Raw genomic sequence first — 72089 nt, 5'->3', positions numbered from 1 at the left:
AAAATAAAAAAAAGTGAAATACCTTATTTACATAAGTATTCAGACCCTTTGAATTGTGCTTCAACAAAGTACTAAGGAAATGGTTTGAATACTTATGTAAACGTGATATCAGTTTTGTTTATACATTTGCACACATTTCTAAAAACCTGTTTTTGCTTTGTCATTATGGGTTATTGTGTGTAGACCGATGAGGGGGGAAAAAAACTATTTAATCCATTTTAGAATAAGGTTGCAACGTAACAAAATGTGAAAAAAAGTCAAGGGGCCTTTAATTGACAAATTTATAGGCATGCCTAATTTAGGCATCTTTCTTTTAACAACGAGATGTTGTGCTCCAAAATGATAACATGAAATAACATGATGTAGGTCATTAAATATTTGAAAAAATGTTTATTTATTAGCCTGGTGGCAAAAAGTATTTAAACATATCATGTGAAATAGGCCTCGTATGAAAAAATTGTCAAAAGCTCAAGAGATTATGTTACATGTAACCCTAGATTATTAATGGATTGATCATATAGAAATATCAACATATTATTTGAACAACTCCAAAGCAATTGCATCCACTGACTTCCTGACTGATTTTTTCTATTATCAAGACACATGCTGTTTACTCTTAACCTCATGAGGTCTCCTAAATATCAGCCAACTAGGTTGGACTTATGACTAAAAAGGCTTCATGCATAGCTTTTATTTTTACTCATAAGAGTAGGAGTAAAATAGCTATTCTGAGCACTTATGACCAATGTTCTACTCTGAGATGCTTAGATACGGACCCTGGACCCATGTCCATGCAATCGTATTTATTGTGATCACAGTGCTATCAGAGTGCTATAGTCTGTTCTCTGGTTCAGAAGGGAACATGTTCTGGAAATGGCAGACAGTGCCACTGTTGTAGTCACACTTTGGCAGCAGTAGCTGCCTGCTGCCTCATATCCTGCAAGCTGTGAGTCTAGAAGGAAGTGAGGAAGGAAGGAACGAAGGAAGGAAGGAAGGAAGGAAGGGCAAACTTGCTTTAGTTGAAGAGCTCAGTGAGGATTTAACACATAATGAATACATGTTTAGGCCTTGATCGCACACATAGTTGACAGCCTAGATCCCCCCGGGCCACCCCCAGGTGGTGAGGGTAGGTAACAACATCTCCACCCCGCTGATCCTCAACACTGGGACCCCACAAGGGTGCGTTCTGAGCCATCTCCTGTACTCCCTGTTCACCCACGACTGTGTGGCCATGCACGCCTCCAACTCAATCATCAAGTTTGCGGATGACAGTACAGTGGTAGGCTTGATTACCAACAACAATGAGACGGCCTACAGGGAGGAGGTGAGGGCCCTCGGAGTGTGGTGTCAGGAAAATAACCTCACACTCAACGTCAACAAAATAAAGGAGATGATTGTGGACTTCAGGAAACAGGAGAGGGAGCACCCCCCTATCCACATCGATGGGACAGTAGTGGAGAGGGTAGTAAGTTTTAAGTTCCTCGGCGTACACATCACAGACAAAATGAATTGGTCCACCTACACAGACAGCATCGTGAAGAAGGCGCAGCAGCGCATCTTCAACCTCAGGAGGCTGAAGAAATTCCGCTTGTCACCAAAAGCACTCACAAACTTCTACAGATGCACAATCGAGAGCATCCTGGCGGGCTGTATCACCGCCTGGTACGGCAACTGTTCACCCCGCTATCATCCAGAAGGCGAGGTCAGTACAGGTGCATCAAAGCTTGGACCGAGAGACTGAAAAACAGCTTCTATCTCAAGGCCATCAGACTGTTAAACAGCCACCACTAACATTGAGTGACTGCTGCCAACACACTGACTCAACTCCAGCCACTTTAATAATGGGAATTGATGGGAATTGATATAAAATATATCACTAGCCACTTTAAACAATGCTACTTAATATAATGTTTACATACCCTACATTATTCATCTCCAGAGGGCAGTGAGGTCTGCACAACACATCACCGGGGGCAAACTACCTGCCCTCCAGGACACCTACACCACCCGATGTCACAGGAAGGCCATAAAGATCATCAAGGACAAGAACCACCCGAGCCACTGCTCGTTCACCCCGCTATCATCCAGAAGGCGAGGTCAGTACAGATGCATCAAAGCAGGGACCGAGAGACTGAAAAACAGCTTCTATCTCAGACTGTTAAACAGCCACCACTAACATTGAGTGGCAGCTGCCAACACACTGACTCAACTCCAACCACTTTAATAATGGGAATTTATGGATATTGATGTAAAATATATCACTAGCCACTTTAAACAATGCTACTTAATATAATGTTTATATACCCTACATTACTCAACTCATATGTATATGTATATACTGTACTCTATATCATCTAATGCACCTTTATGTAATACATGTATCACTAGCCACTTTAAACAATGCCACTTTGTTTACATACCCTACATTACTCATCTCATATGTATATACTGTACTCGATACCATCTACTGCATCTTGCCTATGCCGTTCTGTACCATCACTCATTCATATATCTTTATGTACATATTCTTTATCCCTTTACACTTGTGTGTATAAGGTAGTAGTTTTTGAATTGTTAGGTTAGATAACTCGTTGGTTATTACTGCATTGTCGGAACTAGAAGCACAAGCATTTCGCTACACTCGCATTAACATCTGCTAACCATGTGTATGTGACAAATAACTTTGATTTGATTTGATTTGAGATGTACACACCAGGCAATTTGGATTTCTACCACAAACAAATTATTTAGGACTAATAGTCTAATTATTTAACATCTATTGCATGACGTAGCAGGAACAACAACCATATCAATAAGCCTAATTGATTTGATTAACTGATTAACCAATTCTGTTTACAAAATAACATGGCTTCCATTTAATAACATAGCTGCCATTTTTGGCAGAATGAAAAACAGATTGCAGTTTACTGTTGCAAAGATTACAATACAGTGTGGACTCGGTCTGCTATGAAGCTTGTTTTATCTTGCACAGGAACACTGATAAATAATGAATGTTAACAAATTGAAAGTTAAAAACAAAATATGTAGCCTATGCATCATGAATAAGACGAGGCTATGCTTAAACAATAGTATGAACAAGGAAACATGTGACATGAAACACTGATCTATGAAGTGAAGACAATGAATTAGGACGGCTAACGTTAATCATTCATAATCCTATCCTGTTTTATAATGGAAACCAATACCAGACTGGGAGACCATCTACCACCGTGGAGTAGGAGGGATGGCTTGCTTTTTGTTAACATTCCAGATGGCACCCTATTCCCTTTATAGTGCCCTATTTGGGCCCTGGTAAAACTTGTGCACTACATAGGGAATGGGGTGCCGTTTGGGACAGAGCCTCTGATTCATGATTAACCTACAGTGTGCTGTGCTAACAGGATATAATTTGTGATCCTTCATAAACCGCACAGTAAGTCAGTTTCTTCGACTACTGAAGCATATGTATTAGGAACAGGATACAGCCTATATGATCTATTATGCTCATCACAACTTTGTTTGGTTACGGATAAAATGTCCTCAAAATACATAAACTAACTTTGTCTGTCTTCCATTTAAGATTTAGGCCCTACAGCTATTATGTGATAATCCATCACTCTGACAAGCTGTTTTAACACAGGTCTCTGGCTATTCCTCAGACAGCAGATAACATCAACTCTAATCTGACATGTTTATCTAGCTAGGTTATCATGATTTATCCAAGCAATTATGTTTTAATTGCTGGGAGAGTAGGAGTAGCTAGCTATAGCCATTTCAGTGTTATTTTTTTCTGAAGGAAAAATCAATTTGCTTTAACATGCCTGAGAAGAGGAATAGGCTAATATAGTTTATGAAGTGCTTCCGTGTGTGTGTGTGTGTGTGTGTGTGTTTGTGTGTGTGTGTAAAAGTTTGACACACAAAGGTTGGTTAAAACTACAACTTTAAATCAAGCACCAACAGCTTATATGTTTTGTTCTCAACATAGCATTCAGAAAATAGGAATGAGGACCAGTAAATGCTAAACAAGAGCTACCGCTATACTTAATTTTATATAAGCCTCCTTACCCTCATGAAATCATGATTAATGATCATGATTAAAACTAACTTGCTAACGTTATCTAGCTAACTATAGTGTTATTGTAAAGTATGCATATACAGGCTTAGATAAGGAGCATTTAACTCTGTCCTAAGAGTTTTGGTAAGCTAAAGTATGCAAACACAATCAAACCCACAATTAAATATCTACTCTCATATGCTGACTTGTCTAAGTTCTCTACCCTACAATTATCTACAAGGTGGGCCAATGAATCACTGACATTGCATTGTAGCTAATGCGTGAATAGTTATTAGGGTGAAACATTTTCAACTTCAAACTCAAAAGAAGACAGAGGAATGAGGGAATGTATTATTGTTTCATCAGATTTAGTGGTACTCACAAATTTAATTTGTTAACTCAACTTCAAGAACAACAGAAGCATAATTAAGTTATCAATGTGTTGATTAATTAGCTGACTATCTAGCTAGCTAGTTAAAATTTGCATTTGTCAAAATGGTTAGCCAGCTAGCTAGCAGCTCATCTTGCAATCTGCCTCACACATTCATTAAGAAAAATAACACCAAGAACAAGTTAGATAATACAATTTAATGCAAAACAATTTAAAATTCAATAATGCTCCATCTTTAGTGATTAGTAGCTGAGTACTGCTACTAATGTGTCCATATACAAGTTGTCCAATTCACAAGGTTCCTGGCCAGCAAATTGATTTAAAAAAAATTGTGGGAATAATAAACCCAAAATATCTAATTTGCTGTCAAATGTATAGATAGAATTTATTAATCATATATTCACAATAAGCATGATAGGAAAAAATGAATCAGAGTTTGGGTGAATTTTCGACATTTTCCAACTAGCTCTGATCCTGGGCATCACGGCCCTGCACTCGAGCCCCTCTCAGATACTCGCCAACCAGTCCGTGCTATCCGGTTTCCTTGGGACGTCTTACTCCTACCCTTACCCTTACCTTCATTTTAGTCTTTACCAAACCCTAACTTTAACACTTACCTTAACCTTTTTAAATTTCAGCTTCCTGTGGTAGGGCCTAGTGATGCACAGATTGACTCTTAACCCGCAGTCCCCACGGTTAACTCCACGGGGCACACGGGTTTAAGGTCATTCATTATTGTGTGGCTAAAGGGCGGGTGGCTGAAAGGCGGGTTGAATAAAGAGAAACAATACCTTCAAAAATCCGCAAAGGTATAATTATTGTACAGAAAATAAGACAGAAAATAAGCTGCGAAAGGAGAGTTGAAAATAAAGAGAAGACAGGGCCAGAAACGTAATGTTTGGAAAACATTTGGTGAAGTGGTAAAAGAGAATTATAGTAGTGCCGGTGTATGTGTGATGATTATACAAATTCGCAATCACAAGACGGGACTTCAAATGGGCCAATGGCATGTCAAGGGAACTGTAGCCTACTGTTTAGATGGGTTAAATGGAAACTGAAATCTGGACATTGACTAACCAGAATAAACTACTGTCTTTTGGCAAATTCCAAAGTCCTCTGATAACACTAGTCCTGTGCGAAACGACATCCCTGTGTATCGAGAGAAATGTCTGTGTTTGACAGGTGTTGCTTGCGGTTTGAGCAAGGAAACAAAAACTGATTCGATAAATCGAATGAAGTGCTGCACATAGCCTATAGATGAAGGGCCTACATGTATCGACTTTCACAGTGAACGCCATTGTTTATACATTTTGTGCGAATGAATTGAATATTGCCAAATGCATCATAAAAAAAGTAATACAGTTGAAGTCAGAAGTTTACATACAACTTAGACAAATACATTTAAAACTCAGCTTTTCACAATTCCTGACAATCCTAGTAAAAAGTCCCTGTCTTAGGTCAGTTAGTATCACCACTTTAATTTAAGAATGTGAAATGTCAGAATAATAGTAGAGAGAATTATTTATCTCAACTTTTGTTTATTTCATCACATTCCCAGTGGGTCAAACATTTACATACACTCAATTATTATTTGGTAGCATTGCCTTTAAAATTGATAAACTGGGCAAACGTTTCATGTAGACTTCCACAAGCTTCCCTCAAAAAATTGGGGGAATTTTGGCCCATTCCTCCTGACAGAGCTGGTGTATCTGAGTCAGATTTGTAGGCCTCCTTGCTCGCACACGCTTTTTCAGTTCTGCCCACAAATTTTCTATGAGATTGAGGTCATGGCTTTGTGATGGCCACTCCAATACCTTGACTTTGTTGTCCTTAAGCCATTTTGCCACAACTTTGGAAGTATGCTTGGGGTCATTGTCCATTTGGAAGACCCATTTGCGACCAAGCTTTAACTTCCTGACTGATGTCTTCAGATGTTGCTTCAATATATCCACATAATTTTCCTACCTCATGGTGCCGTCAATTTTGTGAAGTGCAGCAGTCCCTCCTGCAGCAAAGCACCCCCACAGCATTATGCTGCCATCCCCGTGCTTCACGGTTGGGATGGTGTACTTCGACTTGTCCTTTTTCCTCCAAACATAACAATGGTCATTATGGCCAAACAGTTCTATTTTTGTTTAATCAGACCAGAGGACGTTTCTCCAAAAAGTATGATCTTTCTCCACATGTGCAGTTGCAAACCTTAGTCTGGCTTTTTTATGGTGGTTTTGGAGCAGTGGCTTCTTCCTTCCTGAGTGACCTTTCAGGTTATGTCGATATAGGACTCGTTTTACTGTGGATATAGATACTTTTGTACCTGTTTCCTCCAGCATCTTCACAAGGTCCTTTGCTGTTGTTCTGGGATTGATTTGCACTTTTTGCACCAAAGTACGTTCACCTCTAGGAGACAGAACACGTCTCCTTCCTGAGTGGTATGACGGCTGCGTGGTCCCATGATGTTTATACTTGCGTACTATTGTTTGTACAGATGAACATGGTACCTTCAGGCATTTGGAAATTGCCCCCAAGGATGAACCAGACTTGTGGAGGTCTACAATTTTCTTCTGAGGTCTTGGCTGATTTCTTTTGATTTTCCCATGATGTCAAGCAGAGGCACTGAGTTTGAAGGTAGGCCTTGAAATACATCCACAGGCACACCTCCAATTGACTCAAATTATGTCAATTAGGCTATCAGAAGCTTCTAAAGCCTTGACATCTTTTTCTGGAATTTTCCAAGCTTTTTAAAAGCACAGTAAATTTAGTGTATGTAAACTTCTGACCCACTGGAACTGTGATACAGTGAATTATAAGTGAAATCATCTGTCTGTATACAATTGTTGGATTAATTACTTGTGTCATGCACAAAGTAGATGTCCTAACTGACTTGCCAAAACTATAGTTTGTTAACAAGAATTTGTGGAGTGGTTGAAAAAACGAGTTAATCACTCCAACCTAAGTGTATGTAAACTTCCGACTTCAACTGTAAATACATAACCAATGTTCTCTATTTATACTAATCTTGTGCAAATAGGGCTATAGCCTCAATAATAACTCCTACCGAATTAAACATGTATTGCAGTAAAATTAAGAGTGGAGAATACGATTCATTTATTTATGCACCTTGAGAGAATGCAATGCTCAGTTAGATGACATATGTAGAGGTGCTGTCTTCATCATGAAAGCATAAAACAATCTGATAGTATTTCAACCACATATAATATGCATCGGAGCCGAACTGTAATCTCATCAGAAACACGTTGGGTCACAGCTTTCTTTATCCTTCCAATCGGTCAAACTGATGTAATTTGGAAATATTGCACAGAAAATCTTTTTGTGTTTTGTGTTTTATTGTATTTTCTCTCCAGTCCCAAAGAAAACTTCACCATGTCAACTCGATATATGACATTAATGTGTGGAGCAAGTGTTTATTTTGTCTTCTAGGGCAACATATATAAACAAAAGAGAAGCTACATGTATCTAATTATAGACAAGTTGACTTACAAATAGTTGACCAAAAAGTCAGAAATGATTAGCATAAACATATCAAATTCAGGCAACAACAAAAAAATCCTGCACATCCTGTCAAAAATGCGTTCTGCAGTCTTTGACTATGGCCGATAGCGCATTTTCTATATTTGAGGGTTAGGGTTGGGTGCAGGCCTCTGATTTTCATTTCATCACATATAGTCGGGCGATTGCGGATGGGGTATTAGCAATTGCGGGTGGGTGCAAGTGAACAAACAGCTGACCCGCGCACCACTAGTAGGGACATCCCAATGATCAAATCAAATAAAAAAAAATGTCACATGCGCCAAAAACAACACAGAAATGCTTACTTACAAGTGAACATTCTTACTTACGAGCCCTTAACCAACTTTGCAGTTTTAAGAAAAAACTTACTTACAAAAAGTAAGAGATAAGAATAACAAATAATTAAAGAGCAGCAGTAAATAACTATAGCGGGGCTATATACAGGGGGTACTGGTACAGAGTCAATCTCAATGTGCTGGGGGCACCAGTGTCGAGGTAATTGAGGTAATATGTACATGTAATTAGAGGTATTAAAGTGACTATGCATAGATAGCATAGTAGGAGTAGCCATTTGATAAGCTATTCAGGAGTCTTATGGCTTGGGGGTAGAAGCTATTTAGGAGCCTCTTGGACCTAGACTTGGCGTTCTGGTACCGCTTGCCGTGCGGTAGCAGAGAGAACAGTATATGACTAGGGGGGCTGGAGTCTTTGAAAATACCACCTGGTATACAGGTCCTGGATGGTAGGAAGCTTGGTCCAAGTGATGTACTGGGCCGTACGAACTACCCTCTGTAGTCCCTTCCGGTCAGAGGCAGAGCAGTTGCCATACCAGGTAGTGATGCAACCCGTCAGGATGCTCTCGATGTTGCAGCTGTAGAACCATTTGAGGATCTGAGGACCCATGCCAAATCTTTTCAGTCTCCTGAGGGGGAATAGGTTTTGTTGTGCCCTCTTCACGACTGTCTTGGTGTTTTTGGAGCATGTTAGTTTGTTGGTGATGTGAACGCCAAGGAACTTCAAGCTCTCAACCTGCTCCACAACAGCCCTGTCGATGAGAATGGGGGCATGCTCGGTCCTCCTTTTCCTTTGTCTTGATCACGTTGAGGGAGAAGTTGTTGTCCTTGCACCACCGGGTCAGGTCTCTAACCTCCTCCCTATAGGCTGTCTCGTCGTTGTCGGTGATCAGGCCTACCACTGTTGTGCCATCAGCAAACTTAATGATGGTTTTGGAGTCGTGCCTGGCCGTGCAGTAATGAGTGAACAGGGAGTACAGTAGGGGACTGAGCACGCACCCCTGAGGGGCCCCCGTGTTGAGGATCAGCGTGGCGGATGTGTTGTTGCCTTCCCTTACCAGTGGGGGCGGCCTATCAAGAAGTCCTGGATCCAATTGCAGAGGGAGGCGTTTAGTTCCAGGGTCCTTAGCTTCGTGAAGAGCTTTGAGGACACTATACTGTTGAACACTGAGCTGTAGTCAATGAATAACGTTCACAAATAGGTGTTCATTTTATACAAGTGTGAAAGGGCAGTGTGGAGTGCAATCGAGATTGCATCATCTGTGGATCTGTTGGTGTGGTATGCACATTGGAGTGGGTCTGGAGTTTCTTGGATAATGGTGTTGATCTGCGCTGTGACCAGCCTTTCAAAGCATTTCATGGCTACAGACGCGTGTGCTATGGGTCGGTAGTCATTTAGGCAGGTTACCTTAGTGTTCTTGGGTACAGTGACTATGGTGGTCTGCTTGAAACATGTTGGTATTAGACAATCAGACAGCGAGAGGTTGAAAATGTCAGAGAAGACACTTGCCAGTTGGTCAGCGCATGCTTGGAGTAAATGTCCTGGTAATCCAATTGGCCCTGCGGCCTTGTGAATGTTGACCTGTTTGAAAGTCTTACAGAGGCTGCTGTTCTGTCCTGCCGATGGAGTGTTTTACCAGCCAGCTGAATGTTCTTCACTTTGTCTTCAGCCACAACTCTGTGAAACATAAGATGTCATTATTGTCCCGTTGGTAGTATATACGTGCTTTCAGCTCGTCCCATTTATTTTCCAAAGATTGAACAATAGTTAACAGGATGGAAGGCAAGGGCAGATTAGCCACTCGTCGCCTGATCCTCACAAAGCACCCGGATCTTTTTCCACTAAATCTCAGTTTCCTTCTCCAGTGAATCATGGGGATCTGGGCCTAGATGGGTGTCTGTAGTAGTACAGTGCCTTGCAAATGTATTCATCCCCCTTGGCATTTTTCCTATTTTGTTGCATCACAACCTGTAATTTAATTGGATTTTTATTTTTATTTCATGTAACAGACATACACGAAATAGTCCAAATTGGTGAAGTGAAATGAAAAAAATAACTTCTTTCAAAAAATTCTAAAAAATGTAAAATGGAAAAGTGGTGCGTATGTATTCACCCTCTTTGCTATAAAGCCCCTAAATAAGATCTGGTGCAACCAATTAACTTCAGAAGTCACATAATTAGTTAAATAAAGTCCACCTGTGTGCAATCTAAGTGTCACATGATCTGTCACATGATCTCACCTGTTCTGAAAGGCCCCAGAGTCTGCAACACCAGTAAGCAAGAGGCACCACCAAGCAAGCGCCAAGAAGACTGAGGAGCTCTCCAAACAGGTCAGGGACAAAGTTGTGGAGAAGTACAGATCAGGGTTGGGTTGTAAAAAAATATAAAAATCTTTGAACATCCCACAGAGCATCATTAAATCCATTCTAAAAAATTGAAAGAATATGGAACCACAACAAACCTGCCATGAGGGGGCCGCCCACCAAAAACTCACGGACCAGGCAAGGAGGGCATTAATCAGAGAGGCAACAAAGAGACCAAAGATAACCCTGAAGGAGTTGCAAAGCTCCACAGCAGAGAATGGAATATCTGTCCATTGGATCACTTTAAGCAGTACACTCCATAGAGTTGGGCTTTACGGAAGAGTGGTCAGAAAAAAGCCATTGATTAAAGAAAAAAAATAAGCAAACACGTTTGGTGTTCGCCAAAAGGCAAATGGGAGACTCCCCAAACATATGGAAGAAGGTACTCTTGTCAGATGATACAAAAATTGAGCTTTTTGGCCATCAAGCAAAATGCTATGTCTGGTGCAAACCCAACACCTCTCATCAACCTGAGAACACCATGCCCACAGTGAAGCATGTTGGTTGCAGCATCATGCTGTGGGGATGTTTTTCATCGCCAGAGACTGGGAAACTGGTCAGAATTGAAGGAATGATGGATGGCGCTAAATACGGGGAAATACTTGAGGGAAACCTGTTTCAGTCTTACAGAGATTTGAGACTGGGACTGAGGTTCACCTTCCAGCAGGACAATGACCCTAAACATACTGCTAAAGCAACATGCAAGTGGTTTAAGGGGTATAAATCAAATGATACAAACCCCCCTCCAAAAATGTTATTTTAATTTGAATTCTAGGTTTTAAGGCAACACAATAGGAAAAATGCCAAGGGGGTGAATACTTTCGCAAGCCACTGTATATCCCTCCCGTCTGGTAATAAGAGATGGTAGCAGAAACATTATGTACAAAACAAGTTACAAACAACCCGAAAAAACAAACAATAGCATGGTTGGTTGAGAGCCAATAAGACGGCACCCTCCCCTCCGGGGACAATCTTGTTTACAGTCCTCAAACTAGGGGTACGTTCAGTTCGACAGAACGGTGAAAAAGTTTCATTTTAAGGAAAGAGTACTGTACTGTAGTATCAGTATGTTAAGCTACAATTTCGCTCAATGTACTCCATTTAATTTCTATACATGACAGTTCCTTAAAAGGTGTTGGCAAAAGAGCAGAAACAGACTGGCACCCAGGCTGCTGAACGACCAGTTGAAGAACAGCATGATTATGGCGACCCAGAGAGCAATTAGAGGCCTATGGTGTGTGTGTAGCAGACATGAGTCGGTCATGGTATCTCATTGTCATGTGATGAGCTAGTGGAGCCTACAAAATAAGTGATGCCCTTCTGCCGTTCCTTTTGGTAAAATGGTCAAGATGTTGGTTTCTCCCATGGAAGACCTGGGTTCAGATGACCTGGAGTCCCGTAGGGTGGTGCACAATTGGTCCAGCGTCATCCAGGATTGGCTGGTGTAGGCCATCATTGTAAATAAGAACCTGTTTTTAACTGACTCGCCTAGTTAAACAAAGGTTCAATTTTAAAAAATGTACAGTATAAATAAATGTAACCCATAGGAAGCCATTTGGAAATATGTAATCTGTAAGCATTGGTTTTAGGGTTAGCAAAAAATAAGCAGTTTTTTCAACTTCCAATGTCCTCCAATAGTTGCTGAATTTCATTCTCACATCAGTTTTCTCCTCAATTTATGCACCTTGGTTGGAGAGATATCCCCACTACTCCAATAGTTGGACTTAATACAGAGATTTCTCAGCTAAAATAGACCAGCAGCAGTCAAACCAATCGATTTGGATAAACCTGTTTAAAAGTGAAATCGCTGGGCTATTTGTTTGTGTAACCAAATAGGGATGTCACACAACACTAATCTTCTAGACACAATCGAATTTGAGAGATTAGGGGCATGGTATTTTTAGCCTTTGGTGACAAAATAAAGGCCTCATTCTAGTCATTAGTTAGCATGAGTTTCATGTTGGATTATGGAACTGCAGACCAAAACAGCTGTTTTTTGCAAATACGACCATGAATGTGTGAAAAAGACCACCTTAACATTATCTACCTACCACCACCATTACAATGCACATTTACTGTACCCTTTAACAGGCTGTGAGCCCTCTGTCTAGGCCTAACACAAGGCCATGTCCAGGTAAATAGTAATTCTAGAAGTAACTTTTACTGAGCAATTCAGCTGCAGCTGACCCATATAATTCCCCAATCCCAGCCCTGCAATGGTCAGCCTGTGTGTGAGAAGGAAGTATAGTCTTTCCATTAGAGCCCCACTTCAGCATGAGTGGACTGAGCTGCAGTAAAACCCTCATCGTGGGCTATTAACCAGCATGTGTTGTAAATGATGGGCCCAAATGGTGCTCATTAGTGGGCTCTCCTCCTCTCCCAGACTCCGGCCATCACAGAGGGGAGAGAGCTGGGGCTTTAAAGGCCTGCTGCCTGCCCCATTGCCAGGAGAAAAACAAACCCTATAGAGGAGCAATATAGGGATTTTTACATTTATGCAGATTCACTCTAATTACCCTTTCCCTGAAAGCCAATCTAGGCAGCATCCCAAATGACACCACATTCCCTTTATAGTGCATTGCTTTTAACCATAACCCTAAAGGCTAAATAGGAAATATTGCGCCATTTGGGACGTAAACCTAGTCTCCAGCCCTCGTGATGCATGGGAGGGATGGCTGTGAAAACGCATTCCTCCCTGGCGAGTCACACAGATCCACCAAGTAAACACCCTTTTATCCTGGGCTGTGAAAAGCTCTGAACCTGGCAAAACCTGTTACTTACTGTAGCCTAGCGCTAATACCCTGTTAAATGTCATTGGTAATGTTTACCACTATGTATCATCCATATAAAGGGATATGATTCAGTCAGCCATACTCTGAGGTTCTGGAGTATTCTTGACTAAACAAAAGATACTAGTGATCCCAAGTGATACTTGTGATGTTATATTAATTTCTAATACATATAGCCACTTGTTTTGCAATAATTAAGAAAGTAATGTGCTATATAGATGTTTGAAGCTGATAATGCCCTTTGGGTGGTGGACCATTGTTGATCTACATGGGAAACTGTTGAGCGTGAAAAAGCCAGCAGAATTGCAGTTCTTGACACAAACCGGTGCACCTGGCACCTACTATGAAACCCTGTTAAAAGGCACTTAAATCTTTTGTCTAGCCCATTCACCCTCTGAATGGCACACATACACAACACATGTCTCGATTGTCTCAAGGCTTGCCTGTCTCCTCCCATTCATCTACACTGATTGAAGTGGGTTTAACAAGTGACATCAATAAGGGATCATAGCTTCACCTGTTCAGTCTATGTCATGGATGTTTTGTACACTCAGTGTACTTTACCCACAATATACTTCATAGCATCTCAACTGTCTTTGAGCCTATTCTGCAGTTTCTATAAATCTAGTTGTGTAGAAAATGAATGAATTACATTAATTTAGAACTGAAGGGGCCTGGTAGCATTAGGCTACCAGCATTATACATGGTAGCATTAGGCTAGAAAAAAGGTTTGTTTGTATGACACATTTTGGAGTAGATCTACACGTCAGATATTACAAATACATACTAGATGACATCAGATGACATCCCTCAAGAATGTTAACATTTATTTGAAAATGCCTGTTGACACTTTTGATGAATTTACTAGATTTTTCTTTACTACAGAGGCATATACAAGCAAAACAGGCATGGAGTGAAAAAAGCTGGGACAAAGGAGTCATCAATGGCCCAAACTCCCAAAAGAGGGACGGGCCTACGTAAGTAATGTCAGGGAAACACAGGGGAATGGGGGGAAATGGGGGCCAACAGATATCATCAGTTTAGCATGCAGTAGAATAAACCGTAGATCCTGTTGAAAGCCTGCACAACCCACCCACAAACCTATTCCATCATTACATGCTCAATTAACAAAAAACTCAGAAACATTAGTGTTGGTTGATGTGATGCATGAAGAAACAAGTCTGATGCTGAATGGGATGTAAATGGAGGTTGTCTTGAGGGCTCCAGTGATCCATCTCACATGGCACCCTATTCCATATGCTCTGGTCAAAAGCAGTGCACTACAGTATATAGGGAATAGGGTACCATTTGGGGTGCATATTCAGTCGATGCATACTGTGTATGTCATCTTGTGAGCCAGAGAGTCTCAGTGCTGTCTGCAGCACTCCATACCAGCATGATTCTCCAGGAGACAAGCGTGAAATGGGCCCCCACGCCCACTTGGACTGCTTGGGGTTATTATCATTTTAAAGGCATGCAGATCTTTTCGTGAGGCAGAGGCCGGCCTTTTGCTTTGGCTTGAGATCCTGAAGCCCAGGAGGGGTGATGCAAGCTGGTTCCTTTTAAAACAGATTTACAGCCATGAGACTAATAAGTGAAGACACACAACTGGAAGAGATTTCAATTTCTTTCCTAGAGTAAATATAAAACCTGCTACGTGTGCTGCTAAGCTGAGATCCTTGTGTTTAATATCCCTTAATGTCCACTCTGCCCCAACAGCCTCCTTGTGGACTTGCTGTGGAAGCCAAGATGGAATAGCATAGTGTGCTTTGTGCCAATCTGGAGCAAGTGGAAATAGTGTTTCTTTGCTTGCTAAACAACATGCTAGGGGCGGCAGGTTAGAGCGTAGTGGTTAGAGCGTTGGGCCAGCAACCGAAAGGTTTCTGAATCGAATCCCCGAGCTGACAAGGTAAACATCTGTCATTCTGCCCCTGAACAAAGCAGTTGACCCACTGTTCCCCAGTGGGCCATCATGGTAAGTCAGAATTTGTTCTTATCTGACCTGCCGGTTGAGGCAAAATTTCAAATCTTTCATAAAGCAAAGGACTTTTATACTGAAAAGAGTTCTGCATTTTGTTCCTGCCCGTATTTGTGTTTGAAAACTCAACAGCCTTGTGGAATTTATGAATGATTTCTCTGAACTTCAATCATTCCTACTCACGTAATCACAGATGCAGGAGGTTAATGGAAAGTGAAGCGTACCACCCCAGGAATCCCATGGTCTACCCCAAATTCCAGACATAATGACGTGATTTCATTATCATCTCACATCCTTGTGATTTACTGCATCAAATCTGGTCTTCAGTTTGAAAATGTAAACAATCACTCTCTTCAAGCTACCAAGTAGGCATTTAAGGATAAATTATATTATATGGCTTTAAATGTTTATTAGCTGTTTAATATCCTGTTTAAAGTGTCTTTTATCAGTTTGCTGCATTTTAGTCTCTTGTTTGAGTCACTTCTTCCCGTAATTACCAAAGCCTCCCCTTCCCTCTCTCTCCCCTCCTATTTGGACCTACTCAGATATCGCTGTGTTTAAACTGTGCCTCTTACTACAGACATTTTCAAAGATATGCATAATACGTATCTCAACCGTAGTTTTGGTATAGCGTAATTCATTTATTTACTTAGAATACTTATTCATTAACAGTCAGACAATCTACTGTTTTATTGAGGACATAGTTTTAGGGTTCAAAAGATAAAATAATGACTAAAAATGAATGTGTCCCCCCAAAAAATTAAATCAATACCCTGACACCAATAGTGATTATGGTAGTATTTGTGATCCAAATATTAAAATGGAGGTATAACCCTAGCCTACATAATCACAAATGTTTATCATTCATTCTTGGAGCCAGGATGTGGGTTACCCTCATAGTAGGCATGTTTTGACTGGGATTGGGGAATCAGATTACCTCATATTTTGCTCAGCAGTCTGAGAGGCGTTAATCATCCTGTTAAATCGAGACAGTTTCATAGCTCTACTGCTCCCTAAAATGTCTAATTTAACAAGCAGCAATCTCTGTGGCACATTCCTAAACAGTATCACTGACCAAAACACTTGGACCACCAATACCACTTAAATCCTGTTTCTCCTTTTGTCTAGTAGTGGGTATTGTACAATACAACTGGCATCCAAATATGTTAAAAGGCATCAATATCCGTCACAGTATGTTCCTGGTTTATGTAATCCTATATGATTTAACCTACACCATTTTATTTGCTTTGCATGAGATTAAGGACATTTCTTTAGGTTCAATCTTCCTAATACTTAGATATTGCACAAGTTTTGCAGTAGTCAAATTGCTTTGTTTTTTAACTTAGCTCTTACCTGGTCTTCAATTAAACTATCAAATTACTTTTTCTCAGTGCAAATTAGACTGATCAAAGCAAAACCACAGTATTCACTCGATTTTGTCTCTTAAAAATGTTCATACATTTGTGGTTCATGAAGGGCTTGCTCATACCAAATGGGTTGGGGAAAGGATTGTGTTTATCCCTCCAAAACCACTTGAGATTTGTATTTATTTATTTAACCTTTATTTAACTAGGCAAGTCAGTTAAAAACAAATTCTTATTTACAGTGACAGCCTAGGAACAGTGGGTTAACTGCCTTGTTCAGGGGCAGAACAACAGATTTTTACCTTGTCATCTCAGGGATTTTATCTAGTGACCTTTCTCTTACTGGCTCAACACTCTAACCACTAGGCTACCTGCCATCCCATTACATGGTCCTAAATTGAAATCTCTCCTTTCCTCTGGCTACCTTATCACATAGCGCTGTTGGAACCATTGGAATGTTGTGCTTTCTGTGCTTAGAAGTATGCCATTCCATCTGATTTCACGAAATGATTACCAAACAATAAGAGGCCCAAGGAGCCAATGGTCAGACTAGTCCTGGGGCAGGGTCTTCATCCGTGGCCTCAGCGGCAGTGCACTGAGAAATTTACAGCAGTTACAGTATGTTCGCTTTACATGTCAACATTTCCTATGCTTTGTTTAACCTCCCTGAGGTTTTCTATTGTACTTTAAGCTTTCCAAAAGGTGACGGACCACCACTTTGAGACAATCATGAGACAATCAAGTCCAAAGGAACATGCTGACTGCAGTTCATGGTTGCTTAAATGGTACCCAATTCTCTATGTAGTGCATTACTTTTGACCATGGAACATTTTGGCTCTAGGAAATAAGGAATAGGGAATATGGTGCCTTTTGGGACACATACCATATCATGCAGTAGTTCGTTGCAACATGAAGAGCAATTTCCCACTCAGGAATGTCATCACAAGCATGATTCCAGATTAGATTACATTTTGTTTAATTGATACTGGCATTCCTCTAGTTCAGTGGTTCCCAAACTTTTTATAGTCCCGTACCCCTTCAAACATTCAACCTCCAGCTGCATACCCCCTCTAGCACCAGGGTCAGCGCACTCTCAAATGTTGTTTTTTGCCATCGTTGTAAGCCTGCCACAAACACACTATACGATACATTTATTAAACATAAGAATGAGGTTGTATTGGAGAGTCTCAGTCTTAAATCATTTTCCACACACAGTCTGTACCTGATTTTAGTTTTCATGCTAGTGAGGGCCGAGAATCCACTCTCACATAGGTACGTGGTTGCAAAGGGAATCAGTGTCTTAACAGCACAATTTGCCATGTCAGGATACGCTGAGTGCTGCCCAATCCGGAAATCTGGCAGTGGCTTCTGATAAAATTCAATTTTCACAGGACCGCTTGTTGCAATTTCGATGAGGCTCTCTTGTTCAGCTATCGGTAAGTGGACTGGAGGCAGGGCATGAAAGGGATAACGAATCCAGTTGTTTGTGTCATCCATTTAGGGAAAGTACCTGCGTAATTGTGCATCCAACTCACTCAGGTTCTTCGCTGTATCACATTTGACATTGTCCTTAAGCTTGACTTAATTTGCACACAAAAAAATCATACAATGATGGAAAGACCTGTTTGTTGTCCTTGTTAATGCAGATAGAGAAGAGCTCCATCTTCTTAATCATAGCCTCAATATTGTCCCGTACATTGAATATAGTTGTGGAGAGTCCCAGTAATCCTAGATTCAGATCATTCAGGCAAGGAAAAACATCACCCAGATGTGTGTGAGAAACTCATCATCATGCATGCGGTCAGACAAGTGAAAATTATGGTCAGTAAAGAAAACTTTAAGCTCGTCTTTCAATTCAAAAAAACGTGTCAATACTTTGCCCCTTGATGACAGAGCACTTCTGTATGCTGTAAAAGGGTTACATGGTCGCTTCCCATATCATTGCATAATACAGAAAATACACGAGAGTTCATTGCTTGAACAAAGATAACCATTTTCACTGTAGTCTCCAAAACGTCTTTCAAGCTGGCAGGCATTCCCTTAGCAGCTAGAGCCTCTCGGGGGATGCTGCAGTGTACCCAAGTGGTATTGGGAGAAACTGCTTGCACGCGCGTTACCACTCCACTATGTCTCCCTGTCATGGCTTTTGTTCCATCAGTACAGATACCAACATGTCTTGACCACCAAAGTCCATTTCATGTCACAAAGCTGTCCAGTACTTTTAACATCTTCTGTTGTCTTGGTTTCCAGTGGTTTGCAGAAGAGGATGTCTTCCTTAATTGACTCCCCATAAACGTAATGGACATATACCTGGAGCTGGGCCCGCCAAGTCTGTTGACTCATCCAGCTGTAACGCATAGAATTTATTGGCTTGTATGCGAAGCAGCAATTGTTTCAAAACATCTCCTGCCATGTCACTGATGCGTCGTGAAACAGTGTTGTTTGATGAAGACATTGTCTGTATATTGTTTTGGGCCTTTTCCCCCCAGCATTGTCCCTGCCGTATACGCGGCAGCAGGAAGAATTAAGTCCTCCACAATAGCATGGGGCTTGCCTGTACTAGCCACTCAGTAGCTCACCATATAAGATGCTTCAAGCCCCTTCTTATTAATCGTACCTGTTGCTTTTATACATGACTTACTACTCGAAAGTTGTCTTAATTCTCGCTCAAAAAACTATTGTGGCTTATTTTTCAAATTGGCATGTTTGTTTCTAGATGTCTGTGCAAGAGTGAAAGTTTCATTGAGTTGTGAGATAGTAATTTTGCACACACTGGCTGAGGAAAGGCAATATAAATTGATTAATGTAGTTCTCATCATATTTGTGCCTATTCGATGGTCTCGGGTAAGGGGGCTCTTCGGCTGAATCAGATTCACAACTGTCAGGGTCCATTCTAGCTGGGCTAACAACAAATGTGGAATATCCGATGTGCATTTGATGTGCTTGTGGAAGCAGAACAACTTGTCTACCAGTCGAGCTGGTATATGTCCCTATGGACTCGGGCCTTACTTTCTTTAACCATTTATCAATTTTCAGCAGCAGCTATTTTATTGTACCTTTATTTAACCAGGCAAGTCAGTTAAGAACAAATTCTTATTTTCAATGACAGCCAGTGGGTTAACTGCCTGTTCAGGGGCAGAATGACAGATTTGAACCTTGTCAGCTCGGGGATTTGAACTTGCAACCTTCCGGTTACTAGTCCAACGCTCTAACCATTTCCTGCGAGAGGGTAACGGTTAATGTGATTGGATGTTAATTATTTGACTAGTCTACCTGTATTTGACATTGTGTTGTTATTTCGCTGAACACTAGATGGTTTAATTTTGTTTTTGGCAGTGAAATGGGGCTACTCAGGTGATACAAAAACTCACCCAAATGTATGGATGTTTTTTTTTATATAAAAAAAAAATTTGAATCACATTTTTATTTGGCGAACCCACGACAGCATTGCTCGTACCCCTGGGGGTTTGGGAATATCTGCTCTAGCTGATTGAGATACTGTTACTGAGAATGAGTGTCCATTAAATAATTTATGTGAGTCTGATATTCGCTGGTCGCTGTTTCAGGCATTCTGAGCTGGCTGCCAGCAATCTAGAGACTCATACTGTGGGTACCCTCTCATGGCCAAAAACCTCCTGGAAGACCACATGAAACATACATGGACAACATCTGCCGAGACCCTCGTCTCAGAACAGAGTACCTACCAGCTATCATGAACAACAGAGAGCTATGGCATGCCAAATCATAGTTTTTAACTTTAGTGCCTGATAGGTAGCCCGTGTTGATACCCACAATTCTCAATTCGAAAATTCACAACTCACATATCTTTAGCTATACTTGTCGGTGTGGGACCTTGGCTGTCAGAGGTTGAGGCTACATTATATATTACAGTATATTGGCTTATCTATACCAGAGTACAGTAAATAGTATGTCAAATAGTGAACCTGAGTGGAGGCCCATCCACCATGAGACATTTGTTGGAAAATGGAGACCAAAATGAATCAGCATGTGTGTCGTGTGTTCTGTCTATTGTACTGTATTGGATAGAGGAACTGCCAAATGGCTCTGTCTGTAAGGATTGTTTGCAGGGCTTAGATCTGTAAGAAGCCAGAGAACTTACCATGAATTCTGCATCAAAGACTTGGCCTTGGATGGAGCCTGTCCATAAGCCGTATTATAGATGAACAGTACGAAGCCTACGAAGCCTGTGATCAAGCATTTGGAGATAGAAAGGCTTGGCATACTAAAACCGACTGTCATTTTTGTGTTCCTTGTTCAACTCTAAAAAAAAGTCTGGGAGCAAAGGAGGAGGGAGTGTTTAACCTCAGTTTGTTATTATGTTAGCTACAGTTTTTAAGGTCAAACTTTTAGGTGTATATTTTTTAATAGGCCTTCTATGCATGCTACCTATAGAACCTCTATGCTGACTCATAATTTGAAAGTGAGTTGGAAAGGAGAAGGACATCCTTGTTCACACAGCTTACAATTGCATGCCACCCCATGAGTTACAGGCAAATCAAGAGAAAAGCCTAATTCATTTGTGTATGGTCATGGAAATCCCATGTACAATGACCCTGAGATTAGACTGTTTTAGGCTGTCTCCTAAACAAACCGAGGGAAAAGCCTGAATGTCTAGAGCTAGAGTGAAGGCATGGGTAGAAGAAGAGGGGGCGTATATTCAAGTGAAACCTGCCCAAACAAAGACTCCCTGTTTCTGGGACCAGATATCCCCCACTTCTCCAAGCAAGATAAATAAATAAATACAAATGTAAAAAGAAACCACATACGCCCACTGAAAAGGTTCGTAAGAGAGAGAGTGACAGACAATTGAAAAGACAAATTGTTGCATTGTCTTTCATTGGGGGTTGCAGGAGAGTTGATGCGCAAAGGTAATTAAGAGGAGATGAGAACCAGGGGGCTAAAGGTCAGACAATGTGTCTGACCCCAAGTTTTAGGCCATCCAGAGGAAAGACAGAGAGGGGCTGAATTGGACCAATGTCTGTCTTACCCCTTCACTATAGCTTAGCCTATACTGGTCGCCTGGTGACACAAAATGTCTTAGTCTTTTTTTCCCTGAGGGCTCTCTTTCTCACTTTCAATACTCCTTTTTCTTTCAACACCCCTCCTTCAAAAACCCCACAGGCTTTTCTCTGACCGAGCTGAAAAACGCTGACGAGGTATTTGTCCTGCAGCCACTCACCCATGTTTGATTTAATTGCTTTTCCAGCCCTCGGTGCCATAGCACTCAGCAGCTGTGTCTTAAGGGACCGTGCTGCCTGCCTGAGGGAGAAGTACTGTTATTTTGACAGTCAGGCGAGGAGACAAGGTTGACCTGACCCATACTCAACTGGCTGGCTTTCCCATGGTGCTCAAAGGCTGGGAATGACTACCCTGGTCCTGTTGTCCCCATAGCTCAACCAGTCAGTCAATGCTGCTTGCACGGTGGAAGCTTCTTGTGTTTGAGAAACACTGCAGAGTGAAATGGAACCAATGCTGTTCTTTAGTCATCTCGCTATAGCGCCCATGTTGAGCATTTTGACTGTGTGTGATATTTTATGCGAGACATTACACAGATGCACACAAATAACTTGTTGATAAAATACAGTAGTTACAGGTACAATACGTATCAATGGATTCATCTTTGATCTAAGCAATTGTCACAAAAACTTTAACTGTGAAGTTACAGCATATGAAAAGTGATGGTTGCAATGAGCTGCAGTGGAATTTGCATGTCAAAGAAAATGTTGAAGTGTTTCACACTTTCAACACTGTAACATGATTTCTATCAAGTATAGGGTGGGGAGTGGGGTAGGTAGAAACATCCAGTGGAGGGGATGACTAAACTCAAGGCAACATGCTTTCCTTGTTAACTGCAATGGGTTCCTAATGAAACCACATTGGGGTTGCTATGTAAGGGATTTTTTTTTTTTTTTTAAGTTGGAAGGATGAGACGTTCTCAATTTCCTTTGGTGTTACTTACCAGCGTGTGACAAAATGTCCAGTAAAAATCTGCTCTTGATTACTGTCTTAACTCTGCTCATATGTGATGTTGCTGTAGGACGATGAGGGGAATGATGCTGTTACCAAACTGGCCTATGACATCATTATTTGCTTCATGTCACCAATTACTGATCACAGTCTGCAGTCCTGATAGAGACACTCATTTTGAGAGGAGCCAATGTGCTATGTAGGGAATAGGGTGCCATTTGGGACGTACTCTTGAAGACATTGCTTTTTATAGCACTGGAAATCGAATGTTTTCTAGAAAAAGCTACAGTACTATATATCACATATACTGTGTACAGTTTGGAGCGAATAGTACAACAATACTAACTCTACCCCCTACCAACAATGCAATCAGTACAGCCATTAATTAAAAGTCAGAAATCATTTGTAGTTTTCCATCAGTGAGAAAACATGATGAAACTCTCTCTCTCTTTGTGTGTGTGTGTGATTGTGCATGTGTGCATGTTTGTGAATTAGCATATGCCCCAGCTGAACTTAAACAAACAGTATAATCGGGGAAGATTAGCCAGATCGTGTTAGTAGGGTGCAGATGGCCTGGTCGACCGACCTGCAGGATTTAACTGCTGTTTTACTTTTCTCAAGTTGGCAGGGCAATTCACTGTGGCCAGTTTCCTCATCCTATGTGTAGGAAAACAAGTAAAGACACCATACAATCACTTAGTGGGGGGGCACATAGCCTGGGGCTGGGGGTGAGGGTTGGGGGTGGGCTGGGTTTGCTTATAATTTACAGGGCTGTAGTAGCATTAGCCTCATGGTGAAGAATGGGGTATAATCGATTGCATGAAAAATGACACTACATTTGTTTTAGGGGGAGAGTTGTGTTAGCCTTACGCTGTCACAAAAGACCCATTCATGTGAATGTTTATGCATGTTAATGTTAACCAGAGTGCCCTGCAAGCACTGCTTTGTGTCAAACAGACAGCGTGCATGTGACAGAGAGGGGAGCCTAGAGACCAGAACTGTGGTCTAATGTCTTTGCAGAATGCACTGGGCCAAGGAGCCATGGCTCATATCTCTCTGGCTCTGTCCACACTCACTCACATCATGATCATGCTCTGTGCATTTTACAAGTGTTCAGCTGCTTTCTACTCTTACATGGGCCTTAACAGTCTTTGACAGTGAGTGAGCATTCCCTGAATTCTGATAAAACTACCTCAAACTCAAAACCTGTATATTTTTTATACTGAAGAAAATGTTGTAATCTGTATCATGATAATAGTGAACTGATCCTGAATGCAACAAATGATTTACACTGAAATCAGTAGGTACAGGAGCTAGGCAGTCACCCTCTAGTAAAAATGTCTCTCTTTTATTTATTGGCTGATTTCAACTTAAAGGAATGTAGCAAGATTCATATTACTAAAAAGGAAATAAATGACACAAAGATAAATATCAGATGAAAATAAATACATCCAAATGTGGCCATGAAGAGCAAAAGTAATTACACATAGATGGATGTCAAAAGCTACAGTCACCCCCCAAACGACTACAACCACCACACTGTTCTCTGAGGCAGTTAATACATCTGTAGCTCATCACAACTAGCTGTCAGCCTGTAGAGAACTTGTAAAGAGACATTTCCCTGTCAGGAAATGTTAGTTGCTGTGTGTGAAAGATAATATCCAGAACAGCATAATGTAGCCAGAGAAACAATCTAATATTTTATGTCCGTGCTTTCTAAGTCAAGTCATTCATCATGCGATTTTGTGTCATCGTTAATAGTATATTGATATTCAGCAGTTTGGTAGTCACCACATTTTGAGTCTGCTTACTGTTCGACAACAAACTTCATTTGTAATAAACACCCCACTGTTTAATATTATGTCTAACAAGAGAGCCATTTATTTCAAAAGTTTCAAGAAGGTACCTAAAACATCCACTGAAAAAGGTAGAAGAAGAATCCACTAATTGTTTGCCCAGCTAGCACATTTGGCTCTTTGGAAGTTGTGGGAAAGTACGTTTTTGTTTTCACATTGGTTGTGGGAACGAAGCCATGCATTTCCTGACCGGTAAAAACCATTTTTTTAACATTCTGAGAACAGAAGTGAACGTTTCGCCTGTTGGTTAAAATTGAATTTTTAGGTTGCAGGGAGGTTAAATGTTAAACGCTTAAATGTTTTCCTGGGAGGTTTTATTAACGCTCTGAGAACAGAAATTATAGGTTATGTGGAGGTTTTGAATAACTTCCTTTTCTTTAGCCGGAAGTTTCAGTAAGAGTTTTAATAACACTGCTAGCTTATTCTGCAAGCACAGATAAGACACATGCATTTTCTTAGGTATTAATGATGCAAACACATCATTGGCATGGTCAAGACACCTGAACACACTTAACAAGATAGAGGATAGAGAGAGTTTTGTTATTGCTGAGAACATAATGCATATGTTTTTAAATAACATTCTTATAATGTTTTATGAACATTACTAAAGTTTTCTTGTGGTTTTGAATGGAATGTTTTCTTCATGTTCTGAGAACAGAATTTAGAGCTTATTGATCTTAATGTGTACAATTCATTTTTTTTTACATTCCCAGAATATTGCCAAGAACTGACATAAAAGAGAACCTTACATTCTCTGGACATTCTGAGAACATTGCTTCAGTCACTGTTCCCAGAATGTAGTAAACATATGACATTAAATAGAACCATATCTTGTGTGGAATGTTCTGTGAAAGTACTGAAATTCCCACAAACAAGTTGTTTCTTAACCTTCTCGGAACAATTTGAGATCATGACTTTACATAGAACTATAAAGAAACCTGCAAGAAACATTATGCTGAAGTACTGAAATTCTCACAATACAATGTTGTTTCTTAACGTTCTTGGGAGAATTTGAAAACATTCCCAATGTCAAACCAGTTGGAAATTGTTCCTAGAAAATTACCAAAATGTTTATGAAATATAACCATGTTTGAACTTTTAGGAAACATTCTGTTAAAGTAATGAAATACCAAGAAAATCTAAATGTTTTTTCAATTTCTTTAAATGGGTGAGAGTTTTACAAAGCCAAGCAACTATCCTGCACCATTTCTAGAAAGTTGTGGGAGGCTGTATGCAGTGGTGTAAAAACACTTTAAAGTACTACTGTCACGACTTCCGTCGAAGTTGGTGCCTCTCCTTGTTGGGGCGGCATTCGGCGGTCGATGTCACCGGCTTTCTAGTCTCCACCGATCTACATTTCTTTTCCCTTTTGTTTGGTCTTGATTGGACACACCTGGTTTCCATTACGTTATCATTTATTCCCTATTTAACCCTCTGGTTCCATCATGGTTTTGTGCGTGTTTATTGTTGTCAAGTTGTCTCGTTTATGTGCTCTGGAATTTTGTTCTCCTTGATGGAAGATTGCTTATTGAGTAAAGTTTCGATTATTACTCATCTCTGTGTCCTGCGCCTGACTCCACCTTACCAACATCACCTAGACTATTGACAGAAACACGCACCTCTAATGGAGTCAGCAGGTGCACACAGCCCTCCTCTACCTGTGGAGGAGCGCGTCCTGCAAACCATGGAACAATGGGAGTGAGGGGGTTTTACAGCAACCCCATCATCATCACCCCAGCTCCCACAACAACCCACACCACTGTCCACCCCTCTTTCACCTGGATCCAGTGGGATTCGGCTCGCGCTCCCAAGGGTATATGATGGAACGGCTGCCTGGTGCCGGGGGTTCCTACCCCGGCTGGAGCTCTACCTGGCAACCGTTCACCCAACTCCTTCGGGACGCGATAGTGTGAACACCCTCATCTCCTGTATGACTGGTAAAGCACTTGAATAGGCCAATGCCATCTGGGGAAGGGAAGGACCGACGTTGGACAACTATGAGGATTTCACCCGCCGCTTCCGGGCGGTTTTCGATCATCCACCTGAAGGGAGAGTGGCGGGGGAACGCTTGTATCATCTCAGACAGGGGACGAGGAGCGCACAAGAATTCACTCTGGACTTTCGAACTCTGGCCGCCGGTGTGGGATGGAATGAGCGGGCCCTGATTGACCACTACAGGTGTACCTCCATTGATAGTCCAGGCTTGGGCAGTGACCCAGAGACCTGCTCAGGGCCCTTCCACCTTGAGCGGCTAGCTGGGTGAAAGATTATGTTTTCTCACTTGAGTGGTATCTCAGGACAACCAATGCTAACAGATTATACCAGTGTATAAGAAATAAAAGCAAAGACTTGTTTTTTTTTTTCCTCTACACAAATCAATCTGTCATTTCTGTCTGAGGGATAATTAAAAAATGTGCTGTGTTAAGATACTTTACGTGGAGAGGGTTAGATAAGCAGTGTCTGGTATTGGCAACCCCTGATAGCATGCCGTGCATTGTGCTCAACTTAAATATATATCATATAAAATGCATGGTCTCAGTGATTTCACCATAAATCAGGATATTGTCACAAATAGCTCACATTTTCCATGCCTAATTAGGCCTAAATGTGGCTACTTGAAATATTTATGTGTGCAGATCAATAGTACATCCCAAATTAATTATAAGAGCAGTTCACTTCAGAAGATGTCATTCAAGCTGACTTTGCAGTGAGGTCAAGGTCATTTTTTATGTAAAGTAAAAGAGAATATGTTTGAGAGGATTGTCTTACTCAATAGGCCTACAGTACATCCACTTTATGGTTTCTGTTTCAGAGTGTGATTAGATTTGTTCCAATTAATTCTGTCAATTCGAGTTGTTTCTTTCACATTTATGACTTTAACATGCAAACTAACTTGACCCATCATTTCCACAGAAATTGGGAATTGATATCATAGAGCACCACAGTACGAAAGGTGGAAAAAACATTTCCCTGTTTGACCGCTAGGTTTTATGGGTATTATGACACCTCCACTGTGGTGCTCCATTGGTGAGTCAATCTACACAACAGGCAGTAAATCCAGCTAGCACATAACGTTCTGAAAACCATATGTTTCTTCTAGTTTGGTGAGAAAGGTATTTTTCTTCCTTCTTCTTCTCTTTTGGGGTCAAGTTGATTCAAATCCAAGAACAGAGAATGATGCTTGTTGGCTTCGTCTACATGCTCTTTTTGTATCTCGTGGCTGTAACGTTAGGGTGTAATTGACTTTCACTTCCTCTCCAGCTCCAGGGCAGCAGGGTCATTCGAGTAGGCTTGATTAGCGCAAAGACACACCTTGCCCAGCAGGCCAGCGCAAAGCGGCTCAGGCCTCAACCCAGTTAATTTGGTTCAAAATAAAAACACTACACAAGAAGTGGGGTGGCATAGGGTCACCCGTGACCAGCGGATTTCTGCTTTACGGAACTTTTTGCAGATTTCCTCATGGTTCGATTTAATGTCAGGATCTCAGAACATGAACATGAATTTAAGCTTTCTGCCAATATCAGATATGTCTATGTCCTGGGAAATTTCTCGTGCTAACTGCATTAGCCTATGTTAGCTCAGCAGTCTCGTGGAAGGGACACCGATCCCGAAGAAGTTAAAAGGTTTTGTCTAGATTGTCTTTGTCTTATTATTGATACGTTTGTTTATTTGTAATTTGGCTTATTTGATTATTGTTTTGTAGTTAACTTGGGTTAGTTAGTTCAGATTTCCAATTTTTTTGTTTGAGGGGATGTTTTGTTTGGGCCAATATTGTTGAAGAGAGCTTTGAGAGCCATGTGTTATTTTGGTTTAGTTAGCTTGGTAGCTAAATTTGGTTAGCAATTCACTCTGGGTTTTTCTGGGTTTTGTTCAGGTGGGAGTCCTCTCCTGTTCAGGCTTATCAGCGACTGTCAATAGGAGGCTCGTGGTGTTTTTGTTTTAGGTGGCAGTGAACGTGGTTAGAACATCCCTTTCCCTTTTCCCTTACATCGGCTCGGGAGCACCTCCGTGGTTATGGGGGGGGGGGGGGGGGGGGGGGGAATGAGGAAAATGAGGAAAATGTATTCCATTCTGAGCAGTTTTGTTCAAGCTCCTTCAGAGGTAGCCTTAGAGTTGTGTATTAAGGAGCAGTTAATTTAAATTGCTGAACATTATCAGATTGAGATTGTTGATAAAAAAATTAAAGACTGTTAACTAGATTAAAGCAGGGTCTTAGAGAAATTTGTGTTTTTTGGGGACAGTCTGCTAGTAGTGAGGGTGCAAGTTTTCTGTCTAGCCCTTCATTAACTTTTGAGCAGCAGAGGGAGCTGTTGCAAATGCAGTTGGAGATGTGTGATGAGATGAGTGCGATTGCGAAATGCTAATAGACCAGAAGGACTACTACAGTTTGATGTTTCACAGAATCTTAGTTTGTTGCCTAAATTTGATGAGTCAGATCCAGACACATACTTTGCTTTATTTGAGCGTATTGCGGAAGCTAGAGCTTGGTCAGATTTGGACATGACTATGTTGTTGCAATGTGTACTTACAGGTAAAGCACGTGAGGCTTTTGGAGCACTGAGTGTAGCTGACAGTAATGTTTTTGTTAAAGTTAAATCAGCAGTTCTGAAGGTACGAGCTTGTGCATATCCTCAACGTTTTTGTTACAGGAAACAGATTCACAAACCTATTCTGAGTTTGTTCGTGATTTGACAACTGCATTTAATCGTTGGTGTACAGCTTCTGAAGTTAGTACTTTTGAGGGTCTGTCTAATTTGATTGTGTTAGAACAGTTCAAAAATTCTGTCTGACCAGGCTGCTACATACATGAATGAACGTAAAGTTAAGTCTCCAAGTGATGCAGGCCGGCTCATAGCCTGTGGCAAAAATGAGGGGACGCGAACAACAGGTATAGGCCAATCAAAAAGGTTCTTTATTATAAACCAAAACAATTAACTTTAAACAAAGAAAAATGAATGAGGTGTGAAAGTATCATAATGTAAGGTGTATGTAAAGTGCAGGGATGAAAACTATGCAAAACTACAAAGGAACAAACAAAACAGGATCATACCTGGACGAGCAGAGAGAGAGAGAGAGAGAGCAGCGTGATTAGTGAAGCCGTTTAAATACCCTGAGCCCAGGTGACTCCAATCACTAACGACCCTCCTCTGCCTGCAGGAGGAACCGCCCCTGCACTGCAGAGGAGGGGCCATGATGATACAGTATATATACACCTGTTCTGAAAGGCCCCAGAGTCTGCAACACCACTAAGCAAGGGGCACCACCAAGCAAGTGGCACCATGAAGACCAAGGAACTCTCCAAACAGGTCAGGGACAAAGCTGTGGAGAAGTACAGATCAGGGTTGGGTTATAAAAAAATCAGAAACTTTGAACATCCCATGGAGCACCATTAAATCCATTCTAAAAAGACTGAACGAATATGTAACCACAACAAACCTGGCAAGAGAGGGCCGCCCACCAAAACTCACAGACCAGGCAAGGAGGGCATTAATCTGAGTTGGAACAAAGAGACCAAAGATAACCCCGAAGGAGCTGCAAAGCTCCACAGCAGAGTATCTGTCCATAGGACCACTTTAAGCCGCACACTCCCCAGAGCTGGACTTTACGGAAGAGTGGCAAGAAAAAAGCCATTGCTTAAATAAAAAAATAAGCAACACATTTGGTGTTCACCAAAGGCATGTGGGAGACTCCCCATAAATATGGAAGAAGGTATTCTGGTCAGATGAGACTAAAATTGAGCTTTTTGGCCATCTAGGAAAATGCTATGTCTGGCGCAAACCCAACACCTCTCATCACCCCGAGAACACCAAGCCCACAGTGAAGCATGGTGGTGGCAGCATCATGCTGTGGGGATGTTTTTCATCGGCAGGGACTGGGAAACGGGTCAGAATTGAAGGAATGATGGATGGCACTAAATACAGTGGAATTCTTGAGGGAAACCTGTTTCAGTCTTCCAGAGATTTGAGACTGTATACATGAAGGTATACATGAAAATTATCAGCTTGAAAAACTCTGGAATGTCCGAGGGGGAGAGGAAAAGGAAAATGTTTTGAAACAGCAACCACAAGTGCTTTTTGTCAGGTAGCACCTAAAGGAAAACTCCACCCAAAACCAAATGCTAAAATGTGTCATAGAAAATGTATTATACCGGCTGTATTTTGAAAGATCTAGATTTTGAAAACTTGATTGCTGACATGCAAAATATTATAGGACTGTATCAACAATGGACTAATAAAACAAATACCAAAACCTAGTTTTGGGGTGGAATTTTCCCTTAACGCTGGGAGAGTGTAGCCCTCGCTCATGTCTTACTTTAGAGAGCCAAGTGTTGTCTCTGTCACAGTTGACAACCTTTGTGGGTTGTGCTCATGGGCATTGAGTAGAGTCTGAGATAGTTAAGCTAACGTTACTGCATAATACCTGCATTGTGGGTATTTGACTTATCATAAGATGGAGAACAACCTCTTGATAAGACTCTTTGCATGACATTAGAGTAAACAAAGCTTAACAGCTGGAGGTCCATGCTGATCGTCCATTAATGTTAAAGTAAGGCTATTGTAGGAGTAATGATGAAGATCCTTATCAAATTATGCATATCTTCTCGCTAAGAAATAAAAACAATTCATTCTTACCGCAAACAGGATTGACACATAGGAAGCTGGCCCATTGTGAAAGGTCAATTAGGGGGTAAAATGCAGATTGGATCCCTATCTTTACAATGATAAGCTGTAAAGATAAATAGAACCTTTACCTTGGTAGAAGTGAATGGAACTGAAACAGATCACAATCCTATCAAAATATGCATTTACATTTTTTTTTAAATGTCTGTTTGTGCAGAAGTAGAGGAATACTGAACATGTTGCCATTGTACTTCCATTCTGCTGCTACTTAAAGGGTTGTGATCGCCAAATCAAAGCACATGTTTCTGTTATAGCTTGAGGGAATTTCATAAGACAGTAAGGTAGCATGGCAGCGTGGCCTGTGATGGCTTGTCTGGATGCACTGCCCTGTCCATGACTAATGCAGGTGATTTGAGATTTTTGATTGGATACAAAAAAAGGCTGCTCCGGTTACTCAAGGTTACAGAAGCTTCTGTTCTCCTGAAGATTGGGGCCAAAATACCTCTCACATAACTCCAGGATTACTGCTCAGCAGGGGAGAGCACACTGCTTATCTGGCCCACATTGTGTAGAGAGTGCCTGGCCACAACATACAGTATCAGGGCTATCCCAGCTAGCACATTTGGTTCCTTGGAAGTTGTGGGAATGTACATATTTGGTTTCCCATTGGTTCTGGGAACGAAGCCATAAGTTTCCTGACCGCAAAAACGTTTCTTTACATTCTGAGAACATTTTGCGTGCTCAGGGAACTTAATTTTTTGGGGTTCTGAGAACATTTTACTATGGTTCCCTGAAAGTTTACCTGGGAGGTTTTGATTATGTTCTCAGAACATTTTTTAAAATCTAGACAAGTCAGTTAAGAACAAACTCTTGTTTACAATGACAGTGGGTTAACTGCCTTGTTCAGGGGCAGAACAACAGACTTTTACCTTGTCATTTCAGGGATTCAATCTAGCAACCTTTCAGTTACTGGCCCAACACTCTAACCACTAGGCTACCTGCCACCCATGAAATGCAATGGTAAAATAAATGTAAAGGTAATTGGTTGCACCAGATCTTATTTAGGGGCTTCATAGCAAAGGGGGTAAATACATATGCACACACCACTTTTCTGTTTTTTTATTTAAGAATTTTTTTAAACAAGTTGTTTTTTTCACTTCACCAATTTGGACTATTTTGTGTGTGTCCATTACATGATATCCAAATAAAAATCCATTTAAATTGCAGGTTGTGATGCCACAAAATAGGAAAATCGCCAAGGAGGATGAATACTTTTGCATGGCACTGTACAGATTTCACATGTCTGGGAATGCAGATATGCATCTGTTGGTCATAGATACCTTTAAAAAATGGTAGGGGTGTGGATCAGAAACCCAGTCAGTATCTGAAGTGACCACCATTTGCCTCATGCAGCGCAACTCATGATCAGGCTGTTGATTGTGGACTGTGGAATGCTGTCCCACTCTTTTTCGATAGCTGTGTGAAGTTGCTTGGCATTGGCGGGAACTGGAAATCGCTGTTGTACACGTTGATGGGTGACATGTCTGGTGAGTATGCAGGCCATGGAAGAAATGTGACATTTTCAGCTTTAAAGAATTGTGTACAGATCTTTGCGACATGGGTGTGTGCATTATAATGCTGAAACATAAGGTGATGAAGGCAGATGAATGGCAAGACAATGGGCCTCGGGATCTCGTCACGTTATCTCTGTGCATTCAAATTGCCATCGATGAAATGTAATTGTGTTCATTGTCCATAGCTTATACCATAACACCACCACCAAGGGGCACTCTGTTCACAACGTTGACATCAGCAAACCGCTCGGCCCCCACAATAACATACACGTGGTCTGCGCTTGTGAGGGTGGTTGGATGTACTGCCAAATTCTCTAAAACAATGTTGGAAGTGGCTTATCGTAGAAAGTTAGCATTACATTTTTTCTCCACAGATATTGTGGACATTCCTGCAGTCAGCATGCCAATTGCAAGCTCCCTCAAACTTGAGACATCTGTGGCATTGTGTTGTGTAATGAAACTGCACATTTAGATTGCCCTTTTATTGTCCACAACACAAGGTGCACCTATGTAACGATCCTGCTGTTTAATCAGCTTCTTGATATGCACACCTGTCAGGTAGATGGATTATCTTGGCAAAGGAGAAATGATCCCTAACAGGGATGTAAACAAATTTGTGCTCAATATTTTAGAGAAATAATATTTTTGTGCGTATTAAACATTTCTGGTATCTTTTATTTCAGCTCAATAAACATATATTTTTGTTCAGTGTACATACAACTTGTCACACTTACTAAGACGTTATGGCCTAGAGGAGATCTGGTGTTTAGCTAACACTAATGACTGATGTTTAGCAACATATATGTTAGCTCTGCTCTACCAAAATGGGGATACTATACATGAACATGTACTGTATGTGAGATTATGTAGTTAAACACTGTTGAATTGAGATGGATGATTGTTAAAGATCTAATCGCAAACAAGTTTTTCTTGGGCCCTGAAAGTTCAAATATTTAGTCTCTCTATTGTTAAAACATATGCAACCCCAATCTAAGTGCTCCTTTTGAAGTTCATACAACATGAATATGAATCAGTCTAGCTTTCTAGCTTAACAATGTGTTGTTAACAATGACTTCCACTGGAAAACTAGGACTATAGTATGTTGAATATCCTTTTCTTCTCTGCAAATGACTGTTGTGGTGTGTCGTAAGATTTTTTTTCTCACAAACCTTGCAAGCCACTTCACAGATGTAATGTCTATTTCTATAATAAAAAAATATACATACAGTACCAGTCAAAAGTTTGCACACACCTCCTCATTCTTTATTTGTACTAATTTCTAAAATGTAGAATAATAGGGATGATAGTTAAACTATGAAATAACACATATGGAATCATGCAGTAACCAAAAACAAATTAAAATATATTTTATATTTGGCACGCTTTGCCTTGATGACAGCTTTGCACACTCTTGGCATTGTCTCAACCAGCTTCATGAGGTAGGAATGCATTTCACCTGGAATGCATTTCAATTAACAGGTGTGCCTTGTTAAAAGTGAATTTGTGGGATTTCTTAACTTCTTAATGCATTTGAGCCAATCAGTTGTGTTGTGACAAAGTATTCAGAAGATAGCCCTATTTGGTAAAAGACCAAGTCCACATTATGGAAATAATAGCTCAAATAAGCAAATAGAAACAACAGTCCATCATTACTTTCAGACATGAAGGTCAGTCAATGTGAAAAATTTCATGAAGTTTCTTCAAGTGCAGTCACAAAAACCATCAAGCGCTATGATGAAACTGGCTCACATGAGGACCGCCTCAGGAAAGGAAGACCCAGAATTACCTCTGCTGCAGAGGATAAGTTGATTAGAGTTACCAGCCTCAGAAATTGCAGCCAAAATAAATGCTTCACAGATTTCAAGTAACAGACACATCTTAACATCAACTGTTTAGAGGAAACTGCGTGAATCAGGCCTTCATGGAGGCATTGCAGCAAAGAAATACCCCATCCCATCTGGTTTGCGCTTAGTGGGAATTTAATTTGTTTTTCAAGAGGACAATGACCCAACACACCTCCAGGCTGTGTAAGGGCTATTTGACCAAGAAGGAGAGTGATGGAGCACTGCATCAGATGTCCACAACCCAATTGAGATGGTTTGGGATGAGTTGGACCGCAGAGTGAAGGAAAAGCAGCCAACAAGTGCTCAGCATATGTGGGAACTCCTTCAAGACTGTTGGAAAAGCATTTCAGGTGAAGCTAGTTGAGAGAATGTCAAGAGTGTGCAAAGTTGTCATCAAGGCAAAGGGTGGCTACGGTTACTACATGATTCTATATCTGTATTTCACAGTTTTGATGTCTTCCACAATGTAGAAAATAGTAAAAATAAAGAAAAACCCTTGCATGAGAAGGTGTGCCCAAACATTTGACTGGTACTGTATGTTTAGACTCAACATGGTATCATTAGAAATTGTCCAGACTCTGACATCCAATGTCACACAAGCTGATATATTGGTCTATAGTCATTTTTGCGTGTTTATTCTTGGCTGTACTCTGAAATGGTTTTAGGTTGCTGCTACCTAGCTCCATGTATGTGGAACATCCCAGTCACAGACTGTTTTCAGCTGCTGGCTTCACAGTTAGTCACATTATTCCTGACAGACATGGTAGGAATCCCAAATGGCACCCTATTCCCTACATATTGCACTTCCTTAAACCAGAGATTTACAGGCCCTGGTTGAAAGTAGTATACTATTTATAGGGAATAGGGTGCCATTTGCGATTGCAGCCAAGGAATTCAGTTTTCTCATTCATCTGAGTGAAGCCAGGTCTGGAGAGGAGAGAAGAAAATAAATTTAAAAGACTCCCCTCACCTCCACCCCCGTCTTAAATACTTGGAGTTTGCTTTAGCAATCCCTACTGTGTGCAAACTGTAGTTGGGTGCCTAAACCTCATTAAGCTGTCTATGTAGCAGCACTGCTAAACAGACATAATATCAGCATAACCCTTATCCCAGTTTATTGGCAGTTCTATGATGATCCTGTAGATTGGAATTGCATTATAAATGAAAAAGTATGTGTCACCTAAACTAACCACATGTGGCTATAGTGGAAGACCATGGCTTCTGTGATGTCAAATCTAGATGCATTTTTATTTTATTTTAAAGCTCACAGTATTTCTGTTAAATGGAAAGACCAATGCGATTTAATGTTTAGGCTATAGGGACCACCTTTGTCTGCTTTGTTTTCTAATGTGGAGTGTTTCATTGGGTTTCGTTATTAACAAGACAATGGCATGGAAATTAATGCACATTTAAATTGGTAGATTCCCCATCTTTTGTCTTAGTCCTGTCTAATCTGGGAAAGCTATTAATAATACTTGGAGTGACATGCAGATGGACACTTTTACTTGAACAAAATCGAATTACATCTAAGTAGCCTAGACTGAAATAAAAATGTATATTTAATTTAACAGTATTATCTGTTCTTCACGTCAGGACAATATGACTGTTATTTACATTTAGAATGTGTGACGTTAAGTATCTTTAAACACTATTGGTCTGAACTCATTTTGTTTTCAGATATATTTAACATAATTTACTTTGACTTAAAACTTTTGAAAGTTTTTCGCCTAGTTCCTTATATTTGTTGAGCATACTGTATTTCTGCATATTGACGTTGGAAGTAAATACTGTTTCTTGTCAAATATAATTCTCCAAATAACTGTCCAAAATCGTTAAAAAAAATGTAGGCTACTGTGCGTAATGGCTGTCAATTGATTGCGCGCGTCCGTTTGACCCACTATTAAATCTTTTTTTGGTTTGGTGTCAAGAAAAGGTCTTTGTTTTGACAAAGGAAGAGAAAGGCTAATGAAGGGGGTAGGGAAAGTTGAGCCGTGTTCTACGCAGTGGGTAATTGAGCACTTTGATTGACATGTGAGTGCCAAAAGGCGCAGACGCTTTCGGATTGGCCGAAGCACACTTCACAATTTCCTCTTGTTTCCCAGCTGCCATACTCCAGGCAGTTATCTTTACAGGCGGTTGTGTGAGTCAGTCCCTGCAGAAGGGAACAGAACAGCGGGGGTGCAACAAGAGGAGGCAGGAGTGGAGTTATACTGAAACCTGAAACTTTCTATTCAGAGAACATTTATCCACTGGACTCTTGGAGCGTTTCTACATTTATTTTTTCTCTTGAAGCAGGTCTGTTCTATTCTATACTGAAAGCTCCAGTGAGTTGCATTTTACTTTTATCCTGTAGACTCTCCTCTGTTGTGAACAATGAGGTCCATTGAACCTTTGTGCCGTTGGAGAATCATCCCCCTGGCTTTGACCATGGCAGTGGTGTCTACGAGCAGAGCCTCTGAGTATGAATACCTGAGCTGGAAATCGGACTTGTACAATGGTGGTCGCAGCTATGGCAAGCCTCCTCAATGTGTGGATATCCCAGAGGACCTGAGGCTGTGCCACAATGTGGGCTACAACCAGATGCTGCTGCCTAACCTACTGGAGCATGAGACTATGGCTGAGGTGAAGCAGCAGGCGGGCAGCTGGGTGCCCCTGGTGCATAAGAGCTGCCACCCGGGTACCCAGGTGTTCCTCTGCTCCCTGTTTGCCCCAGTGTGCCTGGAGCGTCCCATATACCCCTGCCGCTGGCTGTGTGAGGCTGTACGAGATGGCTGCACCCCTATCATGGAGTCCTTCGGCTTCCCCTGGCCTGAGATGCTCACCTGTGACAAGTTTCCCCAGGATGACGTGTGCATTGCCATGACTGCACCCAACGCCACTGAAGCTACCAAGCCCACAGGTAAGGCTATACCTACTTACCTACCTACCTACCTACCAGCAGGCATCATGCCTGTCATCATGTCTATATATATATAATTACATATAAAATCCCTATGTGATTTATAAGATCTCTCAGCCTGGTACCAGATCTGAAACTGTGCCATTGCTTGGCATAATGCTTAAATAACTGAGGAGTTGGCTAGGAGTTTGTAAGCTGTATTGTTCAACTGACATTACATTCTTCACTTGGAAGCAGTTTTTATTATGATTTATTTTCAATTGTATAAACATTTTTGAATCAATTTTGTGAATAAACCATGATAATCTGTGATACTCATTATCAAATATCTGGATTGGGGAACACAAACTAATGTGAACACCATATAGCTGCAGTACTTGACTGAGAACACTCAGTCACTGCTTTGAAAAAGTGTGAGAATCAACACCCATGCAGTAGGCAGCAGATTGTTGTTTCAGGGGTTAAAATATGTTTGTTGATCTCAAACCTCATGCAAACGACCATTCACAACCTTTTGGGATCATTTTTCCCATGACTGCTTAGATTATTTCTCGATTCGATTAAATTCCTGAATTTTCCTGAATATAAGAGTGAGATAGTAAAGCATTTACTTCGTTAGTTCAGAGCAATATACGCTTCTGTCTTTACCAAGAGATAACCTCTCTTTCGAGCAAATGTTAAGTTGCTCGCTATTGACAAACAAGTTATATTGTAAAACTCCTTAACAGATGGTAGCAATGAATTTCAAGGTGTTTGTTGAATACTGGGAGTCCAGCCAAATAACTGATACATCTATTAATAACCACCTCTCAATTACTGACCTCTTCCTTTAGAACTCCCAAGAAAGGTGCATAGGGCAATTCCACGGTAACAGAGTGAGTGATGCTGAGACCCCAATTTTTCACTTTATAATGTATGTTAAACAAAAACCAATGATTGCAAAGTTAAACAATCCTAGGGACTACTTTTAACAATTTCAACAGAACATTTGACAAAAACACATTTATGGCCTAAACTCACCAAAAGTGAGTGTGTCATTTATTTTAGAATGCATTGTTTTGAATTGTAATGACCCAGCTGGGCAGGCAGGCGATTGGTTGTCTTTACCATACTGTACATGCTACAGTGCCTTGCAAAAGTATTCATCCCCTTTGGCGTTTTTCCTATTTTGTTGTATTACAACCTATACTTTAAATTGTCTTTTCATTTGGATTGCATGTAATGGACATACACAAAATAGTCCAAATTGGTGACGTGAAATGAAAAAAATAAAAAGCAGAAAAGTGGTGTGTGCGTATGTATTCACCGCCTTTGCTATGAAGCCCCTAAATAAGATCTGGTGCACCCAAATACCTTCGGGAAGTCACAACATTGCACACAGGTGGATTTAAGTGTCACATGATCTGTCACATGATCTCAGTGCATATATAGACCTGTTCTGAAAGGCCCCAGAGTCTGCAACACCAGTAAGCAAGGGGCACCACCAAGCAAGCGGCACCATGAAGACCAAGGAGCTCTCCAAACAGGTCAGGGACAAAGTTGTGGAGAAGTACAGATCAGGGTTGGATTATACAAAAATACAGAACTTTGAACATCCCACAGAGCACCATTAAATCCATTCTAAAAAAAATTGAAAGAATATGGCACCACAACAAACCTGCCAAGAGAGGGCCACAAACCAAAACTCACAGACCAGGCAAGGAGGGCATTAATCAGAGAGGCAACAACGAGACCAAAGCTAACCCAGAAGGAGCTGCAAAGCTCCACAGTGGAGATTGGAGTATCTGTCCATATGACCAGTTTAAGCCGTACACTCCACAGAGGTGGGCTTTACAGAAGAGTGGCCAGAAAAAAACCATGGCTTAAAGAAGAAAAATAAGCAAGCACATTTGGTGTTCACCAAAAGGCATGTGGGAGACTCCCCAAACATATGGAAGAAGGTACTCTGGTCAGATGAGACACAAATTTAGCTTTTTGGCTAACAAGGAAAATGCTATGTCTGGCGCAAACCCAACACCTCATCACCCTGAGAACACCATGCCCACAGTGAAGCATGGTGGTGGCAGCATCATGCTGTGGGGATGTTTTTCATCGGCAGGGACTGGGAACCTGGTCAGAATTCAAGGAATTATAGATGGCGCTAAGTACGGGGAAATTCTTGAGGGAAACCTGTTTCAGTCTTCCAGAGATTTGAGACTGGAACGGAGGTTCACCTTCCAGCAGGACAATGACTCTAAACATACTGCTAAAGCAACACTCAAGTGGTTTAAGGGGAAACATTTCCATTTCTTGGAATGGCCTAGTTAAAGTCCAGACCTCAATCGAGAATTGAGAATCTGACTGAGAATCTGTGGTATGAATTAAAGATTGCTCTACTCCAGCGTAACCCATCCAACTTGAAGGAGCTGGAGCAGTTTTGCCTTGAAGAATGGGCAAAAATCCCAGTGGCTAGATGTGCCAAGCTTTTAGAGACATACCCCAAGAGACTTGCAGCTGTAATTGCTGCAAAAGGTGGCTCTACAAAGTATTGACTTTGGGGGGGTGAATAGTTATGCACGCTCAAGTTTTTTAGTTTTTTGTCTTATTTCTTGTTTGTTTCACAACAGAACATATTTTGCATCTTCAAAGTGTTAGGCATGTTGTGTGAATGAAACGATACAACCCCCTCAAAAATAAATTTTAATTCCAGGTTGTAAGGCAACAAAATGGGAAAAATGCCAAGGGTTACTTACTGTCGCAAGCCACTGTAAATTAGACCAATTCATTCACTTATGGAAACACAACATCACTATAAAGAAAGATGATTGGAGATATGGACTATCCATACAGTCACTGCTCTGCCTGTCCCGTCCTTTCCACCGCCTCGCTCTGTTTGCTCTGCCCGCCCACTTCTGGTGAAGAGTAGTGCAGATGCAAAGCTTGGTAACAGAACGACAGTTTGTGCTGTTTGTGCTGTCATTCTGTTACCAAGTAAATGTGTTTTTGTCAAATAGTCAGTAGAAATTATTAAAAGTAGTCATTGTGCAAATAGTTGTATGGTTTGTTTAACTTTGTAATCATGGTTTTTGTTTGACATACATTTTAACATGAAGAATCTGAGTCTCGGCATCACGTTGTTAATGTGGAATTACCCTATAGCTTAATTTGATGAGCAGATACAGTGGTATTTCTAAGAGTGAATACCAGAGGGCCACGATGAGAGATAAAAAAAAATGAAAAACAGGCCATGTCAATTTCGCTAATGTAATAAACGGTGTTTCAAGGCTACAGTGAACTCCAAAGGACCTCAGACCCATGCTGCCTTTCTGTCTAGGGCTCTGGTCAAAAGTAGTGCACTATAAAGGGAAATGAGTGCCATTTGGGATGCAGCTTCAGTGGTCAAAATGACAAAATTTACCCAACAGCTTGGTAGTAACAATGGTTTAGATATGTTTTGTAAACAAACAAAACAAAAATCACGAAATTACAACAGAAATCAATGCTACAGAAGGCCTTTCACAATGAAAGGACAAATTGTGTCTACAATTCTTGTTCCTGCCATGGGTTGTAGTATTTTATTGCCATACCAGTGTCCTTGGCAGAAATCTGGATGAGTTGGAAATTCTGCTCTGCTCTTTAACTAGAGGTGTCCCAGAGAAGGGGAAGTACAACCACCTCATCCAGAGTTGCTCATAAATTAAAAGGGACTTTCCATCATCAACCTCCTTACGTTTTGATCTACATTGTATAACATATGCATGCTGCAAAACAGTGTTAGCTTAGTGTTCAAACATTTCCTCCATTCTGAACATGAATGAATCGTCTTACAGCAGGATTACATTGATATGGTGACTGGTGACTTAACAGTCCAGCACCCGATGAAGAGGTCTTTCTCACTCCATGGTGCTGCAGTTACACAGCACTTACTGTATATCTGAGGTAGTCCCTCTGTTACTGGGACGTGTTGGGTTGAGGGGGGGTCCAACATGGTGGTGTTTGTGGAGCCAACATGGTGGTGTGTGTGCTGTTTGGGCAGTAGCCCAGCAGCCTGAGAAAGGTCTCCTGTTGGAGCTTTGGGACCACACAGAGATCCACAATGTGTGTCACAAAGACTCTCGTCAAAAGTAGTGCACTACATATGGAATAAGGTGCCATTTGGAACGCATGCCCCTACGTTGACGACTTTTTGCAAATCCAATTAGTTTTCCACGTTTATTCAACGTCATCATTGAGTTTTTTCTCTTGAAATTATGTGGAAACAACATTGATTCAACCAGGTTTTGCCCAGTGGGTCATGTATTTTATTTAAAGAGCCTCTCCACTGCTGCTGAACATGTATGAAGCAAGCAGTAATTGATTTAGAGTAGAAACAAGATGAAATAGAAAATAGTGACTCTCTGACTCTGTAAACAGTGCCTGTTCTCACAAGCTCTTTCCACCTGGGTGTAACTTTCACAAGGTTCTGTCAAACACACATCATGGACAACTAGCAATCACAACAAAACAGAATACGTGCGTGTTAATATGTATTGATTTATATTTCACCATCTGTTCATTTGTTTAGAGTTTAGATGTTAAACCTTGCAGCCTTCCAAATGTTGTTTGAGAAAGAACAGAACAGTTATTATCAGAAAATTCATGAACATCACTTGACAAAGACACTATCCATAGTTGTTACACTATATAGTCACAATCGTTCATTGTTTTAAATCATAATGTCAAAATATTCTAAACATTTCATGTGTAACTTGGCTCCTGTAACTGAAAATAAATATCGAACCCTGAGTGGAAGATTTTCCAGCTTCATTCAGTCATCTCTCCATCTGCACAGTCAGTGCATACAGTGGAAAGAAAGACTATAAGAAAGACTCTATTTCCCTTTGGAAATACCAGGATTTCTGCATAAACTGGTCATAAAATTCGATCTGATCTTCGCCTAGGTCACAACAATAGACAAACACAGTCTACTTAAACTAATAACACACAAACAATGATACGTTTTCATGTCTTTATTGAACACACCGTGTAAACATTCACAGTGCAGGGTCGAAAAAGTATGTGAACCCTTGGATTTAATAACTGCTTGACCCTCCTTTGTCGGCAATAACCTCAACCAAACGTTTTCTGTAGTTGCAGATCAGGCCTTCACAATGGTCAGGAGGAATTTTGGACCATTCCTCTTTACAAAACTGTTTCAGTTCAGCAATATTCTTAGAATGTCTAGTGTGAACTGCTCTCTTGAGGTCATGCCACAGCATCTCAATTGGGTTGAGGTCAGGACTCTGACTGGGCCACTCGAGAAGGCATATTTTCTTCTGTTGAAGCCATTCTGTTGTTGATTTACTTCTGTGTTTTGGGTCGTTGTCCTGTTGCATCACCCAACTTCTGATAAGCTTCAATTGGCGGACAGATAGCCTAACATTCTCCTGAAAAATGTCTTAATAAACTTGGGAATTCCTTTTTCCGTCAGAGGTTGGCAAGCTGTCCAGGCCCTGAGGAAGCAAAGCAGCCCCAAACCATGATGCTCCCTCCACCATACTTTACAGTTAGGATGAGGTTTTGATGGTGGTGTGCTGTTCATTTTTTTCTCCACACATAGTGTTGTATGTTCCTTCCAAACAACTCAACTGTAGTTTCATCTGTCCACAGAATATTTTGACAGTAGCACTGTGGAACATCTAGGTGCACCTTTGCAAACTTCAGATGTGCAGCAATGTTTTTGTTTCATGGGAGGGTCCCATGAACACCATTCTTGTTTAGTGTTTTACGTATCGTAGACAGACAGAGTCAACAGAGATGTTAGGATGTTCAATAAATATCTGTAAGTCTTTAGCAGACACTCTAGGATTTTTCTTAGCCTCTTTGAGCATTCTGCACTGTGCTCTTGCAGATCGTTGCAGGACGGCCACTCCTAGGGAGAACAGCAACAGTGCTGAGCTTTTTATCTTACCGTGGACTGATGAACATCAAGGCTTTTAGATATACTTTTGTAACCCTTTCCAGTTTTATGCAGGTCAACAATGCTTAATCTTAGGTCTTCTGAGATTTATTTTGTTCGAGGCATGGTTCACATCAGGCAATGCTTCAAGTGAACAGCAAACTCAAATTTTGTGATTTTTTTTATAGGGAAAGGCAACTCTAACCAACATCTCCAATCTCGTCTCATTGATTGGACTCCAGGTTAGCTGGCTCCTTACTCCAATTAGCTGTTGGAGAAGTCATTAGATTAGGGGTTCACATACTTTTTTCAACCTACACTGTTGAATGTTTAAATTATGTATTCAATGTAGACAAGAAAAATACAATAATTTGTGTGTTATTAGTTTAAGCACACTATGTTTGTCTATTACCGTGACTGAGATTCAGATCAGATAAAATTTGATGCCCAATTTATAGAAAAATCCGGGTAATTCCAAAGGGTTCACAGACTTTTTCTTCAGAATCTGTTCTGACAGTGATTAATAAGGCCTAATCTTCCTTAAAAGTCTCAAGTAACAGGGAATGTGTATGTACAGTTGAAGTCGGAAGTTCACATACACCTTAGCCAAATATATTTAAACTCAGTTTTTCACAATTCCTGACATTTAATCCTAATAAAATTTCCATGTCTTAGATCAGTTAGGATCACCATTTTATTTTAAGAATGTTAAATGTCAGAATAATAGTAGAGAGTGATTTATTTCAGCTTTAATTTCTTTCATCACATTCCCAGTGGGTCAGAAGTTTACATACACTCAGTTTGTATTTGGTAGCATTGCATTTAAATTGTTTAACTTGGGTCAAACGTTTTGGGTAGCCTTCCACAAGCTTCCCACAATAAGTTGGGTGAATTTTGTCCCACTCCTCCTGACAGAGCTGCTGTAACTGAGTCAGGTTTGTAGGCCTCCTTGCTCGCAAACGCTTTTTCAGTTCTGCCCACACATTTTCTATAGGATTGAGGTCAGGGCTTTGTGATGGCCACTCCAATACTTTGACTTTGTTGTCCTTAAACGATTTTGCCACAACTTTGGAAGTATGCTAGGGGTCATTGTCCATTTGGAAGACCCATTTGCAACCAAGCTTTAACTTCATGACTGATGTCTTGAGATGTTGCTTCAATATATCCACATAATTTTCCTACCTTATGATGCCATCTATTTTGTGAAGTGCACCAGTCTGCCACCACCGTGCTTCACGGTTGGGATGGTGTTCTTCTGCTTGCAAGCTTCCCCCTTTTTCCTCCAAACATAACAATGGTTATTATGGCCAAACAGTTCTATTTTTGTTTCATCAGACCAGAGGACATTTCTCCAGAAAGTACAATCTTTGTCCCCATGTGCAGTTGCAAACCGTAGTCTGGCTTTTTTATGGCGGTTTTGGAGCATTGGCTTCTTCCTTGATGAGCGGCCTTTCAGGTTATGTCAATATAGGACTCGTTTTACTGTGGATATATATATATACTTTTGTACCTGTTTACTCCAGCATCTTCACAAGGTCCTTTGCTGTTGTTCTGGGATTGCAATTTTCGCACCAAAGTATGTTCATCTCTAGGAGACAGAACGCGTCTCCTTCCTGAGTGGTATGACGGCTGTGTGGTCCCATGGTGTTTATACTTGCGTACTATTGTTTGAACAGATGAACATGATACCTTCAGGCTTTTGGAAATTGTTCCCAGGGGTGAAAGAGACTTGTGAGGTCTACAATTTTTTTCTGAGGTCTTGGCTGATTTCTTTTGATTTTCCCATGATGTCAAGCAAAGAGGCACCGAGTTTGAAGGTATGCCTTGAAATACATCCACAGGTACATCTCCAATAGGCTAATTGACATAATTTCAGTCAATCAGAAGCTTCTAAAGCCATGACATAATTTTGTGGAATTTTCCAAGCTGTTTAAAGGCACAGTCAACTTAGTGAATGTTAACTTCTGTCCCCCTGGAATTGTGATATAGTGAATTATAAGTGAAATAATCAGTCTGTAAACATTTAAACAATTTTTTTACTTGTGCCTCTCCTTGTTCCTCTCCTTGGTGCCTCTCCTTGTTCGGGCGGCGTTCGGCGGTCGTCGTCACCAGCTTTCTAGCTGCCACCGATCCACGTTTCTTTTTCCATTTGTTATGTCTTGTACACACTTGGTTACCATTACGTTACTATTATTTCCCTATTTAACCCTCTGGTTTCCATTATGTTTTGTGCGTGATTGTTCCTGGTTTTGTGTTAGTCTTTTGTGTTGGGGTTTGTTATCCCTGCGTGGATTTATTGGCTGTTTATTTTTCTGAGTAAAGTACATTATTTTAGGCCAGTTTTATTTCTTCTTTAATCAGGACAACAGTTTTCAGCTGTGCTAACATAATTGCAAAAGGGTTTTCTAATGATCAATTAGCCTTTTAAAATAATAAACTTGGATTAGCTAACACAATGTGACATTGCTGATAATGGGCCTCTGTTTGCCTATGCAGATATTCCATTACAAATCAGCCGTTTCCAGGTGCAATAGTCATTTACATTAACAATGTCTACACTGTATTTCTGATCAATTTGATGTTATTTTAATGGACAAAAAAAATGTGGGTTTCTTTTAAAACAAGAACATTTCTAAGTGACCCCAAACTTTTGAACTGTACTGTAGGTGTTTACATAAGATTTTGTCTGCAAGACTGATGTGAAGCACAGGCAGGGAGATAGGTGGTAAAACAGTGTTACTACCATGGGAAATGAGCTGATGTTGAAGTAAATAGAGGTGTGAACAATGCTTGGGTCTGTTAGGGATTCAGTTGTATTGCCTGACAGCTGTTTGAATTGGTAGGTATTCTAGAAATCCTGTTTTGAGGATACTGGATTTCCTGCTGATCCTTTCAGTCTTGTTCCATTTTCTTCAGAGCTATGTTAACTGGTAGATTACTGTGTCAGTGCTACATGTCTTACCCTCTAAATAGACTGTCTCTCCTCCCTCCTTTTCACAGGTTATTCCCCCATATGTCCCCCATGTGACAATGAAATGAAAACAGACATCATTCTAGAGCACATGTGTGCCAGCGAGTTTGGTAAGCTTCTCCTAACCCTAACACTACCATTTACATACCGATGATACACATGCACACACACGTTTTGTCATGACATGTTTTCCTATGGGCTACCATACCTGTGGATCATGTTTGCCAACACCACAGGATAGTAGCCTATACACCTGGAACCACATACAGTAGGCTACAGCAGTATGTTTATCCTTACAGCTCTGGAATATATGCCTCAGACAGACCTAATGATCCCTTCCTCCCACCCACCTTATGTCGACAAAGTACATAGTAAGATATTTACATATCAAGCTTAGAGAAGTTAAAGTGACACTCTTGGCACTAGGTTTTCTTACTTACATGCATTCCCGACTCTTGCCTTTTGCTTTATCTCTTGCTTTATCTCAGCTATAGATGATGGCCCATAGCACTGCACAGTCAACTCTTGGTATGATCTTAAAAGTGAGGTATTTAGTGGGGTTAACCAGTCTATTGGAAACAGAAGGGTTCTGAAAAGAAAAGCCAGTTAATGTAGATTAACTGTAAGAAAAACAGAAAAAGGGATCAGTTCGACATTAAGTCTCATAGAGGCTCATGGATTTAGTACCAGCTGACTGTAGATTTACAAGGTGAAGAAAATACAAACCCACCTCCTTCTACTACTCTATAGCATAAAAATGCTTTACTAGCCTAGCGATGAACGAGCATAAACATGCTTTACTAGCCTAGCGATGAACGAGCATAAACACGCTTTACTAGCCTAGCGATGAACGAGCATAAACATGCTTTACTAGCCTAGCGATGAACGAGCATAAACACGCTTTACTAGCCTAGCGATGAACGAGCATAAACATGCTTTACTAGCCTAGCGATGAACGAGCATAAACATGCTTTACTAGCCTAGCGATGAACGAGCATAAACATGCTTTACTAGCCTAGCGATGAACGAGCATAAACATGCTTTACTAGCATAGTAATGAATGAGTATAAACTTGCTTTACTAGCATAGTGATGAATGAGCATAAACATGCTTTACTAGCATAGTAATGAATGAGTATAAACTTGCTTTACTAGCCTAGCGATGAACGAGCATAAACATGCTTTACTAGCATAGTAATGAATGAGTATAAACTTGCTTTACTAGCATAGTGATGAATGAGCATAAACATGCTTTACTAGCATAGTAATGAATGAGTATAAACACGCTTTACTAGCCTAGCGATGAACGAGCATAAACATGCTTTACTAGCCTAGCGATGAACGAGCATAAACATGCTTTACTAGCATAGTGATGAATGAGTATGAACTTGCTTTACTAGCATAGTGATGAATGAGCATAAACATGCTTTACTAGCATAGTAATGAATGAGTATAAACACACTTTACTAGCATAGTAATGAACGAGCATAAACACGCTTTACTAGCATAGTGATGAACGAGCATAAACACGCTTTACTAGCATAGTAATGAATGAGTATAAACTTGCTTTACTAGCATAGTAATGAATGAGTATAAACTTGCTTTACTAGCATAGTGATGAATGAGCATAAACATGCTTTACTAGCATAGTAATGAATGAGTATAAACTTGCTTTACTAGCATAGTGATGAATGAGCATAAACACGCTTTACTAGCATAGTAATGAATGAGTATGAACTTGCTTTACTAGCATAGTGATGAATGAGCATAAACATGCTTTACTAGCATAGTAATGAATGAGTATAAACTTGCTTTACTAGCATAGTGATGAATGAGCATAAACACGCTTTACTAGCATAGTAATGAATGAGTATAAACTTGCTTTACTAGCATAGTAATGACTGAGCATAAACACGCTTTACTAGCATAGTGATGAATGAGTATAAACTTGCTTTACTAGCATAGTGATAAATGAGCATAAACACGCTTTACTAGCATAGTGATGAATGAGTATAAACTTGCTTTACTAGCATAGTGATGAACGAGCATAAACACGCTTTACTAGCATAGTAATGAATGAGTATAAACTTGCTTTACTAGCATAGTAATGAATGAGTATAAACATGCTTTACTAGCCTAGCGATGAACGAGCATAAACATGCTTTACTAGCCTAGTGATGAATGAGCATAAACATGCTTTACGTTTCAAAGGTCCAAGCATATTTTCAGCAAAGAATAGTTTCATTTTAAAGAAGATTTGCTCAATTTCATGCTTGTTGGATGGATGGGACATTGTTGTTTTTAAAAAACTTTAATTATCGTAGAAATTATGTGGCTTTGACCAACATTTCACAGAGCCTACTCTCAGACAGTGCTCAGGGTAGTTGTTCTGTCTGAGTATTTTATTTATTTCACCTTTATTTAACCAGGTAGGCCAGTTGAGAACAAAGTTCTCATTTACAACTGCGACCTGGCCAAGATAAAGCAAAGCAGTGCGACACAAACAACAACACAGTATTACACGTGGAATAAACAAACGTACAGTCAATAACACAATAGAAAAGTCTATATACAGTGTGTGTAAATGAGGTAAGATTAGGGAGGTAAGGAAATAAATAGGCCATAGTTGCGAAATAATTACAATTTAGCAATTAACCTCTAGCGTCGAGCAATCCCGTATCCGGGAGCGTAATCATAGCCTCAAGCTCATTACCATAACGCAACGTTTCCTATTCATGAAAATCGCAAATGAAATGAAATAAATACATTGAAACACAAGCTTGGCCTTTTGTTAACAACACTGTCATCTCAGATTTTCAAAATATGCTTTTCAACCAAAGCTACACAAGCATTTGTGTAAGAGTATTGATAGCCTATAATAGCATTAAGCCTAGCATTCAGCAGGCAACATTTTCACAAAACAAGAAAAGCATTCAAATAAAATAATTTATCTTTGAAGAACTTCGGATGTTTTCAATGACGAGACTCTCAGTTAGATAGCAAATGTTCATTTTTTCCAAAAAGATTGTTTGTGTAGGAGAAATAGCTCCGTTTTGTTCATCACGTTTGGCTAAGAAAAAAAAACGAAAATGCAGTCACTTACAACGCCAAACTTTTTTCCAAATTAGCTCCATAATATCGACAGAAACATGGCAAATGTTGTTTAGAATCAATCCTCAAGGTGTTTTTCACATATCTATTCGATGATAAATCATTCGTGGCAGTTGGTTTCTCTCATCAGGAGTAAACGGAAAAATACTGCAGCTGGAGATTACGCAATAATTGCGACAGAGGACACCAAGCGACCACCTGGTAGATGTAGTCTCTTATGCTCAATCTTCCAATGATATGCCTACAAATACGTCACAATGCTGCAGATACCTTGGGGAAAACGTGGAAAACGTAAGCTGACTCCTAGCTCCTCCACAGCCATATAAGGAGTCATTGCCATGAGGCGGTTTCAAAAAATGCGGCACTTCCTGATTGGATTTTTATCTGTTTTTTTTCTGTAACATCAGTTCTGTGGCACTCACAGACAATATCTTTGCAGTTTTGGAAACGTCAGAGTGTTTTCTTTCCAAAGCTGTCAATTATATGCATAGTCGAGCATCTTTTCGTGACAAAATATCTTGTTTAAAACGGGAACGTTTTTCATCCAAAAATGTAACTAGCGCCCCCTATATCCAAGAAGTTAAACACTGGAGTGACAGATGTGCAGAAGATTAATGTGCAAGTAGAGATACTGGGGTGCAAAGGAACAAAAAAATAAATAACAATATGGGGATGAGGTAGTTGGGCTATGTACAGGTGCAATGATCTGTAAGCTGCTCTGACAGCTGATGCTTAAAGTTAGTGAGGGAGATATGAGTATCTAGCATCAGTAATTTTTGCAATTCGTTCCAGTCATTGGCAGCAGAGAACTGGAAGGAAAGGCGGCCAAAGGAGGAATTGGCTTTGGGGGTGACCAGTGATATATACCTGCTGGAGCACATGCTACCGTTGGGTGATGCTATGGTGACCAGTGAGCTGAGATAAGGCAGGCTTTTATTGAGAAAGTACAGTTAAACTTGTTTTCTTGCTCATACAACTGATGCTTAATTCTCATAGCTTTACATATGTATTACCACAGTTATGACTTGCCTAGTTAAATAAAGGTTAAATAAAAATAAATAAAAACATTTAAAGGCTAATATTCTGTAACTATCGAATTGTGGCCCTAAAGTCTTTATTTGGCAGGTATTTAAAGCTGTAAATCGGTATGTTTGTTTTGCTGTCTGGTATTCTGGAGGTGTCCGCAGGGTTGTACTTTAAAGTTGAATTCCTATTGGTCCATATCACAGACTGTCTGATGTCACATGGGACTGATGTCACATGTATGGCCATGTCTTTATGCCATTCTATCCACAGGGTGTCAATGCAGAAAAGCAACAGCTGTTGGAATGTTTTGTTTTTGAATGTAATTAAAATGCATTGATAGGTTCTCGCATGCAGGGACACTGTAAATTCAACCCACCTTGAGACTCTGATTGTGTGCAGTGAGAATGTGCACAAGTTTACAGGATGCTGTGCCTTATTTTTTATTGCTTGTAGCTGGCCTCTCGCATTTTTGGTGGTTTCCAAATCAATTCCAAGCAGCAGACGTTGGGAAGACAGACTTTGTGCATTAAAAACAAGTTTTCTTTCAGAGTGGTTCTCAGGAACAGCTAATACAAAGTTAGGTCTATTAAATGAAGTGTCCCATTGTTACACTGCAATGATTGGCCTCACTTTTCTGTCCTCAGAAACCCTCCCTGGTTTGCCAAGAGAGAGTGGCACATTAATGGTCTGTTTCATCTATGATTAAGATAGATTTTGTTTTGATTTCTTGTCATAATCTCTTTAACGCTTGATGCCTGAGCTTATCCAGGCAGACTGAGCATGGCCGCTGACAATGGCGGTTAAATGAGACTGTTATTGCATCCATGAGACGTAATCACAGCAGGAGTGGCCCACAAAGGGAGAGTCCCAACTCCCATGAGAAAAAACAGGGCTTATGTCCCAAATGGCTCACTATTCCCTATAAAGTGCACTACTTTTGACCAGGGCCCAAAAGGCTCTGTTAAAAAGTAGTGCACTATGTAGGTAATAGGGTGACATTTGGGTCACTGTCAGGAGCTGATGAGCTGATCTTCTTGCAGTGTGGCAATGCCATGGGCTATATGGTGGTTAGTTTACTTTGCTTTGCTCTACCGGTTGGGCAACATGTAAACAAGCAATGTTTATGCTCCCTAGAGATGTTCTAATTGACTAAAGAAATGAGAAAGCAGGCTTCTAAGATGGCTGCTACAGGTTAATCAATAATGTAAGCAGTAACCTATGGTTTTAGCTTGATTAAACTTCTGGAGGGACAAACATTAGGTCATGTTTTTTTTAAAGCATTAACATTGTGCAGATTTAGATGATTTTCATTATAATTTGTCTGACGTGATGTTCCTCCGAACTGGCTTGAGCCCTTCTTATTTTGCCCTAAAACTGATGCAAGGTTGGGCTTGACTCGAAAACAACTATTTATTATATGGTGTGAAAGATCTGTCATACATTTTTGTCCGAGGAGGGAGATATGAGTAAAATGTGGAAGCAATTAGGACATGATTTGATCTGTTTTGACCTCAACAAAGCATCTGGTCATGTCAGTCGTGACTTGTGAGCCAATCTATTATTACGCTTTCATCAAGCCACTTTTGGTCAGACCAAAATGGATAAGAGGGAGGGATAGCTTATAATAGACACCAATTGATAAGTTAAGTGCACTACTCTAGTCTTTCACTATGAAATATCCTGCCTGCCTGGCAAGCAAGGGATGCTGAATGTAACACTTTTTATCACTACTATTCACATAAAGGGTACATGTATATACCCATATATTTACAGGTACTGTAGAGACCACAGCATAACCTTAGGCCTGGTATAGGTACATTTTGAATAACTTCAGACTGTGTAGTTGATAGGTTACCTCAGTCAGGGCAGCAAGCTGGAGGAATCTGAGACTTACATCGAGGTCAGTTTTATTAATCTGCATGGACTAATCATGTCAAAAAAATGCCTCTGCTGGCACAGAATGAGCATTTTTGCTCACTGAAACACTCAGTTCCTGGAAACATCTCACTGCGAAAGGTCTGTTCTCATTTAACATGAAAGTTAAGTGTGAACGAGAGGCTTATTAATATTGTGTGCCATTGTTTGAAGTCATGAATAATTGCCTCCTTCCAATCTCACAATCAGTTTTGACATTCTCAGGAGAATTTATCTTGATGAAGTTGGAGTATTTTGAGATGAGGCAAGAGTTGTTTTATGCTTTGTGGTTGGATACAAGACAATCTGGCAGAGGAAGAATACATGTGTTTGAAAAAGTAATGGAGGAATAGATAAATTAAATGTAAAAAATGTAAGTAGAAGGGGATGTTTCTTGAAGGTCTGTGTGACCATGCTGTATGTACTATAATATATGCCATTTAGCAGTGACTTGAGTAGGGACCGCAGTTTGCCTGAGTAACTGAACTGCATTTTCAGCTCCAATTGAAGAGTGAAGATGCAAAGACAAACAAAAAAATCAACAGTTCAGTTAACTAATGTTACGTGTTGGTGACCATGATCAACCATGAGGAAGATAACAATCTAGCTAGCATGAACCTACAGTGCATTCGGAAAGCATTCAGACCCCTTGACTTTTTCCACATTTTTCTAGGTTACAGCCTTATTCTGAAATGGATTAAAGTGTTTTTCCCCTCATCAATGTACACACAATACCCCATAATGACAAAGCGAAAACTGTTTTTTATACATTTCTGCATATGCATAAAAAACTGAAAAAGCACATTTTACATAAGTACTCAGACCCTTTACTTAGTACTATATTAAAGCACCTTTGGCAGCGATTACAACCTCGAGTCTTCTTGGGAATGACGCTACAAGCTTGCCACACCTGTATTTGGGGAGTTTCTCCCATTCTTCTCTGCAGATCCTCTCAAGCTCTGTCAGGTTGGATGGGGAGCATCGCTCCACAGCTATTTTCAGGTCTCTCCAGAGATATTTGATCGGGTTCAAGTCCGGGTTCTGGCTTGGCCACTCAAGGACATTCAGAGACTTGTCCCGAAGCCACTCTTGCATTGTCTTGGCTGTGTGCTAAGGGTCGTTGTCCTGTTGGAAGATGAACCTTTGCCCCCAGTCTGAGGTCCTGAGCTCTCTGGAGCAGGTTTTCATCAAGTATCTCTCTGTACTTTGCTCTGTTCATCTTTCCCTTGATCGTGACTAGTCTCCCAGTCCCTGACACTGAAAAACATTCCCACGGCATGATGTTGCCACCACCATGCTTCACCGTAGGGATGGTGCCAGGTTTCGTGACGCTTGGTCACGCTTGGCATTCAGGCCATAGAGTTCAATCTTGGTTTCATCGGACCAGAGAATAATGCTTCTCATGGTCTGAGAGTCCTTTAGCAGACTGTTGTGCCTTTTTACTGAGGAGTGGCTTCCTTCTGGCCACTCTACCGGTAAGGCCTGATTGGTGGAGAGCTGCAGATATGGTTGTCCTTCTGGAAGGTTCTCCCATCTCCACAGAGGAACTCTGGTGTCTTGTCAGAGTGACCCTTGGGTCATTGTCACCTCCATGACCAAGGCCCGTCTCCCTTGATTGCTCAGTTTGGCCGAGCTGCCAACTCTAGAAAGAGTCTTGGTGGTTCCAAACTTTTTCAATTTAAGACTGATGGAGACCACTGTGTTCTTGGGGACCTTCAATACTGCAGACATTTCTTGGTTCCCTTTCCCAGATCAGTGTCTCGACACAACCCTGTCTCGGCACTCTAGGGACAATTCCTTCAACCTCATGGCTTGGTTTTTGCTCTTACATGCACTGTCAACTGTAGCACCTTATATAGACAGGAGTGTGCCTTTCCAAATTATGTCCAATCAGTTGAATTTACCACAGGTGGACTCCAATCAAGTTGTAAAAACATCTCAATGATGATCAAGGGAAACAGCATGCACCTGAGCTCAATTTAGAGTCTCATAGCAAAGGGTCTGAATACTCATCTAAATAAGTTATTTCAGTTTCAATTTTTTTAAATAAATTTGCAAACATTTATAAAAAAACGATTTTACATTGTCATTATGGGGTATTGTGTGTAGATTGATAATACTTTTTTTTCATAAATTTTAGAATAAGGCTGTAACGTAAGAAAATGCACTATATATACATTTTACGGAAACAGTATATTTTACATTAGTTATCTTGTCATTTTTAGTTCAACTCCACTTAACCCCTCTCATCTACATGTATCTCTGAACACACACCAGTTTTGATTTCATGAATCTGTTTCTTAACAGAGTAATTGGTGCTTTCTGACCTGCTGATGGTTTTATGGTACATCCAACTCAACACTTTCTCCCCACTGTGATTTATCTCCATAGTTAATCTGTTATTACTGCAGCTCTTTGTTACAGTGACAGAACACTTCAATTCAAACCCACCCTGCTCTACTTCAGACAGATACTTTCTCTCTGGTGGTATAGGCAATTGCACCATCCATCCCTCCCCATTCTAATGCGTTAAATAAAAGTGCAACAGCCCTGGCCCTGCTATAAACTGATTACATAGGTTGCTTCCCAAATGGCACCTTGTTCCCTATATAGTACACTACTTATGACCAGGGAACATGGTGCACTACTTTTGACCAGGCTTCTATTATGTAGGGAATAGGTTGCCATTTGGGACGCATACATTGGGTCATGGGGGCAGACAGGTTCCATGGTTGTGAATGTGCCAGAGCTGTGTTATTCCATTGTTGTTTTCCTGCTGGGTTTATGACACCATCTGAGCTGGCTGAAAGCCTGTCTTGCTTTCTAAACCAGGAGAGGAAATCAGGTTGAGTTTCGGAGACAAAGGTTGCAGCCTAGATGTCCACAAAATGTAAAGCATTGCCTGATTGATGGAGAGAGTTTGATTGCTCTGAATTTGTCCAAACCTGTAACCTCTGACAGATGGAGATGATGTTGAATATAGAATGACAGTTGAAGCTTGCTGTTTTTGCATTATTTCCGATTTTCGCCCTGGTAACATTGAAAGGAATATTGTGAAATGATTATAACTCTAGTGTCAGATGATAGTTTGGTGAGAACAGTTTTCCAAAACACATGCCCAGAATGTGTTAGATTAACTTCTAGTTTAACTGCCCCGAAGGCACAACTGATCAATGGCTGAGCCTTAACAGTTAAAACATTAAATGCCATAGCCAGCTGGTCAGTCACTGTACACTTTGGCTGAAAGGGAGATTATGCACACAAACAACCAAGATGCAAAGAAAGTTCAGCTGGATCCAGTTTGAGCTGGATTTATCCAGATAAAGTGGTTTCAGGGATGGCATAGAAATTATTTTATGACTCGCTAATTATGAAAGCTGGCCATTTTGGTTTCATTTAACACTAAGCCTCTTCACAGAGACTTTTCAGGGACCATAGATGGTTGATGAAGGTCCTAACCCCTACCATAGGCACTGTTAATACCTGGAAAACCACTGTGACTCTCCTTTTTCTGGCAATGGAAGATAGAGGGTGTAAGAATGGAAAGATAGGGGGTGTAATTTCGGGAAGCAAGTTCAGGGAGTGAATCATTTAATAAAAGAACAAAACATAATACAAAACAAGAAACACGAACAACGCACAGACATGAAACTGAAACAGAAACCATAACGCCTGGGGAAGGAACCAAAGGGTGCGACATAAATAGGGCAGGTAATCAAGGAATCAAGGAGGTGATGGAGTCCAGGTGAGTGTCATGAGGCATGTGACGATGGTGACAGGTGTGCGCAATAATCAGCAGCCTGGTGATCTAGAGGCCAAAGAGGGAGCACACGTAACAGTACCCCCTCCCTGACGCGCGGCTCCAGCCACAGGACGCCGACCAAAATGACAATGGGGATGATGGAGATCAGGAGTGGACGGGTCACCTCTGCTGAGGCGCGGGAACCTGTCGATCCGGCGGAGGTGTGGGAGCATGGCGACCTAGAGTTTCAGAGAGAGAGAGCATACGTGACAGTACCCCCTTTCCGGCACGCGGCTCCAGCCGCAGGACGCCAACCAAAGGGATGATCCCGGGGATCAGGAGTGGACCGGTCGCCTCCACTGAGGCACAGAAACCTGACAAACCGGCTGAGGCATGAGAGCCTGATAAGCCGGCTGAAAACTCCCCAGTTGCTTCGACCGAGGAACGGGAACCAGCTCACCCAGCAGAGGCACGGGAGCCTGTCGAGCCCGCTGAGGCATGGGAGCCTGTCGAGCCCGCTGAGGCCTCCGTGGTAGCTCCGGTACTGATAGACGGACCCGACATCACCTCCAAACAAACAACACTCCCTGATGCTTCCCTTTGGTGAGGCATTATTCTGTAACGTTGTGCTGGGAGTCGGGAAGCAAGTTCAGGGAGTGAATAATTTAATAAAAGAATGAAACATAGCACAAAACACGGACAACACACAGACATGAAACTGAAACAGAAACAATGGGCGCGGGAACCTGTCGATCCGGCTGAGGTGCGTGAGCATTGCGACCTAGAGTGCCGGAGAGAGAGCATACGTGAAGGGGGCAATAGATGAACCCTCAGTCCTGGTAGTGTTAGTTCATGTAGAGGCCTATTCAGAGTTCTGATATTCACTGTGTCCAAAACCTTAAGGACACCTAATGTTGAGTTGCTCTCAGAACAGCCTCAATTCGTTGGCATATGGAATCTACAAGGTGTCAAACACTCCACAGGGATGTTGGCCCATGTTGACTCCAATGCTTCCCACAGTTGTGTCAAGTTGGCTGGATGTCCTTTGCGTGGGTGATGGACCATGCTTGATGCACACAGGAAACTGTTGAACATGAAAAGCCCAGCAGCATTTCAGTCCTTTACAACAAACCAGTGCACCTACTGCCATGCCCTGTTCAAAGGAACTTAAAATATTTTGTCTTTTCCATTTACCCTCTGAATGGCAACATACACAATCCATGTCTCCGTTGTCTCAAGGCTTAAAAATGATTCTTCAACCTACATCCTCCCCTTCCTCTACTCCGATTGACGTGGATTTATCAAGTGACATCAATAAGGGATCATAGCTTTCACCTAGATTCACCTGGTCAGTCTAAGTCATAGAAAGAGCAGGCGTTCTTAGTGTTTTGTACACTTTATAAACACATAGCCCATACAAATGCATTGAATAACATTCAACACATGGAGCAACAGGGAGTAACCCCCCTCCCAAAAAAAAAATCTAAAGGAAGTTTGTTCTGAAGTGTCTGTGCTATATCTGAGAGATTTAAGATCAATAAGTTATTTCCCCCCCCCCCCCCCCCGCATATATTTAACTAGTTCACTAGATTGAAACTGCTGAGGGAATGCTAGCCAACGTTAATTCCCACCATAATTCCCACCAGTTGAGTTCACCTAGCTAAGTGGACTGCAGTTGGTTTCTATAGAAGAACTAGCTTTATAATTGCAAACTCAATTTTAAGAGCCGATTTCCGAGGCCCCACAAAAATCTGTCAGTTTAAGCTAGAGATATGTTTTCTTGCATTGGATGTGCATCAATCCACCGCATCTGGGGGGGGACTATCTGTTTTTCCATGTAGTGAATGTTATTCAATGTGTTTGTATGGGCTCATAGCATTTCTTTGTTTTTCTAAAGTGTACAAAACACTAAGAACACCTGCTTTTTCCATGACATAGCCTTCACCTAGATTCACCTGGTCAGTCTATGATCCCTTATTGATGTCACTTGATAAATCCACTTCAATTAGTGTAGAGGTGTCATGTATTGTCATGTTGTGTCTTGTTTCTGTCCTTTCTCTTCACCCTGTCTCCCTCTGCTGGTCGTACTACGTTACCTTTTCTTCCCCTCTTTCTCCCAGCTGTTCCTTGTCTTCTCTGACTACCTCGTTCACCCCTTTTCCCACCTGTTCCCTTTTTCCCTCTGATTAGGTCTCTATATCTCTCTCTGTTTTTGTTTCTGTCTTTGTCGGATTCTCGTTTGTGTTACTCATGCCTGAACCAGACTATCGTCGTGTTTGCTGCAACCTTGTCCTGTCCTGTCGGAATCTGCATGTTCATCTAACCTTGTCCTGTCCTGTCGGAATCTGCCTGTCCATCTGAGCCTACGTGTGTTTCGTCATTAAAGAAACTCTGTTTTGTTAATTCGCTTTTGGGTCCTCATTCACGCACCTGACAAGAGGAAGGGGAGGATACGGTGAAAGGTGACAGAGCTAGAGTGGTGCTAGAGTGGTGCTTATCAGACCATGATACATCCCGAATATCGGTGTTCTCACAAAATCCTCTGTAGGATCTGAACGGTTAGACCTACAAACTAGTATGGAAAGATGAGACTCTCACGAACATGATGGTGTTCTCCATTTTGCTCCTCTTTCATTAAATAACATGTAAGATACTCAATTAAAGCTACACTCATTGTGAATCCAGGCAACATGTCAGATTTTAAAAAGGCTTTTCGGCGAAGGCATAAGAAGCTATTATCTGATGATAGCACAATAGTAAACAAAGAGGGTAGCATATTTCAACACTGCAGGCGCTACACAAAACGCAGAAATAAAATATAAAACATGCATTATCTTTGACAAGCTTCTTTTGTTGGCACTCCAATATGTCCCATAAACATCACAATTGGTCCTTTTGTTCGATTAATTCCGTCCATACAGTGGGGAGAACAAGTATTTGATACACTGCCGATTTTGCAGGTTTTCCTACTTACAAAGCATGTAGAGGTCTGTAATTTTTTATCATAGGGACACTTCAACTGTGAGAGACGGAATCTAAAACAAAAATCCAGAAAATCACATTGTATGATTTTTAAGTAAATAATTTGCATTTTATTGCATGACATAAGTATTTGATCACCTACCAACCAGTAAGAATTCCTGTTCTCACAGACCTGTTAGTTTTTCTTTAAGAATCCCTCCTGTTCTCCACTCATTACCTGTATTAACTGCACCTGTTTGAACTCGTTACCTGCATAAAAGACACCTGTCCACACACTCAATCAAACAGATTCCAACCTCTCCACAATGGCCAAGACCAGAGAGGGTGTAAGGACATCAGGGATAAAATTGTAGACCTGCACAAGGCTGGGATGGGCTACAGGACAATAGGCAAGCAGCTTGGTGAGAAGGCAACAACTGTTGGCGCAATTATTAGAAAATGGAAGAAGTTCAAGATGACGGTCAATCACCCTCGGTCTGGGGCTCCATGCAAGATCTCACCTCGTGGGGCATCAGTGATCATGAGGAAGGTGAGGGATCAGCCGAGAACTACACGGCAGGGCCTGGTCAATGACCTGAAGAGAGCTGGGACCACAGACTCAAAGAAAACCATTAGTAACACTACGCCGTCATGGATTAAAATCCTGCAGCGCAAGCAAGGTCCCCCTGCTCAAGCCAGCGCATGTCCAGGCCCGTCTGAAGTTTGCCAATGACCATCTGGATGATCCAGAGGAGGAATGGGAGACGGTCATGTGGTCTGATGAGACAAAAATAGAGCTTTTTGGTCTAAACTCCACTCGCCGTGTTTGGAGGAAGAAGGATGAGTACAACCCCAAGAACACCATCCCAACCGTGAAGCATGGAGGTGAAAACATCATTCTTTGGGGATGCTTTTCTGCAAAGGGGACAGGATGACTGCACCGTATAGAGGGGAGGATGGATGGGGCCATGTATCGCAAGATCTTGGCCAACAACCTCCTTCCCTCAGTGAGAGCATTGAAGATAGGTCGTGGCTAGGTCTTCCAGCATGACAACGACCCGGAACACATAGCCAGGGCAACTAAGGAGTGGCTCCTTAAGAAGCATTTCAAGGTCCTGGAGTGGCCTAGCCAGTCTCCAGACCAGAACCCAATAGAAAATCTTTGGAGGGAGCTGAAAGACCGTATTGCCCAGCAACAGCCCCGAAACCTGAAGGATCTGGAGAAGGTCTGTATGGAGGAGTGGGCCAAAATCCCTGCTGCAGTGTGTGCAAACCTGGTCAAGAACTACAGGAAACGTATGATCTCTGTAATTGCAAACAAAGGATTCTGTACCAAATATTACATTCTGCTTTTCTGATGTATCAAATACTTATGTCATGCAATAAAATGCTAATTAATTACTTAAAAATCATACAATGTGATTTTCTGGATTTTTGTTTTTAGATTCCGTCTCTCACAGACCTCTACATGCTTTGCAAGTAGGAAAACCTGCAGAATCGGCAGTGTATCAAATACTTGTTCTCCCCACTGTATATATCCAAATGTCCATTTATTTGACGCGTTTGATCCAGAAAAAAACAGCTTCAAAAAACACAACTTCACTACAAAATATTTCAAAAGTTGCCTATAAACTTTGCCAAAATATTTCAAACTACTTTTGTAATCAATCAAATTGTAGACAGGTCTATCTGTGTTCAATACAAGAAGACAACAAACCATGCTACTTTTCACATCTTGCACACTCAACAGTGTTACCCAGTTCCTAGATGGCCTACTTCTTCATTGCACAAATGAATAACCTCAACGAAATTCCAGAGGCTGGTGACATCCAGTGGCAGCGGTAGGAACTGAAACCAGGTTCCTAAGAAATCTAATTTGCCAATGAGAACCAGTGAACAGACGGAGACCAAAAAAAACTATTTTGAAAGGTTAGTCCTTGGGGTTTTCCCTGCTACATAAGTTCTGTTATACTCACAGACATAATTCAAACAGTTCTAGAAACTTCAGAGTGTTTTCTATCCAAATCTACTAACAATATATATATCTTATATTCTTGGCATGAGTAGCAGGAAGTTGAAATTGGGCACGCTATTTATCCAAAAGTGAAAATGCTGCCCCCTATACCTTAATGCAGTTTGTGAATATGTTACGCCTGTGCAGGTTAAACATTTTTTTTTATGGGGCTCTATGCTCAGATAATCGCATCGTATTCTTTCGCAGTAAATCCTTTTTTAAATCTGACAACGCAGTTGGATTAGCAAGATTCTAGGCTTTCGATACATGTGAGACACTTGTATTTTCATTAATGTTTAATATGACTATTTATGTAGCGATCACCGTATGTTGTGGAATTTCAGCCCGCTAGCGGGTTCCGTGCGCAGAGAGGTTAAGCACAACTGTTACAGCAGATAAGATTGGAAATAGCTGTGTTGAAAACATCTTAACTCACTGCTTCCATGTTTACTGCTTTGCACGTGTCCACAAGGATCATAAACACGGGTGAAAATAGCAGAAGGGGCGGATTTGGCCGAGAGTTTCCTTTTGCGAGGGAGGAAACTTCGCTTCCTTCCTTCACACAACAGAAATCACAATTGTGAGTGTCATTCCCCCCAGAAGTTAAATGCAAAGTGACAACTTTTGCAATAATTTTACTTCTGGGAAACCGAGATTACCACTACTATAAGGTTTTTCAAATCCATAAATCATTGAAAACTGCTTTGATTTAAATGGTAAAGTAAACCTTTTTAAACTTTTACTACTACCACAAAAATCAAAATTAAAGAGTTAAAGAAAGTCCCATCAATTGTATTTCATTTACAATTATAATTTAGTCATTATTATTATTCTTGAGCATGCTACTCCTCTTCTTACACTGTTTAAGATAGAAACACTGTTCAAACTTTCAAACGTGTTGACTGGTCTCACTTGAGTTGCTTGTATACAACTTCTGAAATATTTTATGCTTTTTAAAGCTAAGACACACTGGAAGGATTGTCAAATGTTTGCCTGCCGACAGTGCTTAGCACCTCTGAACAGAGTGTCAGCAGTCAATCTCTTTTGTGTTCACTCAGTCTTGTTAAAATACTCCAAACCAGAAGGTGGCAGTAGCGCTGTTTGGCATTGCATATCCATAAGTGTTAATTATGGTCTAGATTCAAAGCTACATATTCATTAGCTAGCATAACATAGCTAGCTTGCAAAGGTCACTGCACTAACTCGGTAACTAACACAGGCAGCTGTCTCATGGAAGCTCGCTAATACGTTGTAATTTAGTTATAATGTCAATACTAGCTACAGTGGGTAGCTAGCTTGGAGGAAGTATTTAGTATTGTGTGCATTGTGTCTGTGCACTTGGCCAGAAAATGTCATTTTTTAAATCTATTTTTTTGTTTGCTTTTCCACGTACAATCGGTAGGTTCTTCACTACCGAGTCGGCACGGGGCAGGTACCGCTTTATTTCTTGCAAGAGAAGCCTTCCACTGTGATAGGTATCTATCGGCAGTCTATTGGCAGTGAGATGCTCGGTGTGTTTCATGCTTTAGCTATTCAAGTCTTTATCGAGGACCATGTTGCATTTTAAGTAGGGGCCTATTTAGTTCAGATATAGTAGCCAATATTTCTTGTACCAGTCTTTACCCCTACCTGTTAGCTACACTGATAATAATGTAATTTATTTTAGTTACATATAGGCCTATGAATATCATTTTTTTTATCAGATATTCAAAGACAGATCATTCAGAACTAAAATCTCAAGCAGCAGTCATTTTACCAAGTGCAGGTGCAAATTCCTGTATTAATAGATCACAAGGTGGTCACTAATCTGGTCATCACAGCAACCTACCAGATGTTTTCCTGATATTACTGTGTATCAAGTTCACCTTCACTGGTGTAGTAGTCTATTTTACTACCACGCAGTAGCCTACATTACATTAGTAATACATTAGTAGCCTAGCCTACATGCGCGGGGAGATGAAGAGGTTGGCCTATACCCATAATGGCTGAGTCTGCATCTCAAAATACATTTTATGCTCGCATCGAGGCAAGCATCACTGAAGCATGCATGAGAGCCGTCAAGCAGACCATCTTAGTCCCTGTGCCCAAGGACTCGAAGGTAACCTGCCCAAATGATTACCATCCCATAGCACTCATGTCTGTAGCCACGAAGTGCTTTGAAAGGCTGGTCATCATCCCGGAAACCCTAGACCCACTCCAATTCACATTCCACCCCAACAGATCCACAGATGACACAATCTCAATCATGCTCCTGGACAAAAGGAACACCTTTGTGAGAATGCTGTTCATTGACTACAGCTCAGCGTTCAACACCATAGTGCCCACAAATCTCATCACTAAGCTAAGGATTTATGGGACTAAACACCTCCCTCTGCACCTGGATCCTGGACTTCATGACGGGCCGCACCCAGGTGGTAAGGGTAGGTAACAACACATCCGCCACGCTGATCCTCAACACTGGGGCCCCTCGGGTGCATGCTTAGTCCTGTCAGTGTGGTGCCAGGACAACAACAACCTCTCCCTCAATGTAGGCAAGACAAAGGAGCTGATCGTGGACTACAGGAAATTGCGGGCCGAACAGGCCCCCATTAACATCGACAGGGCTGTAGTGGAGCGGGTCGAGAGTTTCAAGGTTCTTGGTGTCTACATCCCCAACAAACTAACCAGATCCAAACACACCAAGACAGTCGTGAAGAGGGCACGACAGCACCTTTTCCCCCTCAGGAGACTGAAAATATCCTCAAAAAGTTCTACAGCTGCTTGATCGATAGCATCCTGACCGGTGGCATCACCGCCTGGCATGGCAACTGCTTGGCCTCCAACCGCAAGGCACTACAGAGGGTAGTGCTCATGGCCCAGTACATCACTGGGGCCAAGCTTCCTACAATCCATAACCTATATAATAGGAGATGTCTGAGGAAGGCCCCAAAAATTGCCAAGTCATACACTGTTCTCTCTGCTACCGCACAGCAAGCTGTACCAAGTCTAGGACCAAAAGGATCCTTAACAGCTTCTACCCCCAAGCCATAAGACTGCTGAACAATTCATCAAATGGCCACCGGACTATTTACATTGACCCCCCCCCCCCCGCCTTTGTTTCTACACTGCTGCTACTCGCTGTTTATTATCTACTTACATGTTCAAAATAACTAATTGACTCGGTACCGGTACCCCCTCGTTATTGTTATTTTGTATTGTATTACTTTCTATTTTTACTTTAGTTTATTTAGTAAATATTTTCATAACTCTTTCTTGAACTGCATTGTTGGTTAACGGCTTGTAGGTAAGCATTTCACAGTAAGGTCTACTGTTGTATTCGGAGCATGTGACAAATACAAATTGATTTGAAATGACACCCTATTCCCTATATTGTAAACTACTTTTGACTTGGGCCCTGGTCAAGAGTAATATGTAGGGAATAGGGTGTCATTTGGGACTCATCCATGGAGGCTGAGATTTGGACCACCATGGGGTTGACTCGTGTACCATTTCAAGAGGTGAGGTGGAGGAACCAAGACAATTAGGAGGTTAAATTAAGTTTAGTGAAAGATCAGACTGATTTAAGACAATTCAGAGGTAAGATTTGGAGAGATATAAGTGAATAAAAACTGATTATGATTATTCAGACATTTGGTGGGTTTAAAATTGTGGCAATACTTGGCCTTATATCAAGGGACAATGAGAGTCAGGGTTATAATGTACTGTAGCATCAAATGTTCCACTTTTGTTCAGTAACCAATCAGTGGTGGTATTGAAGTGGGAGTAGTAGTAGTGGTATAGACGGGTGGCAGTGGAGGCTGCTGAGGGAGGACAGCTCATAATAATGGCTGGAATGAAGTGTAATGGCTGGAATTTAGTGAATGGTATCAAACACAACCATGTGTTTGATTCCATTTACTCCATTCCGACCATTATTATGAGCCATCCTCCCCTCAGCAGCTTCCACTGACGGGTGGGTTGTTTGCCAATTAGCGAATTTTAGCCATATTGTGACCGTTCAGAATCCTAACAACACACAGCCTTCAGCCTCCAAGATGTGTGCGCATAATTTTTGCGAAGTTGTCATCCCACCCATCCATTGAACTTAAAGGTATGGTATGGTTGCAAAATGGTAACTTTCCCAACATGTCCAGGTCTTCCAGAAAGCCTGATTGGAAGATTCCCGGAACCAGAAGAAATAAGCAGGAAATACGGAATCGTTCAACCAGGATTTGTGGAAAACACTAGGAATTTGGGGGAAGTTACGAGAATTTTCCAACTCTAGGTGGTGCATTTCACAAATAGATCATTAATCTCACTCAATATATTTGAAGTCTAGCTCACTGAGGTACAGGGCCACTTCCCTAAAAGCCTATGAGACAGAGAGAGGAGGTACTCAAGGGGGGAAAAAACAAGTCCTGTTACAGCTGGAGGGGCACAGGGCAGATAGGCAGTCATTTGAACATTCCTGTCCATGGAAAAGGACAGCAAATGTAAACTGATCAGTTTCCCATAGAGATGAATACATCTGGATGCTGTCTCTTAGTCATGAAACACATAAATACTTTTCCTATCATAACTACCCCCAAGACCTTGCAGGGTGAGGTTGATATAGAATAGCCATACCTCTGGCAATGTCACCCTATTTCCTTTATAGTGCACTACTTTTGACCAGGACCTATAAGGCTTAGATTAAAAGTAGTGCCATATATAGGGAATAGGGTTCCATTTGAGATGCAGATGGAGTCACTGTGTAATCCCTCTTATCTTTCCTTAATGGTCCTGGGCATCTGGGGCCTAGCTATCTAACCACTGATACCCTCTGCTCCGCAACCCAACCCTTCTGCCTGCCATCTTTCTTCAGAGCCCCAGGCTCTGGGACAATGCATACACAATGTTTATATGACTGTCATTCTGTTCTGACATTAAATATTAACACAGCTAAAAGGAAAAGTGGCTAACCACAGTCTTCAGGCTAACCATAGTCCTCAGTAGGGGTGTGCCGACTCGTATTCTTAATCGTATCTGTAAATTGACAGTCGGATCGGTTGATACTCGTGATCAGAAAAAAAAACGGAAGTGTTTTAATATGACTAAATAGATTTTGGCAAAATACTACCCTGCATGTTCTCACTGCAAAAAATCAACAGATTTTTCACACACACACACACACACACACACACATACACACACACACACCTCCCCACGCTGCTCCGGGGAAGGGTGTGTGTGTGAAAAATCTGTTGATTTTTAGCAGTGAGAACATGCAGGGTAGTATTTTGCCAAAATCTATTTAGTCATATTAAAACACTTCCGTTTTTTTTTGTTGTGTGTGTGTGTGTGTGTGTGTGTGTGTGTGTGTGTGTGTGTGTGTGTGTGTGTGTGTGTGTGTGTGTGTGTGTGTGTGTGTGTGTGTGTGTGTGTCTGTGTGTGTGTGTGTGTGTGTGTGTGTGTGTGTGTGTGTGTGTGTGTGTGTGTGTGTGTGTGTGTGTGTGTGTGTATTTATGTATGTCTGTGTCCTTAACGTGCAGCGGACAGCCAAATTTCCTGGCACTAAGTCAGATTGCACATCAGCATTTCATCTGTTTTCCCTGCCCTTGCCCCACTAGTTAGATATTATGCACATTGATTGCTTGATAACAATTGTCCTTGCCATGTGATTCATATAGTAGCAGGCAGCAGCAATCTAAATGATCAGACCGAAAACATGCAGGAAAAAGTGATTGTGTCCAATTATGAAGCGAGTAGATGGAGAAATACTGCATCACTCTATCCAATCAGAGCAGCGTACAGTGTACAGCCCACCCTTCTCTCTACAGACAGGCAAACTAGCCATTTTTTTCCCCGATCAAGGATAATAAAAAAATACTCGATCATAATAGCATCCAGAATATTGCCCAAATTCGTTACGATACTTGTTTACTCCGCACACTTCCTCAGGCTAACCATAGATATGATACAACATGCTGAACTTGCCCACGAGCTACATATTTACCGCAACACACAGTGCCTTCATAAAGAATTCATACCCCTTGACTTATTCCACATTTTGTAGTGTTAAAGCCTGATTTCAAAATGGATTACATTTATCTGTTTTTCTCACCCATCTACAGTACACACAATACCCCATGATGACAAAGTTAATTCATGGGTGTTTCTCAATATGCATACTACCGTGCTCTACAATCTCATGTTCCCCCTATTGTATTACCTCACGCTTCACCTCGCCATTCACTGAACCTTCTTCCAACATATACACAAAGCAAACTTTTTACTTCATAATTATCAGCTAGATATGTGAATTGTAATAATCTAGCTAGTTAAACAGGCAAAGATGACCTAAAACCAATGTTATCCAAGGTAGATGTAATTTATTTTGTGGGTATCCACCAATTCTTTGTGGCTAGATAGCTAGCCGGTTAGCCCTATTGACTTACTATGGACTTCACTGAACCATCTTCCAGCCAGAACAACAATGGCAGTAGAAATGAAACAAGATATACACAAGCAACCATTTTACTTCATAACTATCAGCTAGCTATATGTGAATCATAATTATCTAGCTCACCAGATATTTAACAGGCAAAAATGACCTAATAATAATATTTTTAAAGTTAGATGTCAATTCTTCGTGGGTAGGTAGCTAACAATTCTTTGTGGCTATCTGGCTAGATAACAGTACTAGATAAACCTATTTATTCATTATGGGCTTGCAATCTAAAGTATGTAGGCAGGTAAACATGCCACAATTAACACTGCATGTATTTATTAATGTATCAAGACAAAATATTGTAGTCAAGCAACATACGATATGTGAATAAGCATCGTTTCATTCCGAAGTTGGAGTGTATTTTCTCTCGTTTCAGCTCAAATAACTGCCACCATTGATTGAAAAAAAAATGTAATTTTTATGTGGTCGAGTCATGTTTCTTTGCATACTTTCCATTGAAGCTTGCATTGACGCATGCTTCAAAATATGTACAAACGGAGCCCTCTATGCTTCGCTTCGCATACTTTGATTTGGACTCCGACGCTCCCATGCTCCAAATTGTGTGCTCAGAGCACGATAGTAAGCATTTTGAGGAACACTGCAGTTTAGCAAATATATTGAAAATGAAATACAGAAATGTCTCATTTACATACTGTAAGTATTCACACCCCTTTGCTATGAGACTCCAAATTGAGCTCTGGTGCATCCAATTTCCTTTGAGCATCCTTGCGGTGTCATTATAACTTGAATGGAGTCCACCTATGGCCAATTCAATTGTTTGGACATGATTTAGAAGGAAACACACCTGTCTATATAAGGTCCCACAGTTGACACTGCATGTCAGAGTAGAAACTATATCATGAAGTCCAAGGAACTGTCCTTAGATATCCGAGATATAAGGCTCATCACAATTCTATCTGGGTAATGGTATAAAATAATTTCTAGAGTGTTGAAAGAGAACAGTGGTCTCCATCATTTGGAAATTGAAGAAGATATGGAACTATCCAGACTCTCCCTAGTTCTGCCCATCCAACCAAACTGAGCATCTGGCAAGAAGGACCTTGGTCAGGGAGGTGACCAACAGCCCAATGACCATTCTGACAGAACTACAGAGTTCCTTGGCTGAGATGGGAGAACCTGCCAGAAGGAGAAGTCTCTACAGCACTTCACCAATCTGGGCTTTATGGTAGAGTGGCCAGATGGAAGCAACTCCTGAGAAAAAGGCACATGACTCTGAGATCGTAAGGCAAAATATTATGTTGTCTGATGAGACAAAAATGTAACTCTTCGCTATGTCTGGAGAAAACCAGGCACAGCTCATCACCCCTTTAACACCATCCCAATGGTGGTGGCAGCATGCTATGGGGATGCTTTTCAGCGGCAGGGACTGGGAGACTGGTAAGGATAGAGGGAACAATGAATGGAGCAAAATACAAGCAAAGTCTTGACGAGAACCTGCTTCATAGTGTAAATGACCTCCAACAGGACAATGACCCCGAACATAGAGCCAATGCAACACTGAAATGGCTTCAGATCAAGAATGTGAAAGTCCTTGAGTGGCCCAGCCATAGCTCAGACTTGAATCCCATTGAAAATCTGTCGAAAGACTTGAAGACTGCTGTCCCCATCTAACTTAACAGAGCTTGAGAAAATCTGCAAGGAAGAATGGGAGAAAATCACCAAATCCAGATGTGCAAAGCTGATACAGACGACTCAAAGCAGTAATAGGGGGTGTGAATACTTATGTAAATTAGATATTTCTGTATTTCGTTTTCAATACATTTGCTAAAATGTCTAAAAACACGTTCATTTTGTCATGATGGATTATTGTGTTTAGATGGGTGAGAAAATATACTTAATCAATGTTGAATTCAGGCTTTAACACAAGAAAATGTGAAATAAGTCAAGGGGTATGAATACTTTCTAAAGGCGCATCCCACTAGGCAAGAACTGGTTGAATCAGCATTGTCATTTCAATAACAAAAAAATCTATGTGATAATGTTGAATCAACGTGAAAAATTGATTGGATTTGTAAAAAGTCATCAACGTAAGGGAATTTTGTCTTTCACACAACTTTTAACCTAAATCCAATGTCATGGTGATCTTTTTTGTTGAATTCACGTTACTTGACAACTCAACCAAATGTAAATAAAAATAGACGTTGAACTGATGTCTGTGCCCATATATTATTGTTTTTAACAACCACCTTCTTTCTTTTGATGTCTCTTTTGATCTTAGCTATCAGGACCAAGATCAAGGAGGTGAGACGGGAAGGCATGGACCGCAAGGTAATTCTGCAGAAGAGGAAGAAGCCATTGAAACTGGGAAACCTAAAGAAGAATGACCTAAAAAAGCTGGTTCTGTACCTGAAGAATGGAGCCGACTGCCCTTGCCAGCAGCTGGATAACTTGGGCAACACTTACCTGATCATGGGGCGCAAGGTGGACACCCAGTTCCTCCTGACGGGCATCCACAAGTGGGACAAGTCCAGCAAAGAGTTCAAAAAGGCCATCAAGAAACTCAAGACACACAAGTGTCCAGCTTTCGAGAATGTCTTTAAATAATCAGACCCAACTTTTTTAGAAGCATCTCATCGTACACAAGAACTTGCACAACCAACAATCCACATTTTGTTTTTGTTCATATATCTATATAAACTGTATATCTTTCTATATTTACAGTCCTGCTTTACATTTTTCCACCATCCATTTTGCAGTGGAGCGTTGTGATCATTGAGACCTCCTGCGATAGTGGTTTCCAGTTATCTGAAAAAGTTAATGACACTGCACCCTCTTCCTCCTCTATTGAAACCATTTCCACTTCGTGTATGTAGATACTTGTGTTACACACTCCCTGAATGTGCAGTAAAAATACCACAATTCAGTGAGTTCTGCTGAAGTGGATGGACTTGCTTCTCTTGCTCTGAACATGGATAAGTAGATAATAGAATCATCAATTAGATCACATTGAATAGATTATACAGAATCAATGATAACTGGTATTTTAGCTTTAAAAGCCACATTATAGAGGAGGCATGGATAGGGTCATTGAATAACTTATTGATGATATTATGATAGCGTGCCTTCACCTGATTGTCTCATCAAAATAATGACTGCACTACAGTTGATATTAAGAATGTCGTCCTCTTTTCAGTTGCCTCATTTGTTTGACATTTTCTTTGACTTTAACAAATATATACAAATGTCAATCCAATCAATTCCAGAACATCAACTGCATCATCTGAGTGAAAATACCTTTTGCCTAATGGTACAGTATATTAATTGTACTGTGTGCCAAACTCTGTATGTTATAATGCATGCATTGTTCGGTGTTTCAATTCAATTGTACGACAGTCTCTTGAGTGGCCACTCTGGTATAGAATAATTAAATAAATCCCTTGTATTTGTATATGATGTCAGATAATATTTGACCAAACATTTTCTTATTGTTTTTTGTTAATGCAGTCTTCAATTGCTGTCCCTCCAGATTGATGTTTATTAAGTTTGTGACAACTTTGAAAGTGCATATAGTTGCTTAACAAATCTGTATTTTTAATTGTTTTGTTCAGTATTGATGGTACATCTTAGCACTGTCACATTAAATTACAGATTTTTTTTTATGGCTGCAGTGCATTGCTGCCCGTTATGTACATACACATTTTACATAAATATAGAAAACAATGATATGTTGTCTGGAATGCTCTTTCCATTTCAGATTGTGTGACCTATACTATTTTTGTGGAGATATTACTCCCAGTACTGCTTGCTCTCAAGCAGTTAAAGCTGGAATGAAGTATCAGGTGTGGCTAGTATTTCAATGATACCCACAGCTTATACAACACAGTAATAAAATGGGAAAGCACTGTAACGGCTGTTGGAAGGAGTGGAGGACCAAGGTGCAGCGTGATACGTGTTCATCTTTATTATCTGAACTGAACACTGATTAACAAAAAAAACAACGAAGAGAACGAACGAAACCGAAACAGTTCTGTCTGGTGCAGAAAGACACGAAACAGAAAACAACTACCCACACCACACAGGTGGGAAAAGGCTACCTAAGTATGGTTCTCAATCAGAGACAACGATAGACAGCTGCCACTGATTGAGAACCACACCTGGCCAAACACACAGAAATAGAAAACATAGAACCCACAACATAGAATGCCCACCCCAACTCATGCCCTGACCAAACCAAAATAGAGACATAAAATGATCTCTAAGGTCAGGGCGTGACAACCACATACATGGCACAGTACTATACAGTTTATTTTTTGGAATATCAGCTTCCTGCGTGTAATGTCTATAATGATTTTCAAACCTCCAAACTATTTGCACATGATGAGAATTCTTGGCTATGCTTGTACAGCTTGAGATTTTTTCAGTTCTAAGATTTAAGCATACTGTGGATATCACCCATCTTGGA

The 72089-nt window shown here is 40.9% G+C and overlaps 1 protein-coding gene across 1 annotated transcript; it reads left to right on the top strand.

Annotated features, from left to right (window-relative positions):
• The first annotated feature begins 36582 nt into the window (after positions 1–36582).
• LOC110536277 (secreted frizzled-related protein 1) lies at positions 36583–71350 on the top strand. The gene is made up of 3 exons (XM_021621974.3): positions 36583–37542; positions 46460–46540; positions 69906–71350. Exons 1-3 carry the CDS (start codon positions 37017–37019, stop codon positions 70229–70231), a joined length of 933 nt encoding a protein of 310 aa, XP_021477649.1. The 5' UTR covers positions 36583–37016; the 3' UTR covers positions 70232–71350.
• Positions 71351–72089: the final 739 nt, after the last annotated feature.

This window comes from Oncorhynchus mykiss, chromosome 11 (assembly GCF_057628025.1).
Source record: "Oncorhynchus mykiss isolate SJ-2025 chromosome 11, ASM5762802v1, whole genome shotgun sequence".
NCBI lineage: Eukaryota > Metazoa > Chordata > Actinopteri > Salmoniformes > Salmonidae > Oncorhynchus > Oncorhynchus mykiss.
Note: the sequence above shows the minus strand (reverse complement) of the source record. Positions and strands in the feature narration are given on the sequence as shown.

Coding starts and splice junctions, on each gene's coding strand:
- LOC110536277 (XM_021621974.3), top strand. CDS start 37,017: ATGAGGTCCATTGAACCTTTGTGCCGTTGGAGAATCATCCCCCTGGCT. Junction 37,543..46,459: donor TGAAGCTACCAAGCCCACAG/GTAAGGCTATAC, acceptor TCCTTTTCACAG/GTTATTCCCCCATATGTCCC. Junction 46,541..69,905: donor CATGTGTGCCAGCGAGTTTG/GTAAGCTTCTCC, acceptor TTTTGATCTTAG/CTATCAGGACCAAGATCAAG.